The 72,089-nt window shown below is 32.5% G+C and overlaps 1 protein-coding gene and 4 long non-coding RNA genes across 5 annotated transcripts in view; all 5 read left to right on the top strand.

Annotated features, from left to right (window-relative positions):
* The window catches only part of LOC134240344 (uncharacterized), a 4,683-nt gene extending 4,219 nt beyond the window's left edge, over positions 1 to 464 (top strand). The window contains exon 3 of the long non-coding RNA XR_009986413.1: positions 303 to 464. This is a non-coding gene — a long non-coding RNA (uncharacterized LOC134240344). The remainder of the gene's footprint in view (positions 1 to 302) is intronic.
* Positions 465 to 2,743: 2,279 nt separating this feature from the next.
* On the top strand, positions 2,744 to 11,841 carry LOC134240343 (uncharacterized). The gene is made up of 7 exons (XM_062722441.1): positions 2,744 to 2,869; positions 2,988 to 3,111; positions 3,610 to 3,668; positions 4,436 to 4,843; positions 8,940 to 9,033; positions 10,302 to 10,434; positions 10,525 to 11,841. Exons 1-7 carry the CDS (start codon positions 2,833 to 2,835, stop codon positions 11,092 to 11,094), a joined length of 1,425 nt encoding a protein of 474 aa, XP_062578425.1. The 5' UTR covers positions 2,744 to 2,832; the 3' UTR covers positions 11,095 to 11,841.
* A 3,219-nt stretch (positions 11,842 to 15,060) lies between these two features.
* LOC134240342 (uncharacterized) lies at positions 15,061 to 17,499 on the top strand. The gene is made up of 5 exons (XR_009986412.1): positions 15,061 to 15,515; positions 15,985 to 16,125; positions 16,424 to 16,505; positions 16,967 to 17,025; positions 17,268 to 17,499. It is a non-coding gene; the product is annotated as an uncharacterized LOC134240342 (long non-coding RNA).
* Positions 17,500 to 43,660: 26,161 nt separating this feature from the next.
* Positions 43,661 to 53,834, top strand: LOC134240341 (uncharacterized). Its single transcript, XR_009986411.1, has 3 exons — positions 43,661 to 43,823; positions 44,120 to 44,176; positions 53,614 to 53,834. It is a non-coding gene; the product is annotated as an uncharacterized LOC134240341 (long non-coding RNA).
* A 9,466-nt stretch (positions 53,835 to 63,300) lies between these two features.
* LOC134240340 (uncharacterized) lies at positions 63,301 to 64,546 on the top strand. The gene is made up of 3 exons (XR_009986410.1): positions 63,301 to 63,446; positions 63,546 to 63,669; positions 64,165 to 64,546. It is a non-coding gene; the product is annotated as an uncharacterized LOC134240340 (long non-coding RNA).
* The last annotated feature ends 7,543 nt before the right edge of the window (positions 64,547 to 72,089 follow it).

Here is a 72,089-nt window from a genome sequence, read left to right as displayed (position 1 = left end):
TCGTGCAATTTTTGATTTTTGTTTGTGCATATTATACCCCTAAATCGTGCAAAAAATGTCGGATTCGTGTGTTTTTCGCTTTGTTTGTGTTAAAATCTTTCAAACTATGTGCAATTTTTACCTATACGTGCATTTTTATTTTACTCGTGTATTTTTTTCATCTAGCTCGTGTATAAAATCTTGATCGTTGTGCAGAAAATACTTTTGAACCAATCGTCGTGCCATAATTCTCCCCCTAAAACGTACATAGATTTGTGATAATCCAATAATTATTTAACCTCTTGTCCATCTCAACATTTCAGATGAAAGTTTGAAAATTCATCTTGACAAATGTTCCAAAGATATCAACTGTAAACTTTCTACTGTCCTAGACAAAAACGAAAAAGGTGTCATGTTTCTTTGCATATTGGCAGAAAAATCGGAAGTATGTTACATGTCCAGTTGTTCTTGTCAGAAAAGGCAAGGAAAACGAGAAATTCAGTCAATAATTTTCCAGCATGTAGACAGAATTGGTGATCGGGATATTGATGATCTACATTGTGAGCTCAGAAAATCAACAAAGCAATATTTGCAATATAAAACAGTCAGCAGTTTCAACCAAAATGTAATCTGTACAAACGGTGTCACACAAAATGGTTTCAAGGAGGAAAACACTTCAGTCAAAGAGGGATGTTTATACAACAATCGAAAAAATAAAGGTATGGAAACAAAATTTTTGCCTGATGTCATAACATATAGCAACAAATTTTAGGAAAATATAATTGGAACTTAAATAAGCGCCTTAAAGTACCGAATGATCTTTACAAATCAGCCGCATTTATTATTAGAATTTAAAAAAAACTATTTAGTATGAGCACAAGATAAACATCTATAAGATACTTTTCTATCATAAGACCTCAATGGAAGGTTTGCTTTTTGATTGATAATTTTATAATTAGTGACAAATTCAATAATTTCATGTACCGGACACATATTATTCAGGCTTTGGACAATATTAACAAAAAAAAAACATAAATACGATGCCGTTCAATAAATGCTGTCCTGAAGTCAGTGGTATACAAAATGGAAATCATATGAAAATATTTCCATTTCCAATTGTTTTCTCTGTGATAAATACTACAAAAGTCCATCTTATTAATATCGTGGTAATACCTGTTGTATGTATATATATATACTACTGAAAGGTCAAATGTCAACCTGCGTGCATATGAATGGGTATAAATGCACTGAAGAAAAAAAAAATAGATGGCTTGTTTAATTGTCTACTTAGTAATTAGATATGATATATCATTTTACAAACAAAATAAGTAATGAATTATCTTCGGAGCAAGTCGGTAGCGCAACGCTGTCCACTATCAGCGAGGCCTAGGGAACTCCACTTCCGTAAACAGCTTATCTGGAGCACGTGGAGAAATTGGCACAGCCACGCTCCATTACCTGATACAGACATCATCCCTCAGTCATTACCACCGACTTCGTAGGCAACTCAACTTCCTCTGCTGTTTTAACATTCGTAAGCAACTCAACTTCCTCAGTCTGCTATTGCAACATCCTCACAAATCGCTTTCCTGACCAACTCCCGTTTCATCAACTGCAACATTGCATTCAATATGGCGGCGGAGAAGTGGCCTACACACGTGCTTGTTCTTCCGACAACCTAAATTAAGGTCATATATACAATTAACGTTAACAAGATTGCTTTGGTCATAATTTAAAATTCTTTTGTTGTTTATTTCATAAATGTTGATATTTAATTACTGTAACTGTACAATCATTAAATTTGTTTCGTGTTTTTATGGGACCACTTTTTATATTAAAATTTGACGTCATGGGGCGGAGCAATTAAATAAAATGGAAAGCCTCGTGCATTTCAAATCTACTAATTTTGACGGTATTCTGATTTATTTTAAGATTGTTATTTCAAGTAAAAATGAAAATATAAGGAATCACTGTCTAGTTAGGAGACTATGCCAGGAACATCAACAATAGCGGGTTTCTACCGTTATGCAAATTATTCCATGTTTCCCCTTTTGTTGATGCCCTGGCATAGTCTCTTTATCCATTGGATATTTCCGAAAGCCTATTACAAAAAAAAAAAAAAAAAAAACCAAAGGATTTCTCAATAAAAGTATCTCTAGTTTTGTGATAAAATAAAAACGTTTGAAAGCATATTTGGTGTTGAACAATTCTGACAACACGCAGTTATTACACAGTCACGGACGTTGGTGCTTGTGCAGCTGCAGTCCACGTGCACACACTAAAAATTGACCGATACGAAGGTAAGATAAACGCAATCCGATTAAAATCAGATCCTTTGATACGCTCACATAAAGATTGCTACACAAGGATCTAAATAAACCCCATTTAGGCTCTTTCATAGATTTTATACTTTTACACTACAGTATAGAATTGTGAATTAGGTTGTTGTCTACTAAGTTTACCATCAGGGACAAAGAGTGGTTCACCAAGCAGTGGGTTGCGTATGAAAAGAAGACAATTAAGGAATACACATACATTACAGGTATTAAATTTTAGGCAGTATATATTTTGATTATTTCGTGTTATTCAAATTTACCTCTAGAATGATTTGAAACTATAAGTAATAGAAAAATGTCGCTCTCCTCATTTGGGCAATTCGGAAATATTGAGTGAGGAATTCAGGCCACTCGACTTTTTATCATAAATGAATTGGGTTTGCTTCCTCCTATACAATGTTTAAAAATGTGATATCGGATAAGTTAATAAATATTTGTGTCAATAACTAAATGTATTCAAAACAAATCAACTTTGTCAGCGAGAAGAAGAATTTAAAAGTGGACGCAGATTTGAAGAATGATTTCAGTATTGAACCGATTTGTTGGCTTCTTCGGTAAAGTATTGTGGCATTGTATGATTTGTATGTTAAGTGATATTTATTCTTTCAAACTCGTAAAAGAAAATGAGGATAGTTTTTCTTAGAATCAAGATTACATTTTTCTAATCTTTAGTGTGGATTATCGGTTTTAACGTCTTCTACAATACCACCTCAAGTGTTACAAATTCAAAACATACGTGTGCCCTTCCTTGGAAAAGAAATTTTGGATTTACAACCAATGCAACAGATGAGACCGGGTATGAAAGTTTTTGTATGTTTTAAACTGAAATATTGCTTAATATTTCTACGAAAACCATTCATCTAAATATTTTCTCTTTTTATCGAGATGTAATATTGGACTTGTGCGAGTAGCGCTGACCTTTACAGTTGACAGCTTATTTTTACACTAGAGCAATGTGCGGAAGCTCTTTAATTAACGATAAAAAGAATTTGCTCAACATTTAATTTAGCCAAAATAAATGTTTTTTTTCAAAGCATAAATCAGTTTTCCTTAAAGAAAACGACAATCACACTACCCTCAACTCCCGGTCTTCACATGTTATGTCCCGAACAACATTAGGGGGCACTACCTTTGACCACTAGAAAGGTTAGCCTATCAATTATCAATTCTGTACCTCTGTACATGATACAGGTTGAAATGTCAAGTAAACCGTCAACTATAAAAGCCAGTGCTTCTTGCAAAAGTCTATTTTGAATTCAAGTATGAATTTACTTTTGAGAAATAAATTTTACAGAAGATTTTTCGACGGATTGAGAACTATAATCACGGGTTTTTTATATAGTCATGAAGAAGGTAAGATATATCAAAATTCCTTGGTAAAAATAATTTACAAATAGTTTAACATAGGTATATATTTAAAGAAAGAGAAACAAACTTAAATATATCGTGATAACGAACAGTACTCAAGCTCAAAAGTCCATCAAGCAAGTAAAATAGAAGTAGAGCAAGCACAAATCTTTTAAACATAAGGTGTGGGATGCAATTTCTGTAATTAAGATCACGGGTTTTTTTATATCATGAAAATTATATCAAAATTCCTTTTAAAAAAAAATACCAATAGTTTAACATAGATTTATATATTAAAAGAAGGAAACAAAATGAAATATATCTTGATAACGAACAGTACTCAAGCTCAAAAGTCCATCAAGCAAGTAAAATAGGAGTAGAGCAAGCACAAATCTCTTAAACATTAGAGATGAGATCAGGTGCCATGGAGGAGTGAGCATCCCCCCTCAAATAATCATCAGATTTATATGATATTCAATTTCTGTAATTAAGGTTGTTTTTACAAAACATTTTCTAAGCATATATTAATAGGTTTTAAAGGAGAAACATAATGCTTTAAAGAGATTTTTTATTAATTTTTTTTTACATGTAACGTGAATTATTGTGCATATTGTAAATGATATTTACTTTCCTCGATACACGACATAGGGATACATTGTACATGCTGTTATATCCATTCACCTAATGGAAAGACATTATTCTCCTCCTGAAACGTACATAGATTTGTGATAATCCAGTAATTATTTAACATCTTGTCCATCTCAACATTTCAGATGAAAGTTTGAAAATTCATCTTGACAAATGTTCCAAAGATATCAACTGTAAACTTTCTACTGTCCTAGACAAAAACAAAAAAGGTGTGATGTTTCTTTGCATATTGGTAGAGAGATCGGAAGTTTGTTACATATCCAATTGTTCGTGTCAAAAAAAGCAAGGAAAACGAGAAATTCAGTCAATAATTTTTCAGCATGCGACTAAAGGTGTAGATAGAATTGGTGATCGGGATATTGATGATCTACGTTGTGAGCTCAGAAAATCAACAAAGCAATATTTACAATATAAAACAGTCAGCAGATTCAACCAAAATGTGATCTGTACAAACGGTGTCACACAAAGTGGTTTCAAGGAGGAAAATACTTCAGTCAAAGAGGAATGTTTATGCAAAAATCGAAAAAATAGAGGTATGGGAACAACATTTTTGCATGATGTCATGACATGCACTATTATTGCAAAGCATTATAACACAAAATAATTTTAGCTTGATTGATTAATGAATTGCACATTGTTTAACGTCCATTTCGAGAATTTTTCACTCATATTGACGTTAGAGAGCTGCAAATTTTGTCCTGTACTCGTCACTTTGGGCCATTGGGTAGGGAGGGATCTTTTTCGTGCCAGCACCTAAAGTGACAAGGGACCTCGGTTTATATGGTCTCATTCGAAGGACCGACCTCAACGTCTCACAGTGGGATTTAAGCGCGCGACGTAAGAATCAGCTCCTTACTTCGTGGCTCTAGAGCAGACGGTCTAACCACTGAGCCACGCGAGCGACAATTGTAGCACGAATGAGTGTCTTAAAGCACCACACAATCTGTACAAATCAACCACATTCATGATTTATATTTTACAAAAACATTTTAGTATGAGCACAGAATAAACATCTGCAAGAGACTTTTCTTTTAAAAGACCGCAAAGGAAGGACTCTGTCTTCAATGAATTTTATAAATGATTGATAATTTTATTGAAAGTTTAAAGAAAATCAGTTTCAAAGTTTGTAATTTTTTGTAGACTGCTTACTGACGTTTTTCAAACTAATTGTTTGACCGTTATATGCACACTGAATTGTCGACGGATTTTCTTTTTCGACGGGCATCACAAAAGTTGGAAATGTGGGATAATTTGGATTATGGCGAAACCTATTTTGCATAAATTATCCTACGTTTCTAACTATCGCTGATTTCCCTGGCAAACTCTTTTAACTAGAAAGTGATTCCGAAAATTAACTGATTACCGTCTATGTGACCACGTTTCTTCAAATAGTTTCATAGCAAGACGTTGTAAAACGAGACAATTAATGGTTAGGAATCAGTAAAAATGAAGTCAGAAGTTCCATAAAAGCTGCCGTAAAGATCAGATTAACAAAGAAATATTCTTTGAGATATTTGCTGTTACAGCAACCATGCAATGTTTGTTTACCAGATTATTATTGATTATATTTGATTTACTTTACCACGCATAGGTAATTTATTAACATTTTGGAGTAATGTTTCATTTTTTTTTTCAAAGAAATGCATTGGCATTTAAAAGGGTATTACCCAAATAATTTCATATATTTCAACAAATGAATGAAAAAGTCAGGGTGTAAGAATATCCAAACAATTGTTAAGAAATAATCGAAAGTAATGTTTATCTACATTTGTCTGAAATTCTAACAGATAATTAAACCAGATTCAATTACTTTTAACCCCAAAGAAAAATTAGCAACACGTGCACCTGACCAAAACAAAAAAATCAAAGGTCTGAGAAGAGCAAATAATTGCCAGGATACAGGGGTAGTTTTGTATTCCATTTTCTTCAATATTTGTCTCTTTAAGTTAAGATTTCCACTCTACTACGTGTTCCCTTTTTCCGAACTTGAAAAAAAACCTTTAAGAAAGAAAAAAAAATCATTTCCAGAATATATAAGGATGTGATATATTCCAGTATACGAAGAGTATGTTCGACCATGCGTATCATAAAAGAGATAAACAAATTAAATAAATATGTTAGAGACATATGTTTTAATTATGGACAGCATCTAAAGGAGATCTAGAGCAGAAAATCCAAGGAGTTTTTGTTTCTTTCTTAACATCGAGGACATGATTTATTGAACAGCCTTCATACGTAATACCAAAAAAAAAAAAGCTTTTTACAGCACTGATAAAATGAAAGTTCAACATATCAAGCGATTTTGCAAGCCGAGTACATTTTTTTTTCAAACTAGAAAATAAATAAATCGATAACAGAGTTAGAGGCAAATTGCAATGTAACAGGGTACTGGATTGACAATTTATCCTAGGATTTTTATACTCTCTGTATACTTGTGTGCATGGATGAAGTGAATCATATGTGATGAATGCAATGGCGGATATCAGCCATGTCGGTCTACATACAAATTTAAGGGTAGCGTCTCAGTGAATTGTTTCACTTGGCAGTCTAACCTTAATGCAAAGTGACAAAATGTACAAGCTGTCATTTGGTAGTGTCAAGTTACTGTGGCATGACACGTTTTGCTTTTCGTAAAGTGTACAGCGTGTTCATACAACTTTGCTTGATGGCACTTTACCCTTAAGTGCAATTAAAATACTTTATATCCAAAAAATAAATAAATGAATAAATATAAACAAAAAGATAGATCAACCAACCAGCATGGGGGAACTATTAACACTGAGAAAGTTCAGTTCCTGAGACTTTATTGCGGTCGCGATCGGGGCCGAATTAATTACTATAATATATATTAACATATATAAACGTTAACTTTGTGTAAAAATTTTAAAATAATTTCTTGTGAAAGTAAGGATATTTATAGTATATCACTCATGTCTCCCCTAAAAAAGGTCCTTTGAACGGCTACAAAAGACCGCGATCTAAATAATATCTTACATTTCTACCAAGTGAATGCCCCCTTCCCCTTAAACAATTAAAGATTCTAAAATGAACAAAAATAACCAGTTTTCTAAAATTCTTTTAATATGGCAATGCTTTGCAGGTGTTATCTACCCTCTTAGTAATCTGAGGATTCATTTCGTCATCTATTTTTTTTATCAAAGCTTTGTGAAAAAAAATCTCGACGGAATTAAATGATATGTGATTGATTGAATGATTGATTTTATACTATCTATTCAAGAATTTTTCTCACAGAAAGCAACCACAATATACCGGTGATGGGCTCCAAATGTTGACCTTTACTCGACACTCAGGACGATAGATTTGAACATATTTTATTATGTAATAAATACATAAATGGATTAGGCAGCAGGTATATAGCCACAGGTTTAAGGTTAATTAAAATACATTATAACACATAATTAAAAGTTCATACATGTATATCACCAATAAGTTAAAGTTTAGTAACACAAAATGGATGGACGCATATGTTAATAATCATTTTGGCCCCGATCGCGACCGCAATAAAGTCTCAGAAACTGAACTTTCTCAGTGTTAATAGTTCCCCATGCTGGTTGGTTGATCTTATAGTTTTGTTTTTATTTATTTATTCATTTATTTATTTTTTTGGATATAAAGTATTTTAATTGCACTTAAGGGTAAAGTGCCATCAAGCAAAGTTGTATGAACACGCTGTACACTTTACGAAAAGCAAATTAAAGCGTGTCATGCCACAGTAACTTGACACTACCAAATGACAGCTTGTACATTTTGTCACTTTGTTTTAAGGTTAGACTGCCATGTGAAACAATTCACTGAGACGCTACCCTTAAATTTGTATGTAGACTGACATGGCTGATATCGGCCATCGTAGATGAAGGATATGGAGATAACGAACAATATCTAATATCAAATTCCATAAAACAATACAAAACAGGAGCTCCAAAACATCAGGGGTGTGATCAGGTGCCATGGAGGAGTGAGCATCCCATAGGAGTAGAGTATTGATATTTAAATGAAACAGAAACATTAAATATTTTCATAATTTCGTACGCTTGACAGGTATTTTTAAAAGTCATCGGATAAAGGCAAAACAACGTTGTTCCGGTTCAATTTGTCATATGCCTGGAAAATATTGCTCGATTCATGCTGAATTAAAAATTATTTTTTTTCTCACAGAAAATCGCAATCAAATCATATCAGTATTTATATTTTAACAACATCATATTTAATTTTCCTATTTCATTTTGATTATTTTCAAATGGTACTGATATCGCTTTTAATTATTAAAGTACAATTAAGTGCGTCTGATGCATGGTACGAATATAGAAATAACAAACTGTATTTATCCTCCCAAGTCCATCAAAACATACAAATCAGGAGCAAAGAAAACATGGATTGCTACAAAATCAAAGGTGGGATCATATGTAATGTAGGCGTGAGCATACAAGACCCTGTCGACCGATCACACCAGCCGTGTGCTCTTTGTCATGGTCGGACAAACGAAATATTCCATAGACAATTCAGTGTAAAAAAAATGGTTTATATTTATAAAAATCATGTCATTATGTTTTTGAATTTTTTTTTGACGAAATTTAATTACGTTTGATAACGTTAGAATTACACTTTTAGATACTAACATGGGTATGAACGTTCTCTTTTTCTTCGGCGGAGCACTGTTGGGATTGTTCTTTGGAATAGGTGTCACTGTAGCATATTTTAAAAGGTAAGAATTTTATTATTTCTGTTGTTGAATAAATCATAGATGTTTACATGGATTTACGTATGATGATACTTCTTACAACAATGTGTGTAACAATTACATTATTAAGTGAAGCTATTTAAGAAATAAACAACGTTATTCAGTGAACGTGGCGTTATGAATAGCAATTGCTCTGCTGGCATATTCCATGATGCGCGCTAGCGCATCATAGAAAATATGCCAGCAGAGCTATTGCTATTCATAATGCCATGTTCACTTAATAATCGTTGTTTATTACTTATATTTGCATTTTTGATTTTTTCAAGAATATCAGAGGAAATCCTGACTTACATAAGGACGCGGCTTCTTGTCTTCAGTAAAGAAAAACATACGGCTTTAAAATCCGTACACCTGATCAGTGCTCTTTTTCTCTAATAAATCACAAACAATTTATAAAGTATTTGCCTCTCAGACATAGTTATTTGGATACAAGCCGCGCTGTCATCACATTCTCTTAATTTTTGTTTTGATGCAGTTGCATGTGACGTCATCGATCAACGTTATTGAAACCCTCTGACAAAAATCAATAATTTAACACTATGATGAAAAATGAGAATGCTTTAATAATGGTTACCACTCCAGAATGCTTTTCTATGATTTTTTTTTTTAGTTTTTCTATTTATTTTTAAGAGCTGAAATCATTCTTGTAATAGATATACTATAGTTAAAGAAATTTTCTTTTTCGGAATGTTATTACCCAAGTATGAAGAGTTGTGATCGTTCTTTGTACAAACATGCAAAAATATGATACGAAAAAATAGAAATATGGCAGTTCTCTAGAATTTTTTAAAAGTTTTATTTACAATTAAATACATTTACCAAAATTAAATTTTCAAAGATATATATCAGCAATTTTAAATATTCTGAATTTCTTTTTTTTCAAAGATTATTATTAAAAACTTATATTTATTCCTTTAGCAAAACATTTCATATATATACTTCTCAACACAGTAACTAAATGTAGTAGAACTTGTACTACAAGAATGTAAGATAGCACTTGCATTCATAGTAGAGGCAGCTGCATCTACAGTCCTATGAACGCAGTTGATGACTGCATGTTCATACTGGGAGAGAACAGTGGGAAGGCAAATATATAAAAATGATCTGTTTATATTAGCATTAAATGCTTTGTTTGTGCCATCATAAGTCAATTGTACAAAGTAAAAAGTAATCGCCACAAGAAATATTTATTTGAAATTTCTTGTATGGAATGATATTGTTTTGCCTTGTAGAAAATCTAAAAAACCAAGAATTTTATCGGTTCGTAACATGGTATATAATCGGGAAAGGACAGACGACGAAGAAATCACTTTCAAGGAAATTACTGAATATTCTGAAATCACTAACAATTATAGTAATATTGAAGTAAGTATATTGAACACACATCTATGAACAATGATGCACATATTTTTGTAATGTAAGAATATTAAACAAATCTAAAATCGGAATTTGTAGGAAGAAGAAACACTGTTGGAAGGAAAGAGAATGAAAAATGCTTGCAATCAAGATAGAGATGGGTGTATTAATCAACATGGTAAAACGCATGTTGTACAATCCATGACTGTGAAAGAAAGCCTTAGCAGCCCAAGCTTTGTGGAAAATTCACATCCACTACAATCTGCTGAAGCTTTAAAAAGGGAAGAATATTTGGAACCTACCACTCACCATTATTACACGCAATGTCAGGTGGATAGCAATCTTTTCAAAATTGAGAAAAAGGAAGACGAAGGTTGCGCAGGAGGGAAAGAAAACCATCATGTCAATGAAAAGGATTGTGCAAATCTAGTTGGTCCTCGTGACGAAAATGTTGATCATTACACGATCTTGATCGAGAATTCCACAGAAAATCGTGAAATCTTTTTACCAAAAGAAACAAATCATAGATCTTCAAACCTGTGCAATGTTAGCGATGATTATAGTGAGGAGGAACCACCATACTATGTTTTACGCACAACTCAGACAAATCAACCCGTATATACCAATACATGTATTGCAAGCAGCGACCAGGAAATTATTCAAACATAATCCCTGAAAAAAAAAGCTTCTCCCAAAAGTAGAAGATTGATTAAGGGTTTGAATTAATTGCTTTTTTATTCATAGAAGCTAATGTGTTTTTTTTTTACTTTTCATAATTCGTTTTAGCCACTGGAGCAACTTTCAACAAAATAACCGTGGATTTTTCTGTTCATGTGGATGCAAACAATGCATACTTCTTTCTCATGTCAATGTTGCATGTATAGGGCAAGTAGAAACAGCATTGGTTGTTCAGGACCAAAATACTCATGGGGAAAATGGGTATTTTGCAATGATCACTACATGTTTAATTAAGTCATCATTCATATCATGAATAGACACTGTCTTCCCTTCTAATCCTTAGACTCTAAATCTTAAAAAAGAGAAAAAACTATTCACAAAATAATTATTGTAATATTATTGAAATAAGAGAAAAGCAAATACTATTTTGTTGTAAATAATATATTTTGATTTCTTGTATTTTGAAAAATAAAAACATTCATTATGACTGCATAAATTATATTCCTAAACATATGGGTAAAATGTTCATGCTAACATTCATGATTTGTCTTATTCAAAAGGGAAATGTAATATAGGATTCAATTAGCATCCGGCATTTAGTAGATCCCGATTTAAGTCACTACTTTCGCATAAATATATTTCAAGAGAGGTTTTTATGTACTAGTATTTTATTCTTATCCTGCAACTTACACATGCATTGGCTATATTAATAATGCAAATTTATATATGTTGAGATGTTCCTAAGTCGTGTTGAATAAAAAAGGGTAACACATTGAGGTCTACACTCATAACAATGCTATGCTTGGTATGTAAAGGAAATATACACGACAGAAACAAATTAATGAAATAAGATCGGAGTATTTAATAAATATAATGTAATAAATATTACAGGAAGTAACGTCGAGGAACATTTTTGATGCGGCTTGATAAAAAAGATGGCACGGCTTTCCGGCATAACTCGGAAAACGGCTAGATAAGGAAAATTATATTTCAAGGAGGCATGTTAAAATTTTACACAAAGTAACTTCCTCATACTAAAACACCATAGAGAAGTGATAACCTTTAGCATCTACGTTTTCAGTTTCAGAGAAAATCACATACATAGCTAGGGCTGTTACCACTGAGCTCTTATATAGACTCGATATACAGTGTGATTAAAGTTTTCAGGGTTTTTTGTAATTTTTAGAACAAGATTGTTAAAAAGAATTCATAATAGAAATAAAGTAATGTCGCCAATTTGAACATGTTGAAAGTTCAGCAGGGATATTGTAAAGAAACTTTTGACACGTTAGAGATGATCGTTTGAGGGTCTTCATTTTCAAATATACTCAACAAAAACAGAAACGCAATTTTTTTTACTCAAGAGAGAAATTTTGAAAAAGTATATGGAACAACTATCTTTTTTATCACTGGATACCTGTGACCTATTTAAAGGACAACATGAGCTTTTAAGGACGTTCGATCCTGAGATTTTGAGTGCATTTTGGTCAGGTCCTTTATTTATAAAATTCTGAATCATTTTTAAGTTTTAACATTAAATCTGAATTCTACAATGCAAATTTAACTATATCCAATGAAAAAACCGCGATTAAATTCCATTTAAGTAGAATTAAGCTAGGGACTATATTTTGTAGCGGAAGGTTTTTTTTAGACGAAAATGATCAGTTTTTCCATTTTGAACTATAACAGTACTGTTAATTTGGGATTCCTATTTTGCCATCCTGGTTGCACACAAAGCTGTTTTTGCATTGAAATATGTTATGCTGGTTCTGAACTATCTATTGAATTATTTCTTATGAATTCTATCAACAAAGTGTGACAAATAAAGTCAATATATTCTGAAAATCCGGGGAAAAATTGAGCCAATTTTAACGTAAAATTGACACTCCTTTAGTAATATCTGAAAATTTACATCATATACCCCCACTTTTGATGTTCTTTTCTAAATATTCAAGATAAATTTGACCTATATGCTTAAAACCAGAAAAAGTTTAAGACTTTAGAATAATTTTTTTGCTTATTAAATTTTCAATGCCAGAAAAATCACTTTTTATTAGTGCAGAAAGGTCAAATAATTGATTATGCGAAGCAATTTGAAACTTTTTCATAGTCACAATTTTCAAGTGTCTTTTTTTAAACAAACTTAGAGTTCATTTTGTTTCATGCTTTAATTCGATAAAAATATTGGAGGGAAAACGTCAAAAATTTAATTTTTAATTAAAACACAAATTTCAGTGCAAAAGGGTCATATTAAATGTACTGTAGCGCCAAAAGAAGCGTATTGACCCCCATTTTTTGATTTGAATTTTAGTTAAGCTGTGTATGTAGAAACTAAAAATATACTTGACCAAAAAAAGTAAGACTTTAAATATCAGGATCGAACGTCGTTAAAACCGAAGTGTTGAATTATTTCCCTAATTGATTAATTATGTTTATGAAAAATAGTGTTTTACATTATTTCTAGTAAATCGGAGGTCTATTCTTATTGATATTCTGGATTTAGAGAAACAATAAACAGTCCTACTCAACCCATATTTAAGATTTTATTGAAATCTTGATGCTATATTGCCAAACTTTTACAAAGATGAACGCAACCGGGCTAGTGATGATTATAACAGGAGCTACGCAATAGGACGTTGCCACTGCATTTGGTATATATCAATCAGCTTTGCAGTGGTTAAACTTACGTCTCCAACAAGTTAGGAACACGCTTGATAGACAAAAAACTGGCAGTCCGCGGGTTACAACACCCAGACAGGACTGTCAGACCCCCCTTCAGCACCTGCGCTATACAAACAGATGCTACAATTACTGGATGAAGAAATCAGTATAGAAGTGCACGAATTGTTCGCATGAGTGTTAGAGGAACTGGCATTCGTGCACGATGTCCGTACATTGGAAATCCACTAGCGCTGAGACGTTTCAAAAGACATATGGATTGGTTAAGACGGTATGCCCCTAGAATTAAGAGGCGACGGCAATTATGGCATCAACTTAACTTTACAACCTAAAAATAGAAATATATGTGAAAATCCTTTAAAATGCTACCTATGCTAAATTTTCATTTCAATGCTTTGTTAATTCATTGATGTTGAAGCTCAGGAACCATAAATATATAATGCCTTTTAAATTACATGTTTATATAAAAACTGGAACTTGAAAAAAAAAAAATTGAAAGTCAATTGGAATCATCGAATTCCACTTAGTGCTTAAATCAATATTTGAACAAAATCAGAATTTTTAATGTTATATTATCTATTTTTTTTATTTTCTTCCTGTTCAGGCTAAATGCCAATGCCAAAAAAAAAAAAAAAAAAAAAAAAAAAAAAGAACGAGAAAAAAAAAAACATTTTGCGTCAATATACGTGCATTTCAGAAAAGATAAATTAATACGTGCTTTGGTGAGAAAGTCATCGTTTTAATTAAAATCTGAATACATTTCAGCATAAAGATTTTGAGGAACAGCGGATATCTGAAAGTCTTAAACGTACCCCATTTCGAAGAACAATCCAAATTAATTTAACTCCGATTTTAGAAAAATTGACTATATTAGATTTGAAAGGAAAATTCTGAAGGATTGTTTTAAGTATGGAAATTTTTTTTAAAAAGGTGCTTCGACCCAGAATTACAATAAAAAACATTGTGATTCTCAAATCCTTTGGAAAGTAATATAATGTTAATGAGATTTTTTTTACTAAATATTTTTAGCTGACCGATGTTCGACAATTCAGCACGTATCCTATTAATACATAGATTCAGCATGAAAGCATATGCTTTACAAAAGAGAGTATTCTATATTCGTAAAAGAAAATTAAATGTTTTAAAAAACATTCGATTAAGAATTATTCCGACTATTTGATCCATACTTATGGCATGTTGGTGTGACCAGTTCACAGGGGATGCTTATTCCTCGATGGCACCAGATTCTACCTCTCAGATTTCCGGGGTTAGGGTTTTATACCCTGTTTGGAGATTTTATTGTATTTTAACCATTTACATGTGTTTAAAGTGATAATAGATGAATTGTTAAGTTTACAAAAATATCAGTTTTATAGATCTAGTATTTATTTATAACCCCCGATTTGAAACGACAACTATCTGTTGATTTGGAGCAATCGCCGTCCGTATGTTGATTACTTTTGGGGTACGCATGTAATGATCATACTTGTGGTGTCAAATAGCAAAGTTTCACTTTAGTTGAAGCTAATCGATCAAACATTTATCTTAGTACATCTGTGGTAGATGTAACTGAGGAAAATATTTAAAATAGGTTAGAGGAAGAAGGCTATTGACGATGGGGTCAAAAACAATAATCATAAACCTAGTCACACTTCTGTAAGGATTGAGCATGTCACACAGCGTTCTCAATATACAACAATACCTTTGTATCCGGTGTTTATGAGCAGAATCAGGTATGTTTTTTACATTTTAGAATGAATCTGTTATCTTTACGAGTATGGTCGAAGATATGATTGGTATAGGTATCAAATAATTAGCTATTTTTAACAAGCAAGACAAATTTACTTTGTTAAAATGTTAAATTGTGAGATGTATGCATTAAAAATTTGAAGCTTTTAAGGTTGTCCGGTGAAATTAAAAACGATTGGTTTCTAAAATTCTAAGAACCGCACTGCTTATGAATGAGACCACGGATATAAAAATTCATGTACACTGTATTTATCATAATTATGTTCTATTAAAAAAAGATTTTATAGATAATATACACTGCACATATACAACGTATTAACTATTCACTTTTATGTGTTACCATGTTAACCATGTTAAACATTTGAGGAAGTTTATTATATGTATGTACTTCATACAGAAACAAAGTTCAAAAATATTTTATGATTGATGTTTAATATGTATTTGTCTTTCTAGAAACTGATACACGATAGAGTCCAAATTTTGTTGTAAAAGTATAAAACTCAAAAGGAGCAAAAGTGCTTTCTTCCATGTTGTAGGATTTCTTGAATAGATTGAAAAAGTTTATGGAAATAATGATTGATATATCATTATTGTGTAAGACTTTTCATATTATGTTTCTTATTGATGATTGAAATTATCATTTTTAGAAATAAACAATGTATCATAGGTAAAAAGCAAAAAAAAACTAACGTTTAATTTGATAACCATTAGGAATAAATAAAGTATCGGTTGTTTCAGAACTTGATTCTATATTAATAAAACGTCAGTATGCAAGCAAATTAATTTTGTTTTCTTTATGAATTTCACATTGAAACGAATTACAGGCTCAGAATGAAAACTAATGATATTTGTGATCCTTATTCTGATTGATTTCTTTTCTTTATTATTTCAGTTTTCATCTCATCTTCTCTGACAATGGCGTCAAATTGCGATAAACCGCTTGATTTTTATCTTAATGGCCGGAAGAAGATAGTGTAAGTTTTGAATTTTCTACTGTTCGATTTTATCGTTAACTTATAATTATTTTTTAAAGGGTATGCTTATCATCAAGATACAGATAAACATAAAAAGTGCGAATAAACTGAGATACTAAAAGATCAAGTTTCAAAATGCCAAGAGCAGTTTTATTAAAGAAAAGATTTATTAAAAGGTTAAATGTTTACTTGTATTCGTTTTAAAACATTTATAGGGGCAAAACATTTTTACAAGACACTTTTAAAGCCTGAAAACTTTTTATTATATGCAGATGCATGATTGAATAGAAGTGGGCAAATAAATATCCATTAAGCTGCATTGACTTGTAAAATTAAAACAAAATAATATTCAGAAGAGTTAAGATTTCTGTCTGGGGAGCAATTTTATAATTCAAATTTGACAAAGGATACTACATGTACTTGATTGTATTAATTTATCTAAATTTCATATTATTCTACAGAGGTTTTGAAAATATAATCGAAAAAATAAAAGAGGCACTTCAAATAACAAATTTGACAGGTGAGAGCTAATTATATATAATACAACATTCATCTTGAAATCAACCAAACATTTAAAAAACAAATAGCATTGTTTTGGTTTAACACATTGTATCAATCGCATAATTTTTTCGAGAAAAATGTAACATTTGAAAGGATTTTATTATTTTCCCTTACTGTCAAATTACTTAAAAAATTGTTCTAAAATATTACCTATCTGGTTATTTTTAAAAAGAGATTTTGCTTCCTTTTTTTCTTTAATAGAAGTTGAAAATCCGTTGATCAGTGATTTCTTCTCAAATGAAAATACTTTTGTGGAATTTAAAGTTGCAAGAAAAGGACCACTGAAGATATGTGTTGTTTCACTGAATAATAGAAAATGCTTTGAAATAAGATGTGACTGTAAGGACGTCTCCAGACAACATGGACATGGTAGTCTACAAATAGTTAACGTTAGACTACTCTGTGAAGCCAAAACACACAATGATTCACTTCAAGATCGCTCATGTCAAGAAAAAATGATAGTTGATACAAATAAAAATAAAGCATTGAATCACTATCAGTTAGAAGTGACATCTTCAAAGGCTAGAAGAAGATTCATAGATCAATACACAGGTTCCAATTCTACTACATTCAATTTAATGCAAAGTGGAAAAGGTAAGAATAAATAAGTTTATTTTTGCTGGGAATTGTAAAGTGCAGGTTAACGTGAGAATTATGTCATTTTGAAAATATGTCATAAGTCGCATGAAATCGAATTTGTTCCTTTTCTTTTTTAAATAAAGTGAAGACTGAATTAGATCATCTCATCAAACAAATTTCCACTTTTGACGTCAAATTAAAAAGACATGTGCATTTGAAATTTTGGGTTAGGGTCCCTGTGTCCAATGAATTAAAAGTAGAATACTTTGATTTTTTTTTTTCAAACTCAGTCTTCCAAAATTCTATCCTCAAGTTGAGTGACAATTACATGTATGAAAATTGAGAGACCTCACAAATGCGAACTGTTTAAGAAACCTAGACCTAAAATTTCACTTATTTGCTAAAAAAAGTTATCTCCCTTTGATGTATGCCAGAAATCTTCCTATGTAAATCCTCGAATGTCTTCCAAACTCAAATCATAGTCTCGGATGTAAAACGACAAAGACGCCATCGTGATTATTTGAATGTTTCTAACATCAGGGGTCGGCAGTTTTATTCATAAAGCAACGTATACAACATGTACAACAACCAGTGAGCTTCACGAGCTTAGTAAGAATCATATATGTAAGGGTATTTTGGCGATTACTGCTCTGGCGCTTGATTCTTTTCGAGAGTCATCGTTAGATTTAAGCATCTAGGGCGGCGATTGAGAGGGTAATCAGACCAAAAATCTGTTATGGAACATCGACAACATTAATTATACCACGTTTTGTTGTTAGTTTCTTAAATAAAGCGCTGGAGCAGAAATCGCAAATGAGCGTTGCATTCATCCCATCATTCGGTTCTTTATCTCCAAGATGGTAGACATAGCCGCCATAGTATACACATTTCACTGTCCATATTGTATCTTTTTTGCCACCAACATAAAATGGAAAACAAAGCGGATCAGCACAACATTGAGGGATTGTTAATTGATATACCTGCTTTCTAAAGGTAAGCGGGATATAGACACCATATAGGTACGTTCATCTTTCATTCTCTTACCTTTTCTTGCTGCTAACAAGTATGATATAGAGTCTTGCACGTTGAAGACGAAAATAGACCAATGAAAAGTACCGTTAATGTGTTTGATTATCTGACCAATGTTTTTGTTTGGCATGCATGTTATGCTAAAATTTGATAGAAAATTTTAGTAGAAATGGTCTTTATAATAATGTGAATATTAAAATGCAAAACATTAATTCATGCATGGATTTATTCTTAAGAATGTCATTTGAAAAGTAGTGTGGAAACTCTAATGTAAGTTTTTCCCCAATGAAGAAAAAAAATTAACTTAAATTGATAGAAAGAGATTCCGGGTGGCATTCATGAAAAAGAATACAAGATACAGGTGTACAAAGCACATATGGAAACTGTCTCCGCAATTGGTATATGAAGTATTCTGAGGTAAGTAATAATAAATTCATGTATTATATAAGATTTTTTTCGTAATTTTCATTGGCTTAAGGAACGTCATGTGATATTCCTCCTTTTGTAATGTCGACGCGAAAGCGTGTCTGCGGAAAATATGATATCGCACGACACACTGTTCTGTTGCACTAAAGCAACGTAGAACGTAACGTCATAATATACAAAGCGAGTTTTAACCATTGTGACGTAATGACAGCCGACTTTGTTCAGTTAGAACTGTGTCAGTGCATTCACTTTGAGTGATTATATAATATGACTATTACGGACTTCAGTGAACAGTCGATATGTGGTTATAAGGACTAATGGCAATTGATATTGACCGAAAACACAGAAAGTGATAGCTAAATCGCAGGCTCGGTCGCTTTCACTTTCTTTGTCTTCGGTCAATATCAATTGCCATGAGTCCAAGTATATTGTACAATTATGGACTTCGGTGTAGGTCAATATGTGGTTATAAGGACCCATGGCAATTAATATTGACCGAAGACACAGAAAGTGATAGTGACCGAGCCTGCGAGGTCGCTATCATTTTCTGTGTCTTCGGTCAATATCAATTGCCATGAGTCCTTATTTAAGGGGATGAAGGACCTTTGGCTGAAAAAATACCAGTCATTTAATTTTTTTCATATTTTGTATATATCTTATTTAGTATGTCCCACATACTATAAAGCAGACATATCAATAGGTTTCTAGACTTATTTCTGAGATATTAAGTGACAAATACCATACCCCACAATGTCTCAGCGAAGTTTTTATTCTCCGTGTTTCTGGGTCCATTACTCGGTCGATAATTGAAATTTTTCAGCATAGATAAAAAAATATGCCAGCGGAAATGTGTCTTTTAAAATATTTTAGAGTATGAATAGGGTTAAAAATTCGAAAAAGCAAGATTCTTTTGTAACACCACATCAGGAGACGGAAATTTACGAACTTTTTAGGACAACTTAAACCATAAAAAAAATAATTTGCAAAAAATCCTATCATTCAATATTTGAAAATTTACGTCGAAGTTCAAGGTCGTCATTATATTGATTAACTGTAAAAATATTGATTTGTGAAGCTTAGCTCAATATTGCACGGGGCAAAGTTAAACGAGTCATGATCATAAGAAAAACGTGTCATGTTTACATTTCTTGAGTACGGGAAAACCCAACTATGACGTCACACATTTCTGAAATAAGCGAAATAAGACATACCCACAGAACTTTTCCGTCAACAATCATGTAAAAATATTTGCTGCGTTCTGAAATTCACAAAATACCCAACCATGTAATATTATGGCCCGTTTTTATGATTTTATACTACCCGTTTTTACCGTGTATGATCTAACTGTACTAAGAGATCCACTATGACGTCAACGACGCGCTGCACGCGCAGTGTAGGGAAACGATAGAGTGGATTAATCTATTCCGTAATTTGATAATATTTGCAAGAAATTTTTAATGTTTTCAGATGTTTTTTATACTAGATGGTGAACGCAAACAAACAGTCAAAAAAATTATACAAGTACTGTGGTTTCAATCTTGTTTTATACATATTTTATCAGAGATTATGACGTAAATCAACTGAGTCACGTGACCATACATCCTTCGTCCCCTTAAGAAATAAATAACAAGTTTATAAACTTCAATGGGAATTGAAGTGGGTCGGTCACGTGATCAAATCCTGTGAAGGCCGAAGGCCTTCTCAGAAGATTTGATCACGTACCGACCCACTTCAATTCCCATTGAAGTTTATAAACTTGTTATTTATTACTTATATATACATTTGAGACAGGGAGACGATTAAATATTTTCGAATATAAATTATTGCACTAACCGTCCGTCGTAGATTTTGAAAAATGACGCAAAGTGTAAATCGGCTTGAATGGCGGTAATGCTTCGATTCACTGGCATTAGGCTAAGGATTTTATTTCTAAGGGACCATTTTGTGAAAGGCTACTTGTGATCAGTAATAGTGAACATATTGTTGTCTGGGAATATTTCTATTCGTGAAAATTGATAATCAATGCTGAAAAGACACAAGAAACACGCCTTAAGATAAAAATTTGGAGGAATTTCGGTCGTCAGAAAGGGATGGATGATCCGATGGATGGAAACACTTGACCGTGCCAGTTTATTTGCAACCAAGTATTTCAGATCAAAAACTTTTAATCTACGATTTCAATAACTATAGGCATATTCATGATGTAAACAACGGATACACGGAGACACTAGCGAAAGCTTATATTGAACTACGACAGCGCCGGGGTGTTTATCAGCTGTTCGTGGCGTGATTGCAATGCTTTGATATTTTCCAACAGATTTACACATTTATCGTGAGTAGAATTTGATGAAAAAGTTATAGTTTATCGTTAATATTTAACTAAAAGTCTACCCCAAAAATAAGGATAAATGTTAGAGATTGTACAGCTGGAAAAAGTGACATAAAACTTGTTAACAAAAGCTAGTTTCTATCGGTATATTTTCCATGTACACAGATTAAGTCGATAGCCAAAAAACTGTATGAAATACTTGTTAATGTTGTAAATAAAACTGTTATTCTACTTGCATATTTTGTTCATTTTTATACATGAAAAGCAAGTAGAATAAGTCATTTTATATTTATGAACCGGTAGATATTATTGCGCCGTGTGATTAGGTCACGTATTGACCTCTGACCTCGGAAAAACTTCATACAGAATTGAAGATATTTGTTCTCCGTATGTTTATATACCACAAATGTATATATTACCACATACTGACCGTTCACTGAAGTCCATAATAGTTATATTATATAATCACTCAAATTGAATGCACTGACACAATCCTAACTGAACGGACTTGGCTATCATTACGTCAAATGGTTAAATTCACATTTATATTATGACGTCACGTTCTACGTAACTTTAGTGCAACCGGACGGCGTGTCGTGTGATATCATTTTCCGTGGACGCGCTTTTGCAAAAGGAGGAATATCACGTCAGCCAATGAAAACTACGAAAATAATCTTCTTATATAATATAACCACATATCGACCTACACTGAAGTCCATAATTGTATAAAATTTGATATTCAGATTGTACAATCGTCTTACAGTGTCAGTTTTCTTCATGATATTACATGTACAAAGAGGTTGATTAGGAGGATTAGGAGGATTGAGGGAATACAAGAAAGGAGAAATAGGGGATTATGAACAGTATTCAATCTCAAAGTCAATAAAACAATACAAAATAGGAGCTGAGCAAACACGGACCTCTAAAACAACAGAGGTGGGATAAGGTGCCATGGAGGTATGAGCATCCCCTGCTGATCGGTCACATCCGCCGTGTGCTCCATCTCTTGATCAGGAAATAACGGAAAACTCCGTCGTGAATTCAGTGTATAAATAATAGACTAACAATTGGTATAAAAAACGTCAGTCAGTATTTGACTCAATTATATTTGCTAACAAAATCATTATATCGACCAAAGTACTTACGGAATGATGTCTTTAAACGAAACTGCTGATATTCTTGTTTCATCGACTTGTTTCTCAAAAATTTACCTCGTTTTAGAAATTGATCATACATGTACACGGAGCGTGCTCTTGCGTATCGAATCAACTGGGATATATAAACGCCATGTACAGGCGATGAAAGGAATAAATTTGCACAGAGCATGTAAGAGGAACTGACAAAAGCCATAAGTGTTGAAATGAGATTCAAACAATAACGCAGTTGTGACATATTTACTTATATTTTTGTCATATATTGATTAAGATTATTTTATAATGAATGAAAACTTTTGTATCCCGCTAAAATAATAAGTGGAGGGGTGGGGTAAAGGGTTAAGAGAAGTCACATTCATAATGCAATTTCCTCTTCATAACAAGACTCTTTTCATTTACGAAGGTTCGCTGTTTAGGGTATGGTTCAATGTCATAGTTTTTTTTGCAATTTAACCTTGTAAATGCATTGGAGAATATTAATGCAATGGAGGTATATGTGCACAGTGCAGGGAGAACCAGGAAGCAAATCATCCAAGCCCTTCTGGTTCTTTGGGATGGGGTTAGGCGGGTGTTTTTGTTCTGTTCGTAATCTCAAAATCCTTCATTGAGGAATTTCCAATGTGGAGGGGAAATTTGCGGTGCAGGCACGTTGGTTCCGGACATAAACCTGGGTCATCAAAGGTCATAGCTGCGGATCCAATATTTAAAAATCCCTCTTCGTATGACGCAGTTTAGAAAAAAAAGTATTTTATTTAATAATTCAGATGTAAGAGTTCCATAATTAGCTCACCTGAGCCAAAGGCTCAAGTGAGCTTTTCTAATCACAATTTGTCCGTTGTTTGTCGTCGTCGTCGTTGTCGTCGTTGTCGTTGTCGTCGTTTTAAACTTTTCACATATTGGGATGAAATTTTACTAAGGGAAATAACTGAAAAAAGTTGTGTATATGCAAATCTTAATTTAAAGACCTCTGAGTACAATTTTTTTTTGTTCTTTTTTTATTTTGCCTACTTAATTAAATTTTCTTTATCATCTTCTGATTTTCATACTCAACATAAAAATATTGGGAAGAAAATATTTAGTTATTTTGTTTGGATTTTGCTGAATGAATCAAACATAGCGAGGACAAATTATACTGAATTCCGATTAGATATCCCAAAGCCGTGAAAATAACAATAATTGTATTTATAATAACATATCTGTTCTGCAATGTAATAAGTTTTGTAATTAATAATGATTCTAATGCATTATATACAAAGTAAAACAAATAAATTACTTTTTCCTAAAGTGTGTTCTTGGTGTTGTTTAATTCCTTTGGATTTGTAAAGACAATGGTGTCATTACTTGATGTCACATGTATGTACATGTATTAGAAAGTTAATTCAAGTAAGACAGTTGTAAATATGTGCAGAAGGTTTACCATAAGGGTAACGAACAGTATTCAATATCAAAGTCCATAAAACAATACAAAATAGGAGCAGAGCAAACACGGACCTCCGAAAACATCAGAGGTGGGATCAGGTGCCACGGAGGATTGAGCATCCCCTGCAGAACGGTCACACCTGTCGTCAATTCAGTTTATAAATAAAGGACTCACAATTAGTATAAAAACGTAAGTCAGCGTTTGACTCATTGATAAATTGTATTTGCTGACAAGGTCATTGTATCGATAATAACTTACGAAATTAAGACTTATCAACGGGACTGTTAGTATTCCTGTTTCATTAACTTATTTTTCAATAATTTACCTCGTTTTAGAAATTGTTCATACGTAGAGCATGCTCTTGCGTATCGAATCAATTGAGATACAAAACTCCGTATGCAGGTGACAAAGGTATATTGCTGCATAAGTAAGGGAAGTTGACGAAAGAAAAGTTTAAGGCATCACGTTTATCATATAACTTCTTTGTAAGATTACCATTAATGTCTTTTTCGAGTAAAATATCCAAGTATGAAACAGTCTCTGTGGTATCTTTCATGTCAATCTCACCAGGACATATCGTATCGACAAAGAGGAGAAATCTCAAGCTGCTTCACTGGAAGGAAAACAACTCTGAAATTAATATACATGTATTACGAAAAACTTCTCATCCTCAAACATCATGCCTTAAAACTTGTTATGCAGTTAATTTCCTTAAAATGAAAAGATTTATATTTGACCTACAGCTCACGACAAATTGGGATTGACCATTGTTAATTGACAATACGTCGTCGATATATCTAAAGGTCGAGTTGTTGAAGGCCACGACAAGTGTTTTCTTTTTTTCACGCATAAGATTTTGCATAAATTCTGCGTCATATGAATACAAAAATAGGTCAGCTGATACCAAAGGACAATTAGTACTCATGGAAATTCCAATAATTTGTTGGAAGACATGTCTTCAAGAACCACATAGATTTTGTCAATCAGAAACTCAAACATGTTTTTATGTGATATTCAGAGTACTTGTCTGTGCAGTCAAAATGTGTTTTAGCAAAATAATTTTGCAAGTGACAAGTTCCATTTTTATTGAAAAAGCAGCTGTCAATGCAGAAAGCCTGGACTTTAATCTATCGCGAGGAATAGTTGTGTATGAAGTGGAAAAGCCGTAAGTTTTCAAGATGTTGATTTTGGTAAAATCTTGTGATTTTAAATTTTCCAAAAGTTCTTTAGAATTTTTGAGTATCCACATCTGATTTACACCATTTCAGTCTTGAATACAGTACTCTTGAAGTTTCTCTGTCACTACTGTCAATATCTTAGTGAGGAGTAAAAAAAGAGGCTTGGTTGAACATTTACTGGTAACAGCAATGTATCTTTGTTTGTAAGTATTTTTATGAAATTTCGGTATCCAAAATATATAGGGTAGTCCAAATTAATTTTGATTTTTCGGTATATTGAAAATATTCCAAACTGACATAAGATTTCGAAGAATTTTTACCTTAGAAAGTGAACTATGTAGAATTAAATCACCCCTCTCCTAAAATACAATTTATATAATGAGCCTTACAAACGAATACAATGTTGTTACCTGCTTTGTCGGTAGGGTTCAGTACGTACTGATCATGTAATCTATATAATTCTTTTTTCACATCTGGATTATTGAATGCAGAAGGATAGATGGTTTTTATATTGCTCCTCAATCTTTTAATACGTGACTTTAACATGGATTTGATACAATTAATCCATTTTGACAAGGTGTCAATGTCCTCTTTTTTATATCTGGACCATCTTCTAGCGTAATCTTCAATAGAACTCATATCATTTATGAAATTTAACATACATATTTTAATAGTACTAAAACATTGTTAGAAGGAATTCTGGATATTTGACATCATTTGTATCTGACAGGTTATTGATTTTTGTGTACATCAAAATTTAGATGTGTGCAACTTATTACATATATGTTGTGGCCTCACAAACAAAAAATGAATCCCTGGGAAATCAGAGTATTGATAAATATGAGCACGTAATAATCTGTTGAAAAATATGTCAAAAATAAAAAAAAAATAAAAAATAAACTATGTTGTTTACTGATTTAAGCAATTAGGAAATATATCAATATAAAGTATGAAATTAAAGTCCTTAATCATATTGCAATTTTTGGTTTCCTCATATAGATGATATAGTTTAAAACATATTTCATATAATGAATTGGATTTAACAACAGGCGTAAATGCCCATGATCGTTCTCTCTCTAACCATAATGAGTTAAATATCCGTATCGATAATTAAATGCGTTGAAAACAGTACAGATTTGATAGCAAGAAGAATCTCAGAGTGGGTTGAAATTTGAAGAATTATTTAAAAAATGAACCAATTTGCTGGCTTCTTTGGTAAAGTATTAAATCATTTAAAGATTTTTTATGGAACGATTATTTTATCATCTTAAAAGAGCAAAACAAAGTAAGGTGAATTTTTTAAAATCATCACAATGTTATTTTAAATTTTAGTGTGGATTGTTGTTTTTAATGTCGTCTATAATGCCACCTCAAGCGTTACGAGGTCAAAACATTGGTGTGATCTTCCTTGGAAAACAAATTTTGGACTTACACTGAATACAAGAGAAGTAATTGGGTATGAGTGATGCATTTTCTGATATAATGGAAGAAAGCAATATATTAAAATTTCAGTAATTCAGTTTATTTCTTCGATAAACATTCATCTAATGGTTGGCATATTATTTTTATGTATAAGAAGTTATATTAAGAATAAAAGTATGATTATTGTTCTGATAAACAAATTTTGCAAAAGATCTTTTGACGGGTTGAAAAATATGATCACTGGTTTTTTTTATCCAATCACGAAAAAGGTAAGGTGAAGTAATATTCATTCCTTTAAAAGTATTAATTAATAGTTTTACATAAAGATATATTAAAATAATTCAAAACAATTTGAACACTATTTCAACCTCAAGTAATTAAAAGATTTATATGATATTTAATTTTTCAATTAAGATATTTTATGTAAAAATGTTCCGGTATGAAATTATCAGTATGTCTTAAAACGGATAAGTAATGCTATAAAGAGACAGCTTTCTTTATAGAGTAATTTCATATACATTTATGCTAATAATGCAAATATCATCCTCTTTGTTCGATGAATGAGACAGGGAAAAACCAGGGACCTGTTAATTTACGTTGATGAATCAAATCATCAAAATGATAGATATTAAAAATGTTCCCTCTAGAGCGTTCAAAGAAAACATAGGAAAAATTAATATTTGTTTAAACCTTGTTATTCTCTTTTAACATTTCAGATGAAGTAATGATTGGGGATTGCTTAAGAAATAAAAACTGTAGACTTTATATTGTCTTAGACAAAAAGGAAAAGGATGTGATGTTCCTTTGCATATTGGCAGATAGATCGGAAAACTGTTATTCATCAAAATGTTCTTGTCGGAAGAAGGAAAGAAAACGAGATATCGAGACAAAATTTAGTCAGAATACGACTGGAAACAAAGGAAGAATAGGTAATTGGAATGAATATGATCCACATTGTGAGATCCGAAAATCCCCAAAGAAATATTTTCAATGTGAAACAGTCAGAATTTCCAGCCAAAATGTGGCCTGTACAAACGTTGACACACAAAAAGGATTCAAAGACGAAACAACCTCAGTTAAAGAGAAATGTTTAGACATCAATGAAATGAATAAAGGTATGGAAACAAAATAAATAGTTGATTTCATGACAAACGCATTTCAAAGTATTTTAGCACATAATACTTGTCGTTTGAATTAGTGTATTCAAGCTCGGAACGATCTATACATAGCAACCACATTCTTTATTAAAATGTTACAAAAACTAATTAGCTTGAGAACAAGATAAGCATCTGCAAGAGACTTTTCTTTCATTAGACCGCAAAGAATAGAGTCCGTCTTCAATAAATTTTATTAATGATTGACTATTTTATTGATAGTTGATATAATAATAATAATAATAATAATAATAATAATACTTTATTTTAAGAGGGTGAACCGATTAGTGCAACGCACTAGTCTTCCTCGGGGCCCTCTAAGCATGTTCACAATAATACAAAAATGAAATCATTGTACAATAATAAATAATACAACATGACGTAAAAATACAAGTACATATAGATTTCAGGAGATTTTAGTTGCGGCATGTTATTATGAATTTTTCTACATTTTTACGAAATGTGTGTAAATTCTGTGAAAAACGTATGTACAAAGGTAGTTTGTTCCATAAATGAACACCGGAATAATGAAAAGAATTTTTAAATTGATTTGTTCGATATTTCGGTAGATGAAGGTCACAGTTTGTTTCAGATCGTAGAGCATAACTACTAGAAGAAATAAATTCAAAAGAGTCTCTTAAATAAGTAGGTGCCATACCATGAAGTGTTTTGTACAGTAATATATATTTATGGAAATCAATCAACTCGTGAATAGTCAGCCATCCAAGTTTTTCGAATAATGGTAGTGAAGGGGCATCATAAGCCACATCTAGTATAATACGGGCTGCCCTTTTTTGCAATTTAAAAACTCTATCTATGCCAGCACCTGGCGCATTACCCCAAATAGTTAGGCAATAATTCAAAGAGGGCAGAATGTATGCATTATAGAATAGTTTTCTTGTGTGTAAGGGGAGGAATTTTTTAATTTTGCGCAACGTATATAATTTATATGTCAAAGATTTACAAACTGAGTCAATATGGTGATTATAGCGCAATGAACCATCAATATGCACTCCCAGAAGTTTTTCAGATTCAACATTTTCAATTAATTTGTTCGAAGCATATAAACTTAGTTCAGGTGAATCTATTCTTGATTTTCTCTGCTGAGTTCCCATAAGCATACATTTTGTCTTATTGGTATTTAACACCATTTGATTTTTGGAACACCAATTTTCAATCTCACACAAATCAAAGTTAAGGGCATTCTCGATTCCTTCTATATTTTTATGATATGTATGCAAGGTTGCATCATCGGCAAACATATCAATATCTGTTCTATTTACATGTAAAGGGAGATCATTTATATACAATAAAAATAATAGGGGACCTAAGATAGAACCTTGGGGCACTCCTGCTTTTACGGGCAAAAAATCAGAGGAATATGTTCCTATTTTTACACACTGAGACCTTGAGGTTAAATAAGAATGAAACCATTTAATAGCCCTTTGATCAAAGTGATATGATTGAAGTTTACTTATAAGAATTTCATGATTAACCAAATCAAATGCCTTGCTAAAATCGATGAAGGTTATGCCTACTAGATTTCCTTGGTCCATAGCTTGTAGCCAATTATCTGTAAGTTTTGTAAGAGCCGTTTGACATGAATGAAATTCTCGAAATCCAGATTGTGATTTAAATAAGAGATCAAAGCTAGAGGTAAAGTTACGTATCTGATTGGCTATGTGTTTTTCAACTAATTTTGATAATGTTGGAAGAATGGATATCGGTCTGTAGTTCCCTGGATCTGCGTTGTCGCCATTTTTGAAAATAGGAGTGACTTTTGCTTGTTTTAAACTGGATGGAAACACTCCATTAGTGATACTAGCATTTATAAGATGTGTAATAGATTTGCATATGACATTTGCCGAAAGTTTTAGAAGACGAGGTCCGATAAAGTCTATACCGGCTGACTTATTTACATCAAGTGTATTCAACATATTCAATACTTCAAATTCAGTTATTTCATTAATACTGAAAACATTTTCTTTCCCTAGTTTAGTTTCTGTATACCGATTTAATAATTCTGAATCAAAACTTTGTACTGACATATCTGCTAATAATTTACAGGATATTTCCGTAAAGTGTTTGTTAAAAATATCAACAATATCCTGTAAATCTTCAAAATCTAAACCATTTTGTGTAATACGGCTAGGTGTAAAAGTATTGGATTTAGATGCCAAATGGTTTAAATAACTCCACATTTCTTTAGGACTTGAGCTTTCTTCAATTGCAGATTTGTAATACTTTGATTTTGCTTGATCTATTAATTGTGTAACTTTATTTCTCCAAATTTTGTAATTTTCTGAATTCCTTTGTAAATGATAGGTATCGCGTAAATGTCTGGAATCATTTATTTCCTGTGTTAGCCATTTAGGTCGAATTTCAGTCTTGACTCTTTTTGTTTTTACTTTGGCATGCCTGTTAAGAATATCATTAAACAATTCATAAAATTTATTCATTATTTTGTTTGGGTCTTTAAGTTTAAGAAGAGTGTTAAAATTTGCTTTTTCTAACTCTCTCAAAAACTCTTTTTCGTTGAATTGTTTAAAATCTCGATATTGGATTTCAGTATGTTTTCCTCTACGCTGTATACAATTAGATTTCCGTGTCAAACATACAGGGTAGTGGTCAGAAATAGCAATAGGGGGCACATTTGTTTCACATATGTTTTCTGGTTTAGTTGTATAAAAATGATCAATTAAGGTACTTGAGGTACTTGTTATTCTAGTAGGAACAGTAACTATCTGAGAAAGTCCAAACTCCTCTAAAGCAGATGTCCAATATTGTGGGGGGTCTTTCATTAGATCAATATTAAAATCACCTGATAGAATAATTTCAGTATCGTCACAGCAGGAGGCACGGTTCACCTCCCTTGCTAGGTCCTCCGCCCAGCAGGAGGGGGCAGATGGTGGACGATAAGCAGAGCAATAAAATATAGGTTTTGAATTTTTTAGATTAATTTCTAGCCAGATTGTCTCAATATTACTGATCTCAAAATCAGTTCTACGTTTATATGTGATATCACTTGAAATATAAATAAGTATTCCACCACCTGCCCTTAATGTACGGTCTTTTCTTTCAAAAACAAACCCATCAATAAACAGTTCTGAATTTCCTACTTGCTCACTCAAAAAAGTTTCACACAATCCTAAAATATCTAAAGATTGCCGTGTTTGAAGCAACAGTTTAATTTCATCTATTTTAGGAATAATATGACAAATATTTAAATTTCCGAAACGTAAACCTTTCTTAATCAATCCAAATCTTGAATCTTTTTGTATTTGTGAAGTATGAATTTGGTTATTGGTCATAGGAGCTTGATGTTTTGTTTGTGAAACAGATTTGAATGAGTTTATCGTAAGAGGAGCAATGTTAGCAGGTTGTATAATTGAGCTCTCATCATTGAGATAAGTTTTCACTTTGTCCAAGGGAGTCTTATTCTTAATATATGGTTTTCTGGGCAATTCAGATTTAACAGAGGTATTATAAACAAAAGTATTAGTTTGATTTAAACAAGAACATTGAAAATCGTTACATTCTGTACATACAGCGCCTAGAATAGAATATCTGTTTGAATTTAGTGTAGATTTAGTATTGTCGTGAACGGCTATACATTCCTTGCCTAAAACCTAATACACACAGAATTTGGTCTTGTGGCCTAGTTCTCCGCAGTTCCAACAGTCTAGTTTGCGGCCGTGCCTGCAGTGGCGTGAGGTATGTCCATGTTCACCACAGAAGTAACACGTTACGGACTGGCTAAAGCTGGAATTTCCGTTGTCCCTTAATGCTCCCTTGCCACGTAAAATCGGAACTTCGTTGTTCATCTGTTTAAGTAGCGCTGACGTTCCCTTATCGGAAAGGTGTATCCCGTCTTTCCAGTAATGCACGTTGTCGACCTTTTTGAATACACTCTTATTAGAGATGAACAAACCTCCATACTCGTCACAAACATATCTTAGCGTGTTATTCACATACGAAACATCTACGTCCCGTCTGGGTAAAACTTCTGAGAAATAAACTTTGGTAGTTGGAGATCGATCCTTGATGTTTTTGATTATTTCTACAGCGTCATGTTCTACGGCATCTATTTCTCTACGAGATGAGGCATCATTTCCTCCGGCGTGGACAATTATGTGAGAGTAATCTTCAACTGCGGTTTGATGTAGCTTAGACTTGATTCCGGAAAGCTTGGCCCCTCTGTTGGTTCTCACATGGACACCTTGTTGTAGTCCCCTTGTTCTCACCCTTTGTAAGATAGAGCTGCCTATAATAAGTTTGGCCTCTCCAGCACTTTTCTTTTGTTTAAAGGATCTTTCAGGTGTACTTGAAGGTGTGGAGTTCATACAAGGTTCAGTGTTTGTACCGGAATCTGATGTACATTTTGTTTCCTTATCAGGGGTTGTAAGATCACACTGTGTGTGTCTAGATGCTAAATTTTGCGGGAAAGAGTTCAAACCCTGCACATCTGTTTCCTTGTTTTTCACCACCTTAAAAAGTGTCTGCGTGTTTTTGTCCAACAATGTGGGGTTGGTTTTGCATCTGAGTTTCTCTTTTAATTCCTGAATTTCTTGTGCTAACTCACGGACTGCCGATTGTAGGGCTTGAATTGTACCTGCACACTGTGTACAATTTAGAGCATTATCAGTACTGGCTGTAATAGAAAATCATTTTTTACAGGTGTTGATGACATTTGTGGAATAGATTGTCCCAACATACTACTAAGGCTGTTAGAGGTTTTGTTTCTTATGTCAGTAAGGAATTTGTCCAGCCAAGAGTTTGCCGACGATCCTTGAATGTGCAAGACGTTGGTGCCAGAATAGAGTGTGGCTGTCACAGTATTGCACTCAGACTTGAAAATCTGGCCATTCTTTCCTACTTCTTTAATTGCATTAAGTTCTTTTTCCAGATAGTTCAAAATAGTGGCATATTTGTCTTGTTGAAACGATACAGTTATGCTGTATTTGTTAAAAGTCACATTCAAAAAACTTGGTATACTCACTCCATTAGGTGTGATAATTCCAGTTTCACTAAATGATTGAGAAAGTCCAGAAAAAGATGTAAACAAGCTCGAGTTAATACTCTGATCCATAATTATTCTAAGATTTAGTCAGGTAGTTAGCCATAGTACCCACAGCATTATCACTTATCTATAAAAATCAATTTCAAAACTTGATATTTTTTCTTGGACTACCGCTTGGCGTTTTTCATACTAATTAATTGTTTAGTCATTATATGCACACTGAATTGTTGACGGATTTTTTTAAAATCTATTTTCATCCACGATAGATGGAAACGTGGGATAATGTGCATAAAGGCCCATTATGCATAAATTATCCTAAGTTTTCCATGCATATGGCATACTCTACTAATTATTAGGCGGACTTACTTATAGGCGAATATATATGTACCCGGATATTGGCCTACTGACAAATGAGTGATAATTGAATGACAGTGTGTAAGAATATCTATGCTTTGCTACGCGTTTGCCTGAAATTCTAACAGTTAATAAAGCCAGAATCAATTCCTTTTGATAAATAAATGAAAAACATTTAAATGATCGGATCTCAGAAAAAATCTAATGTGTTCTACTCTTATTTAACATCAAGGACATAAATTATTGAACATCCCTCGAACAGAATAAAATGCAACTTGCCATGTAATAGAGAAATCATTGACAAAACTCATCCTGGAATCTGTATTCTCGCTGTACACCTGTGTATATTCCTATGTGCATAGATGAAGTTAATTAATAACACAGGAAGAGAGATTTGATTTTTTATTGAAGCAAAAACATCTTTTTCTCAAAATTTCCTAAGGTCATCGAAAAAATGCAAATCGTTCTTCCGATTAATATTTTACATGTATAGAAAATATTGCTTGGCCAATGCTGAATTAAAAATTAGTTTTGGGTGAGGTTTTCTCAAAAATTCGCAAACAAATCATTTGAGTGTTTCATATTTTATTCACATAATACTTAATTTGCTTACTCAATTTTGATTATATTCAAATGGTTACGATATCGCTGGTATTTGTTGAAGTACATGTGTGTCTAATGCATGGTGAATGAAATATTGATATAACAAACTGCATTCAAGCTACATGTGCCATGGAGCAGTAAACATCACAAATCGACTGGTCAAACCTGCCGTGCGCTACTTTTCATGATCGAGCAAACAAATATATTCCAAAGACAATTCAGTGTAAAACAAATGGGTTTATATTTGAAAAAAAATCATGTCCTAATGTTTCTGAAATTCTATTTTGTCGAAATTTAATTACGTTTGATAACGTTAAAATTACACTTTTAGATACTAACACGGGTATGAAGTTCAATGTTCTCTTTTTCTTCGGCGGAGCACTGTTAGGATTGTTCTTTGGAATAGGTGTCACTGTAGCATATTTTAAAAGGTAAGAATTCTATTTTTTCTGTTGTTGAGTTAAGCACAGATGTTACATGAATTTATGGATGATGATACTTCTTACAACGATGTGTGTAACAATTACATTATTAAGTGAATAAATGGCCTGCTTATATTAGCATAAAATGCTTTGTTTGTGCCATCACAAGTCAATTGTACATAAAAAGTAATCTCAACAAGAAATATTTATAAATATTTATTTAAAATTTCTTACATGGAATGATATTGTTTTGCCTTGTAGAAAATCTAAACAGCCAAAAATCTTATCGGTGCGTAACATGGTATATAATCGGGAAAGGACAAACGACGAAGAAATTACTTTCAAGGAAATTACTGAATATTCTGAAATCCTTAACAATCATAGTAATATTGAAGTAAGTATACTGAACACACATCTATGAAGAATAATGCACATATTTTTTTTGTAATGTAAGAATATTAAACAAATCTAAAATCGGAATTTGTAGGAAGAGGAAGCACTATTGGAAGAAAAGAGAATGAAAAATTCTTGCAATCAAGATAGAGATGGGTGTGTTATTGATCAGCATGGTAAAACGCATGTTGTTCAATCCATGACTGTGAAAGAAAGCCTTAGCAGCCCAAGCCTTGTGGAAAATTCACATCCACTACAAGCTGTTGAAGCTTTTAAAAGTGAAGAATGTTTGGAACCTACCACTCACCATTACTACAGGCAGTGTCAGGTGGATAGTGATCTTGTTAAGATTGAGAAAAAAGAAGACGAAGGCTGCGCAATAGGGAAAGAAAACCACCAAGTCAATGGAAAGGATGCTGCAAATCTAGCTGGTCCTCGGGACGAAAATGTTAATCATTACACGATCTTGATCGAGAATTCCACAGAAAATCGTGAAATCTATTTACCACAAAAAACAAATAGTAGGTCATCAAACCTTTGCAAGTTTACTGATGATTACAGTGAAGAGGAACCACCATACTATGTTTTAAGCACAACTCGGACAAATCAACCCTTTTATACCAATACATGTGTTTTAAGCAGCGATCAGGACACTGTTCAAAACATAACCCCTAAAAACTTCTCCCAAAAGTAGAAGATTGATTAAGGGTTTGAATTTATTACCTTTTTCTTTTTGCTAAATATATAAGCTTTATTTTTAACTTTTCACAATTTCATTTAACCACTGGAGGAACCTTAAGCAAAAAAAAAAAAAAAGAACAACAATGGATTTTCTATTCGTTTGGATGCAAACAATGTATACTTATTTCTCATGACAAAAAAAGCCCTTACAGGGCAGGTGGAAGCATCCTGACGGTGCAGGACTGAAATACTTTTATTTGTGTGAAAATAGAAATTGTAAAATGATCACTAAAGTACATATTTAACTGCGTCATCATTTACTGTGAAATGACAAATTTTCGTGGGACTTAATTTTCGTTGTTTTTAAGGTATGGAGAGACACGCGAATTCATGTCCACTACGAAATGTAAAATGTAACATACATGAATACTCAAAAATTCTTCATCCATGAATTCAAATTCCTATAAAAAAAGTTTTTACTCAAAACACGAAAAAAAAAACACGAAAATATGTTATTTTACAGTATGAGTAAACACAATTTTCTCTTTTCATTCTTAGAATTTACATCTTACAAAAGAGAAAAATATTCATAAAGTACTCATTGTGATAAAGTTAAATTGAGAGAAAAGCAGTTATGATTTTGTTGTAATTAATAATTGAATTTCTGTTATTTTGAAAATTAAAAAGATGCATTCTGACTGGATAAATTATATTCATCAAAATAAGGGCAAAATGTTCATGCTGACATTCATGATTTGTTTAATTCAACAGGAAAAGGCACTATAGGGCTCAAAATCCCGCATTAAGTAGATCCTGATATACGTCACTACTTCAACACAAGTAAATTTCAAGGCAGATATTTATGTATTTATTTTTATCCTGCAACTTATGCATTGGCCTTATTAAAGTAACCAAATTAACAAAAGATTTAATAATTGAATTGTTGAGATGTTCCTAAATCATGTTGAAATTAAGTCCTTAAAAGTAAAACATTGACGTTTAGACTCATGGCAATGCTATGTTTGCTATGTAAATTTACACGAAGGCAACATTTTTAATGAAATAAGATCAAAGTATTCAATAAAAATAATATAATGAATATTACCGGAAGTAACGTCGAGAAACAATTTGATGCAACAAACAGGAAATAAAAACGGTGTTCCGGAATAACTCGATCGATACACGGCTATTTAAGGAAAATGATATTTCAAGAAGGCACTTTAAAATTCATACAATGTAACTTCCTCGTACAAAAACATCATGGACAACTGAAAGTATATCAAAACAACTCTGAGTATTTAGCTAGCGCGCTTACGAATGAGCTCTAATTAAGACTCGCTTTACTGCCTGATTTTCACACACTTGTGGTCCGGTGACTTTATTTAAATGAAGCAGGTGTCTAAAATGTTTCTAATCTATCGTGAGAAAGTGTAGAAAATCTTTTTATATGTATCTTTATTTACAAACTTTTGAAAAAGAAATAGGCTATATTAAATTTACTGAACTTTCTTAAGAAGTTTTTTTTGAGAACCCACATCTGACTTACACTTTATTTGGAAAACATGAACAACATCCATAATCACAAAGACGATTTGTATTCTAAATTTCCTCTGCTCCAAATTTGTTTTGTTTAATGGACTTTTGAGCTTGAATAATGTTCGTTATCTACATATACATATACATGTATTTCATTCGAAGAATCAATTTGTAGTCTTGCTTTAGTTTCTTCATCTATTCCATTCAACACTCTTAATGGTTTGATTTTAGTTATGTTTTGAAAGCTCATTTGCTCAATGATGACAGCCATACAATCGCATAAAACAAATAAACTGCATAAGTACCGATATTTCAAGAAATACAAACCGTACGATCAGAGATCTGTGGGGCACACGTTGCTGCGCATAAACATCGTACATTAAAGAGGGTGGAGACGAGAAAACTGAAAAAAATTCTCAAAACTTCACCACATCGAATATCCTTTTCTTGTAATTCTTAGTTTGAGGGGGGGGTGTCGATTCTCTGGTTCGCTGCTTATAGTTTTTACAACTGAATTATTTGAAATAGATATATCTCCTACAACAAGGGGTCTATGTGAGGGCGGGGGTTAAATATGGGATTTGGATTGGGGCTTTGAACGAAAAACATAAATCAAAAATTCATTGCTGAATCGGCAACTTATCTACTTATCTACAATCGTACAATGTACTGAAAATAAATGACGGTCACTATAAAGGCTTCTGATATAATATGGAATCATTTTGAATGTATCTCATTTAAATCAAAAGCAGGTTAATTAATTTAAAATGCGATGCCAAACAAATTTTGTAATTTCTACCGAGGCTTTTATTTAATTGGGTAAATTATGCACATATAACCCTCCCATCATCAATGCAAAATAGCAGAGAATTGAATTACATGTTTTTTCAATAAACTGCATTGTATATTTAACGACATTTTTGGGTTTTTTTTTCCTTCATTAAAAATTCAGTGAAGAAAGTGACGTCAGATTAAATCTATTGCATTACGAAAAGTAACGTCATTTTGATGTTACCAAAATCGACAACACCACCTTACACAACGTCTATATAATTATAATGAACGTAGTCGCCATGGTGACTGCAAAAAGAAATATATGTGATAATCCTTAAAACTGCTACTCCTGCTACAGTTTTAGTCTGATTTCGGTACACGCGTAGACCAAAGTGAGATAATGTAGTGCATCATTTTTTGATTCTAATGTGTGGTGTTGAAATGGTCACTAAAATAGAATATTTCTTGTAATTCCTTCAAAACGCTACTCCTCCTACAGTTTTAGTATGATTTCTATAATATTTGGCTCAGAAGTAGACTACTCACTGACAAAACATGTATGCATCATTTTTTGATTTTGATGAACGGAGACGCCATGGTTACTAAAAATATAAATTTTGTAAAAATCTTTTAAAATGCTACTTCTGCAGTTTTGGTCTGATTTCAAAATATCTTGAAACATAGGTGTCGGAACCGGGGGTGGGGGTGGGGGGTAAGGGATCTCAGCCCCCCCCCCCGCTTTTTTGCAGAGATAGACATAACATAGAGATTGAACACTAGGGCTTAGGTTTAGTCCCTCCCCCAATGTCAACAGGCACCTCGAAGTTTATGTCGAAAAAGGTAATTGGTTGTGCTTGGAAAAATGTTGGTATTAATAAAACGTTCGATCCTTAACACCCCCACCCCCCATGAATTAGGATTTTTTTTTAAGGTTTGAATTTTTTTCTCTCACGTAGCACCCCCCCCCCCCACACACACACTTCCTACGCAAATGTGACACACAAGTTGACAACATAAAGATAAATGATAATATTTATTGCTCTTGCAAACTCTTAAATTCAATTGCAACTTTTCTCTTTCTTTGCAAAAAGTACAAACCAGTAGAGCTACAGTATCATAAAAGACTTTTGCTTTTTTTATGCTATTTGAACCCTACAGCCAGAAAATAAAATGTTGAATAATTTTTTTGTTTCTCCAGTTCTAATAATGCTTATTAGTCAGCAGAGTGTACATTCATTTCAAAGACAGTATATATGGTTTTACAATCAAATTTTTCAAGAGCTTTAGTTTAAAAGCATTATTGTCCATTAAGAAGTATGAAAGGAAGTATCTATTATGTCACTGATGTTTCAATTAAGGAACCGTATAAATTATGTCTTTTTAATTACATGTACATAAAATGCTAATGGGAAAATAAAGAAACTGGTAAGCCAATTGGAATCATCGACATCAATTAACTAGTATGTACATCAATCAACATATGGACAAAATCAGTTTTTTAATGTTATAATATCTATTTTATTTTCATTTTCTTCCTTTTCAGGCTAAAATTTGCCAAAGCAAAGGTTAAACACAATTATTCTTCAATATCTTTTCAAATGGTTAAATAAATGCGTGTTTTATCGAGAGGGTCAGAGTTTTGATTGATATCTGAAAATATTTCAGTATAAAGATTTGAACTCAACAGATATCTGAAATTCTTACATGTACCCATTTCGAAAAACAATTCGATTTAAACTCTGATCTTAGAAAAATGACTATTATAAATTTATACTCTTGTGGGAGCTAATCGGTCAGATGAACATCTGTGATAAATGTTGAAGGGGGAAGTATTTTAAGTCTGTAAAAGGAAGACGGCAATTAACGTTGGGGTCAAAAACTGTAATCATAGTCACACCACTAAAAGAATTGAGCATGTTATACAGCGTTCTGAATAAACAACAATGCCCTTCTATCCGGTGTAAAGACGAATAATGACCCCCATCGAATAATGACCGGGGGTCATTTTTGAACGACAAAAAATGACCCCCCATCCGTAGAAAAAAATCATTTTTTGTAGAAAATGGGTCCTAGGGGTCATTATTTTATATGTTAGTCCTATAAAAAATTGACCCCCATTGAAAAATGACCCCCTTGAAAGTGATACAAAATTTATAACAGGTGAAACGGAAAGTATGCTGTATATTATAATTGTTCTTCCTTCGAGTAATTCATGCATTTGTTCGAATAGATTTGATCTTTGTTCTTCTTAGCACGTAGGGGTAATAAAGTTCCTCATTTCTCTCTGCCGAAATCTTGAAAAATCAGTTTTAAGCAATCAACAATCAATCAATTAATCATCATTTCTCTGATAAAGGAGCAAACCTAGAAAATCAAAGATGGTACATGTAAATGGATCAAACGCACGCTAGAGAGAGAGAGAGAGAGAGAGAGAGAGAGAGAGAGAGAGAGAGAGAGAGAGAGAGAGAGAGAGAGAGAGAGAGAGAGAGAGAGCATACCTTTTCCATTATTTTAAATGTATGAATAAACTTTATTAAGAGATAAAGTTTTTAATATTTTTTTTACAATATACACTGTTTGATATCTTATTTACAGCGAAACTAAGTTTTACATTTTCTGTAACAGAAAAATACAAAAAGTCGTATGAAATAAATAAAAGAGTCACGTAGTCTTTCAATGCTAAAATTGTGTTTAAAAAGAGATTCTTTAATTGTCAAGTAAATAAAATTTCTTTTTAATATTCCTCCTTATAATATTTGCTTAAAGAATGATTTTCCACTTGTTTTTAGAATTCAAACCATGCAACCATCAGGTTTAAATACTAGTACTCTTTAATAGGAAAAATTTATTTTTCCTTCATTTCAACTCTTAGCTTGTATAAGTTTGGCAAATCCTATTTGACAATGAGAGAGGAGGAAATTTTTATACCCCCCCCCCTCCCAAAAAAGAACATTAAGTTAAATAAAAAAAAATAAAAATAAATGAAAAGCAAAAATAACAGCATCTATATAAATGTTATATAGATGCCTTTATCTTATGAGGAAATATTTTGCTCGAGATCGGCGTACACAGTCGGGTTCGGTATACTCGTCCTTTTTTACATGCGTTACAAAGAGAAAGGTAGCAGACATTTTAGCTCTTAAAAAAATTCTAAAAATAATCACTGTCCTGATTTCTTTTCTTCAAAAAACCCATCCCTCCCTCCCCAATAATACAATGCTCAATTGGTAGGCAAATAGGTACTGCTCTTGGTTTTGTTTGTTTGTTTGTTTCAGAACAACAGGCTATCCACTATTATGATATTGTCGTGGCATCTTTGATGGAAGAAATGGTCTAGAGCATCGCACACGGAGGCATTTGCGCCCATCCATTCAACTGATGTGTCAAGTTTGTGCATTTGACTGTGTATGATATTTTGAAGACATTGAACTGTGAACATTGGCTTGATATTTTATAATGTAAATACATTAACATTTTATTCATTTGTTCGCGGTCAACCCGGAACAAACAAATGCTGCTTGAATTTGTGCTGCTCATTTTGTGCTTGTTGCAATATTTGAATTAATTCAAACTTTTTATAAGTAAAAAACTTTAATAAGCTTAAAGGTAAATGACTGTTTGCGGTAAACCCGGAACAGCCAAATTATTGATTTGCTTTGTATTGTGTTGTTGCTTGAATGTTGGGTCTGCCCTGCTTGGCGACCCTTTGCTGCTTATATATTATGCCACGACCAACAACGCCAAACAATAAATGTTTAAAAATATATTTATTGTTTTTATTTCATCTATATAGATAAAACTCTATACCTTTCAATAATACTGAAAGAGGCTCTAGATAAAATATTGAAATGAAGTTAAGCCTTCACACAAGTACTATCATATCATAATTTACTTCGCCATGATTAAAGCATACTTTAAATGTTGGTGGGGGTATACTTGAAAGAATTGTGGCAAAGTAACAGTTGAAAATTGGTAGAATAGTAGAATATTTTAAGCTTATCTTTAGTCCCACCTTATAGAAAAATAAAGGTAGGATAGTTTTTTTGTTGTTGTTGCTTTTGTTGATAACCGACTTCCTCCTAAATAAGTAAGGGGGTGGGGAGAGTATAACACCTAAATTATGCTCTGTAAAGCTAATGGTCTAGTGTAAAATACACATTCTAATGCAAAAACTATACATGTAGACATAACTTTTTGATTAAGCACACAGTATTACATTTCTTAATTCTTGTTTTACTCCACTCTTTTACTCAGTTCTGAGTATATTTTTCAGAGAATTTAATATGAAAATCGGAACAAACATTTTCATTTTTTATTAAGGTCTTCTTTATACTGAATCATAATATGAAAAGTTAATTGAAGACCATTTCTTTTTATGTCCCCGTAATCGAAGATTCGTGGGTATATAGTTTTATCGTGTCCGTCTGTATGTCTAGCTGTTTATCTGGCGGTTTGTTTGTCCGCAAAAACTTTAACCTTATAAACCATAACTTTTCATTTATTGGAGCTATGACTTTCATATTTAATATGTGTATTCCTTGTAACAAGACCTTACTTTGTACTACCAAATTTGACCATTTTACCCTTACCTTGGAGTTTGTCCCATTTTACACAAAAATGCCAAATTTTTACTTTGGCCATAACTTTTAAATGGTAGATACTAGCACTTTCATACTTCACATATGTATTTTTTTTTTGGCATGACCTTTCACTGGATACTAAAAACTTTTACATTTTGACCTTGATCTTGGAGATTTCCTTACGTATGAAAAAAACTTTAACCTTGGCCATAACTTTTGAACGGTAAGGGCTACGGTTTTTATACTTCACATATGTAATCCTTGTTACATTAAACCTTTCTTAAGAAACCATCAACTTTGACCCTTTGACCTCTGAGTTTGACCTACTTAATTGCATTTAAGAAAAGTTTAATCTTCGCTATGTTGCCATACAGGGGCATAGCTGTTTCAAAAACACATCTTTTTATATATAGGAGCAGTTGCAGATAAGAGATGGATACCCCAAAGTGAAACAGACGGACGGACGGACATCCCGATCACTATATACCCTCCCGCTTTTCAAGCGGAGGATAATAATATTTTTAATACTGCTGATTTTTTCTGTCAGTACGATGATTTCCACTATCGAAAAACAATGTTTATCTAACCCTTTAGGCTCGATAAATCTTTTACTCCTTTAGATTCTGAATCATCGCATTGACCTTAAAATATAGCTATAAGTGTATACTGTTATGAGATCAACATATCATCAATTTATTCCCAATTAGCTCAGGTGAGCATTTTGGCCAATATGCTTCTTTATCTAATTTTTTTTGCCCCCTAAAAATTTCAGCTTTAATCCACAGGGAGTCATTTTTTTACGGGGGTCATTTTTCTTCACGTGGGTTCTGCGAATTTTCAGGGTGGTGACACTTTTTCTACGGGCAAAAGGGTCATTTTTCGAAGTCAAATAATGACCGGGGGTCATTTTTCGCTGTCGAAAAATGACCCCCGGTCTATATTCGATGGGGGTCATTATTCGTCTTTACACCGGCGTTTATGAACAGAATCAGGCATGTTATTTACATTTTTTAATGAATTTTTACGAGCATGGTAGACTTGCATAAGATATGATGGCAAAGGTATCAGATATTTACTGATTTTCAACAAGGAAGACAAATTTACTTTGTTAAAATTTTTAAACTGTGAGATGTATGCATTAAATTTTTTAGCTTTAAAGAAGGTCCTGGAAAAATTTACCAATCTAAAAGAAAAATGATTTCATGAAAGATAATTGTTCTATAGGCATTTTTAGATGAGTTTATAAAGTTCTTAGACCTGCACTTCTCATATAAAAATCAAGTAATAATGAAATATTGAAAAGAAATCTCTGGATACTATACACTATACACATACCACGTATTGACTGTTAACTTGTATGTTTTATCATATGTTTATCAGGTTAAAATAATGGACTGAAAAGAATAGATGAGTCTCTTCGCATATTTGCATGTACGAATTTGAGGAAGTTGATGATGTACTTTATAAAGAAACGAAGTTCAGATAATATTTTATGATTTATATTTAATATATTGTTTGTATTTCTAGAAACTCCAATATGACAGTCAAAATTATGTTAATGAAGATAAGAAAAGAGTAAGAAGCATTGTAAATGTTAAGAAAAAACTCAAAAGAAGGAAAATACCTTACTTCCATGTTGTAGGATTCCTTGAATGGAATGAAAAAGCTGCTTGTGGGAATAATGATTGCTTTATCTTTAATATGTAAGTCTTTTGATTTGTTATTTTTTATTAGTGATTTATATTATATCTTTTTTTTTTAGAATTTAACACAAAATATTACTCAAAAGCAAAAAACAGTGATTAATTTTATTACCATTAGGAATAAATCAAGTATCATATTAACTTCATTCTAAATTGATAAAACTTCGATATTCATTTTGATTAGCAAATCAATTTTGCTTTCTATATAAATCTATATAAATTTCACCATGAAACGAATAACTGGTTCAGAATGAAACTATTCTTGTTATCCTTATTTGATTATTTTTTTTCTTCAGTTTCCACCTCCTCCTCTGTGGCTTTAGCGTCTCTTTGCTATAACCCGCTTGATTTTGGTATTTATGGCTCGAATAAGAAAGTGTAAGTTATGATTTCCTATTATCATGTATATTGTAATGTCTCATAAGGTAGTCCGTTATTCTAGGTTTTCAGAAAGTCATTTACATTTGAGCTTATTTATGTTTAAATACGAAAAAATAGCAAATTTCAAAAAGCAAGTGTAAGCATAAAAAAGTTGCATAGCTTTAAACGCTTTTGTTTGTTTTGTGTTGACCTCGAATGTTATTGTCTTTGAAGTTATCTACTGAAATTTGACACATCCGTTAAAGGGGTGGGAACACATGTCTTCGTATGAATTACTTTGAAAGTCATTTTCTGTCTTCTTAAATATAAACATTTATAAGATCCTTAAATATATTCTAGGATTAAAAAATGCTGATGTGTACGGCTATAGAAAAGAATGTGTGTTTACTGAAATAAGGAATTCGTTTTACAACATTAATGAAGGCAAAGCTTTTAACATTTTTACAAGACCCCTTTAAAGTTTCCTTTTTTGATTATATTGAGATGCACGAATGAGTAGATCTGCAAAAATAAATTTCTCTTCAAGTGAGGTGAAAGAATCAGCGAGTGAATGCTTAATAAAAATCCGCAATGATTATATACGAGGGGTTATCAAAAAGTTCGTGGACTGGGGCTATAAAATTAGTACTATGTATTCTGTGCTTTCAAAATTTATATGGAACAAAAAACAACAAAATATAAAGAAATGTTGAAATTTAAGCCTGATATGTTCATTATTTGCCAAATTATTTAAGAAATAAGGTATCATTTTTTGAGTTTTATTGAGATGTAAAACGGGTTGGTCACGTGATCAAATCCCATAAAGCCCGAAGTGCTTTATGGAAGATTGATCATGTGCCAACACGTTTTACATCTCAATAAAACTCAAAAAATGATACCTTATTACTTATATTGACATTTGTGACTTATTCATACTTTAAATTTGCCTGATTGTTACTTTTAACGTGAGAAATGCGTTATTTTTCAAACCCAACGGCATGTATGTAATCCACTAATCGCGCGTCGACCCTTCATGACGTCACACAGAGATTACGTCTAACGTTTATCCAAACGCACATCTATGACCTCTTGACCCCGTACCTGTATTTATACAGTTATAAAAACGCTTGCTTTCAGTAGTGTTATATAAAGGAAAACATTTGCAAATGTTAATATTATAAAATGAAAACGACATTATATGATCACCCTGCGCTGTCGTCGTTTATATTCGTGACGTCCAATAACGTCATTATTTTTCTTAATGTCCGCTTCTTCTACCTCATTCACTTTTTGATGAGATTCCCTGGAGCTGAGTAAGGACTTAAACCCGCCTTGTTTATTTGACTTTACAATGCCATGAACAGTGGCCTTTAATGAAAATAATATTCCAAATGGATTAATACATTGGGAGAGATCCGCACTTGATTGTGCCGTCATGTTTTGCTTTTGGGAGTTCAATATATACAATACATGATCAGCATCATTTTTTGACGTGATTGATTTTGCACACCTTAAAAATTTACTGCAAATCGACATTAATCGTGTATCCCTTTTCTCCCTGAATCTATTTTGACATTAAAAGACAAGTACTCTGGATGCATATAATTTTTAGCCAGTTTCAATATATTTTAGGTCTATACCAGTTTTTCAGGGCAAAACTTTATAGAATGTTGGGAACGGAAACCCCTCCCCCTTTTGACGTTATTTTTAAGGCCTCATTTGTTTGGACATTCCGTGTAAAATTTACAATAAAATTTCATAGAGCTTTCAGAATTAAATGAAAATTTCATATTTTATGGAACAATTGTGTCCCGACACATACCTGGATTAACGGGATTTTTGGATGTCAAATGATCATATCAAAAGAGTTTTTCTCATTTACACAAAGGTCACAAAAACGTCATTTTCGAGATTGCGCCGCCTTGACTTACCTTTGTTTATAAATACATTACCAATTTATTATAAAATAAAATTTATGATTTATGATTCATACTAAAGGACATTGGCAACGTTTCTGGTTTTAGTATAGAATTTTTCAAGAACTTTAGAACAGGTTTAGTTGTACAAAACATGTTTATTTCAGGCCCTTTTAACCCATCAAGCCAGCCTTCCTTTGTAGATTTTGTCAAAGCAATGTTTTTACAATTCTCAATCATAGTCAATGCATTTTCTATGTAAAATGTTGATAAAAAGAACCTATATTATTTTGAACCATAAGTTTTCTCTAACACTCCTTTATTTCATAAAGTTTATGCATAAAATACATTGTTGAATCCTCATTTTCGATGGCATGCATATAGTCTGGCTGTAAATGCAAATATAGAAACAAGACACAGAAATATCAGCACTGTTCTTTAATTTCGAGTAACTTCCCTTTACATCTAATTATTATTCATAATGATCAAGAGACTGGTTGTTTGATTCTATTCTATAATTCACTTTATTGGAAATGAATTGTCATAAAACATTTTGGCAAGGATTTATTATTAACTTTTCATAGTGCCCCGTCTGCATAAGCTATAAAATCGTTAGATCATCCGGTCTACCTAGCTATCAACACTTTCAGCATAATTATGTCACATCTTTGCACTTCCAAACATACAAATTCAATACAAGTACCTATTCTAAATGACGACCTGTTGACTGTCTGCCCCCTCAGCACAATGTAAACAAATCTATCCCTGCTTTTCTTTTATTTCTGTAGAGTTGAATATATCCGATAAAAAAACACACGTGCTTTTGTTTACCTATCAATTCTGTGACATATGATTTATTTGTTTTCACCGCCTAGAGAATTCCATACGGGAGATCACTCTCAATGACTGTTTTCATAAGTGAAAAAACCAAAGTATAAACCTTTTTTCTCCGGAAACCTAATCCGAGATTCCTCTGACTCTAACCCCCGCTTTTATATTTGAAAGTGTTGTGAAAAAACACATAAAACAACATAATGATGTTTTATTGATAAGGAAAGCAACTTTCAAAAACGACTTCTTTGCTAATATGAGGTTAAAAAACAGTATTAACACCACACATGATATTTTCACGTGATAGTTTGTTTGTGTATTTGTGTATGACGTCATGCGCAAAGAAGTCGAATGGCGAGGAGGCAACCTTATTCAAGTAATACTTCATTTGTCGTTGATAGGGCCGTTTAAACGGCGAAAGCATCCTTGTAATGACAGTTAACAAGTAGGAGAATAATTATTTTACTGATTTCTCGGGTCTCGGGAGTTAGCTCCGCGAAATAAAGGTGTAAAAGGTAGGCAGAGTTGCGGCACTAGCTGGTGTCTCTGAATTCCCAGTTTTCAATATGGCCTCCGCTCTGACTCTCCCCCGCACAAGTCAAAAGCGGGGGTTATAGTCAGAGGAATCTCGGATTACCGGAAACCCTGCGTTGCCAATGACCTTAAGATAGAAAAGATGTTGCTAACTTGATATTTTAAAATTAATTGATATGCCTAAAGCGATTTTAATTTTATGACGCTAGTCCATGAACTTTTTGATAACCTCTCGTAAATATACTGTTATTTGAAAGTTAAAATGTGCAAATAAAAAAAACATCCCTTCAAGTTCAGTGACTTGTAAAATTAAAGAAAATAATAATATCTGTCGCAGGAGCAGATATTCTCAAAATTTGACAGCAGATATTGTGTAATTACATTAATATATATAGTAAATTTATCATTTTCCCACAGAGGTTTGGAAAATATAACCGAAAATATAAAACGGGCAGTCCAAAATACAAATTTGACAAGTGAGAACTGATACATTTTTTTCATTATAATAACCATCATGTTTAATAAAATATGTGTTTTGGTTTACGAGATGTATCAATTAAATAATTTCTTCATCACAACAATTAATGTAATTTTTGAAAAGTTATCATATAATAATTATCATTACAATTAATTAGTAAAAATATTGTTGTAAAATATTAAGTTCACCATCGGGTTAAGTTAGAAATGTTTTTGATTTTTTTTCTTTCATAGAAATTGAAAATCCGATGATCAATGATTTCTTCTCAGATGATGATACTTTTGTTGAATTCAAAGTTGCAAGAAACGGACCACTGAAGATATGTGCTGTTTCGCTAAGTACTAGAAAATGTTTTGAAATACGATGTGACTGTCAGAATGCCCCCGGAGAGGGTAGTCTACGTACAATTAACATTAACCTACTATGTACAGCTAAAACGCATACTAGTTCACTACAAGATCGCCCATGTCATGAAAATAAGACGGTAGAAACGTCTAAAAATAAAACATCGAATCATAATCAGTCAGAAGGGACATCTTCAATGGCTGGAAAAAGTTTCATAGATCAATACACAGGTACCAATTCAATTAAATTCAATTTAATGCAAAGTGGAAAAAAGTAAGAATAAATAAGTTTATTTTTGCTGGGAATTGTTAAGTGCAGGTTAACGTGAGAATTATTCTCATTATTATTAGCTCACCTGAGCCGAAGGCTCAAGTAAGCTTTTCTGATCACATTTTGTCCGGCGTCCGTCTGTCCGTCTGTCCGTCTGTCTGTAAACTTTTCACATTTTCGACTTCTTCTCAAGAACCGCTGGGCCAATTTCAACCAAACTTGCCACAAAGTATCCTTGGGTAAAGGGGATTCAAGTTTGTTCAAATGAAGGGCCACGCCCTTATTCAAGGGGAGATAATTGGGAATTAATGAAAATTTAGTGGTATATTTTAAAAATCTTCTTCTCAAGAACCACTGTGCCAGGAAAGATGAAACTTATGGGGATACATCCTCAGGTAGTGTAGATTCAAGTTTGTTCAAATCATGACCCCCGGGGGTAGGGCGGGGCCAAAATGGCCGACCAAATTTTACGTAGAAATATATAGGAAAATTCTTTAAAAATCTTCTTCTCAAGAATGACAAAGCCATAATTCATCATATTTATATGGGAGCATGCTCATTTAGTGTAGATTCAAGTTTGTTCAAATCATGACCCCCCGGGTAAGGGCGGGGCCAAAATGGCAGACCAAAGTTTTGCATAGAAATATATAGGAAAATTCTTTAAAAATCTTCTTCTCAAGAATGACAAAGCCATAATTCATCATATTTATATGGAAACATGCTCAGGTAGTGTTGATTCAAGTTTGTTCAAATCATGACCCCCAGGGGTAGGGCGGGGCCAAAATGGCCGACCAAAGTTTTGCATAGAAATATATAGGAAAATTCTTTAAAAATCTTCTTCTCAAGAATGACAAAGCCATAATTTACATATTGATATGGAAACATGCTCAGGTAGTGTAGATTCAAGTTTGATCAAATCATGACCACCGGGGGTAGGGCGGGGCCAAAATGGCCGACCAGGGTTTTATATAGAAATATATAGGAAAATTCTTTAAAAATCTTCTTCTCAAGAATGACAAAGCCATAATTCATCATATTTATATGGAAGCATGCTCAGGTAGTGTAGATTCAAGTTTGTTCAAAACATGACCCCCGGGGGTAGGGTGGGGCCAAAATGGCCGACCAAGATTTTATATAGAAATATATAGGAAAATTCTTTAAAAATCTTCTTCTCAAGAATGACAAAGCCATAATTCATCATATTTATATGGAAGCATGCTCAGGTAGTGTAGATTCAAGTTTGTTCAAATCATGACCCCCGGGGGTAGGGCGGGGCCAAAATGGCCGAACAATGTTTTACATAAAAATATATAGGAAAATTCTTTCAAAATCTTCTTCTCAAGAATGACAAAGCCATAATTCATCATATTTATATGGAAGCATGCTCAGGTAGTGTAGATTCAAGTTTGTTCAAATCATGACCCCCGGGGGTAGGGCGGGTCCAAAATGGCCGACCAAAGTTTTACATAGAAATATATAGGAAAATTCTTTAAAAATCTTCTTCTCAATCATTTTCTAAAAAAAAGCAAATCCATGATTGGTCATGGGACTACTTTTGGATTTAAACTTTACAATAAAAAGCCATTATATACTAGTCTTACCATTGGTGCTCAGGTGAGCGATGTGGCCCATGGGCCTCTTGTTATTATTTTGCTGTCATTTTGAAGATATGTGATAAGTCGTATGAAACCGAATTAGTTCCTGTTCTTTTTAAAATAAAGTGAAGACTGAATTAAATCATCTCACCAAACAAATTTCGACTTTTGATGTCAAATTTAAAAGAAATGTACATTTGAAGTTATGAGTTTGGGTCCCCGTGTCCAATGAATCTAAAAGTACATACACGTAGAATTTTTTTTTTTTTTTTTTTTTTTTTTTGCAAAATTAATCTTCCCGAATCTTATCTTCAAGTTGAGTGACAATTACATGCATGCAAAATGAAATACCTGACAAATGCAAACTGTTTAAGAAATTTAGACCTAAAATTTCACTTATTTGCTAAAATAAATCTCCCTTTGATGTATGCCAGAAATCTTCCAATCGTAAATCCTGGGATGTCTTCCAAACTCAAATCATTGTCTCGGATGTAAAACGACAAAGACGCCATCGTGATCATTTGAATGTTTCTAACCTAAGGGGTCGGCAGTTTTATTCATAAAGCACCGTAAACTACAATCAGTGAGATTCATGTGCGTAGTAAGCTTCAGGAATGTAAGGGTATTTTGGCGATTACTGCTCTGGCGCTTGATTCCTTTCGAGATGTTATCGCTAGACTTAAGCGTCTAGGACGGCGATTGAGAGGGTGATCAGACCAAAAATCTGGTAAGAAACATCGAGTAACATGAATTATACCGTGTTTTTTGCTCGTTTCTTAGATAAAGCGCAGGAGCAGAAATCATAAAAGAGCGTTGCATTCCTCAGGCTAGGTACATCCCATCATTTGGTTCTTTATATCCAAGATGGTAGACAATAGCCGTCAAAGTGTACATTTTACTGTCCAAAATGATCCTCTTGTTCTACCAAAATAAAAATGAAAACAAAGCGGATTAGCACAAGAGTTAGGGATTGTTAATTGATATACCTGGTTTCTAAAGGTAAGCGACATATAGACACCATACAGGTACGTTCATCTTTCATTTTCTTACCTTTTCTTGCTGCTAACAAGTATAACATAGTTGATTAGCATCAATTTGATTTTCAGAATCAATATTCAATCGTAATTGTTTTTATATTATTTTATGTTTTTTTTTTAATTTGCCCTTTATTGGTTCTCTTTATACTTCTACCTTTATCGAACCTTTAGTATAGATTTGCAGGCATTGGACACTTTCGGCCTATATATTGTATAGAGGGTATTTAAATCGCTGCATAGCTGACCAAGTAGCCCTGGTCCCAATCGCAACTTCTTGGGCCTTTCCGTCAGAGGTCGGAAAAACAACCTCTTCTCGGGCCTTTCCGTCAGAGGTCGGAAAAACAACGAGGTTGTTTTTCCGACCTCTGACGGAAAGGCCCGAGAATTTGCGATTGGCCCTGGTCCACGTTTTCATCGTTTCTTCATGCTTGAGGTACAACGGTACAATATGTTTTGTCACTGTTTACGTATACAGATTTTGCTTGGTAGAGTTACTCATGCATGTATTGTTCTATTTATGTGCAATGTACTTTGTTCTATACGCACATAAGATATTTTGTTTTGCCACTAACACCTCTACAAATGTGTTTACGTATACAGATTTTGCTTGGTAGAGTTACTCATGCGTGTATTGTTCTATTTCTGTGCAATACACTAAGTTATATACGCACGTAAGATATTTTGTTTTGCCACCTAAACCCCTATTAGTGTGTTCGGAACCTTTTTTTCGGTGTTCTTCAAATTATAAAACAAAGATGAGTTCAGAGTAGCTCTGACAATGGCTCTTACGAGAGTTAGTGAGACTTCAGCGAGATGGGTAAATTATTTACGGAAATGTGGCTAGGAAGTGACTAGCACGTGGAGACATGGTAAACAGAAAAGTTATGTTGCGTTTCAGTTTTTACCAACCCATTGTATCTGTAGAAATGCACTTCATTCAAACTCTCTTACATTTATTCAAACTTAAGTAAGTATTCTCTATATTACAATTTTAACTGACCAATCAGCTGAATGAAAATTGCATTATGGGTTACTACAGGAATTTTACGGTTAAAAAAAGGAAATTCTTATGGTAAATGAAAAGCTTTTTTTTAAAATTCCCTATTATTTTCATGCTCACAATGACAAACAATTCATTTGTTAAATAAACGGTGGAAGTCTACGTTTCTCAAAGCCATGCTGCAAAAAGTTTTGCGTCAGTATTAATTCCTTTGTTCAATTGTTATACTATCGATGAATACAGTTGTAAGGTGGATTCTCGGGCCAAAACACGTGATCACGAGTATATAGTTATGTAAACAAATTTTTGTTCATTTAAGGTCAGACGACACGTTTCTCAAATATATGTTTTGTATCTCTTTATATAATATCAAAAATTATTCATATTTGTCATTCTCTTTGGATTTCAATGTTGTTTTCAAAATGTTTTTGAATATAAATACACCAAAAATTGTGTTTTAGACCATTTAGAAGATTACCCATAAGGGTTATGTAAGAAATATGACCCTATGGTATCTTGGCCAAATGCCTGGTAAGGTACCCTAATTTTTGTGAGGAAACTTTTTTTAGTACCTTTGCTTCAATGACAAAATCTTAGGAAAAATTATATAATTTTGAGGAACGTGTCGTGTGACCTTAAATGCTTAAGCGGTGCTGCTCGTTTTCCTTACCCTTGAAGCGATGGTGCTCTAAACTAGTCAAAAACTACATTTTATTATATATTTATTTTCTACTTAACAACAAATCTTTCATAGCTTCTAATCTTGGTATTTTGTTCATAAGAACATTTTTTTTATTAATCACTCCATTCACATGATCATAGATTGACCTGAAACACGTGTTCGAAGTAGAATGTAAACATGTATATGGCGTAAACATTGCTATTCATTCAACGATTGGTCAGTTGCTCGTGGAAAGATCCTCTGTGCGCATTTAAAATAATAGCCATGATATAAGACAAACAAAGGTTTGTCAGTGTAGATGATATTACACCTATTTTTTTCCAGTGTATCAGTCGCTAGTGAACTATTATTTTCGTCTTAAAGTATGATAAGATATCACCCTTTAGCCACCTTTTTTCTGTTTAAAATCAGGAAATTTTTTGAGAAAGGTCTGAAAACACATTTTAACAGGATATACAGACTATAGCTATTTACTGTTTACTGCCAATTTTATTTATAAAACCGGTTCTACCCTATAACCTTTGAATAGGTCAACCTAAACCATGTGCCTTGAATTTCAATCACAAAAACAATAGTAGGGGCGGCTTATAAAGTCGGTGTTGTGGGTTTAACTGTTAAAACAACTTTTGTTAAGAAATTATGTACGTTTGTATGGCGTGTCATAAGTGCAGTTGTAGTCAATGTTGACTTGAGTTTTTTTAGTATACGTAACTTGCGACTTAAAATATTATTTAATTAAAAGATTCCAGCCATATTCCAGCTGTATTCCAGCCATTTTCTGTGGACACGTGGCACCAGCATAACCTGGACCGGAAATCCTCTTGGAGCCAGTTCGGGGGAGTCCGTCGTTAAACGGGGCATGTCAGGACGTGGTGGAGTGGTACACAAGGATGACATATAGAAAATCTAGAAACATAAAGTGATATTTATTGTAGATACATTTTTGTATAAATATGTTGTAAATGTTGTTCATATTGATTTTATTTATGGATAAAAATTTGTAAATAGAAAAAAAATCTTGTTTTTACTGACTGAACAGAGCACGACGGCTGTCGTGACACTGATTCTTGCACGTCATAAAAGCGCATAGTTGGAGACGAAAATAGACCAATGTAAAGGCCGTTATGTTTGATTATCCGAACAATGAACGTTCTCTTTTTCTTCGGCGGAGCACTGCTTGAAATTTTTTTAGAATAGGTGTTAATATAGCCTATTTCAAAAGGTAATTATGTTATAATTTCTTTTGTTGATTAAAATATAGACTTTCACAAAGATTTTTTTTTATGATACTTAAAATATTATGCGTAACAATAACATTATTATATGAAGCTTTATAAAATGATCTCCTTGTGTAAGCATTAAATGCTCTGTTTGTGCCAAAGTAAGGAGAGATTACGTTTGAAAAGTTATCATGTTGATCATAAAGCTTTGTTTTAGATATTAACCATTAGCGTCTCACGAGTAAATAACACGTACATTTATCCTTTAGTTCTGTAAACGTGCACGCATATAGACCAGAAATATCTTTAAGTTAATGTTTTATTTGATTAGATTTGATTATTTAAGTAGGTTCAATTTAAAAGTGATAAAAAACGTAAAGAAATGTATTCAACGATTCTCTGTAAATTAGACTACATTTGTTGTTTTGATACCATATATCTTGCAAGATCCATTTTGTGTGTGTTGAATTTGTTTCTGGTGTTTGATTGTGTTTTTTTTTTTTGTGTAAACATTTTTTTTGTACTGATGAAAATGGGAAATACCGGTATTGATTTATTTGTTTAATTTGATATAACATTAATTTTAAATCATAATGAGGAAAATCTAATGAATTACTTTTCTATTTAAATTCATATTTATTTTATTTTCAGGTAATTTAATTATAATATTACTTTTGTTAAATGTTGAAATTGAGTTCTTTCCCTTTGTATTGTAATATTTGTGTATGTTTATTTTATGTCTGTATATTTTAGAACCTAAATGTATGTGATAGTGTGTCCATTATCCAACATCCAAACTGTGTCCAATATATCTTTTATCGAAGTTGTGTCTACTTTAAAAACCGTAAAAAAATAAACAGTTTAAGGATATGTATAACATAATTTATTTATCAATAAAAAGAGTGATCTAATTAGTTCTATTTTAAAATGGAAGGAAATAAATGTTGGACAAAAATATTCGAACATTCCTTTATAATAACTGGGGTATCGAAGCTTAACTGGTTTCAATTTCAAATTTTACACAGGAATATCACAACAAATAATCATCTTTTGAGACTGAAGCTAATTCATTCACCCACATGTATTTTTTGTACAGATGACATAGAAGCAATTGATCACTTATTTGTTGAATGTTCCAAGTAGAAGAATTATTATGGTGCATTGAAGTAAAAATTTTTGAATATTTTTTATATTCTTTTAGTTTTGACAGACTAGCTATACTTTTTAGTAAATATGAAATCATATTTGATTACTTGAACTTCACAATTTGACAACACTATTGTAAAACAATTCAGTTTTCCTAGTAAATATAAAAAAGTTCAGAAATTAAATATTGATATTTTTATGCAGAGGATCATAGACAGACTCATTTTTACAGAAAATGTTTTGATGTTACAAAGCAGTAACTAGATGAGATATGAAAGGCATTGGCAAAATAGCCGTGATGTACTTTAAAAAAACAACAACTTATATTTATAATCATTATATTTATGATAAACTGTAATGGAATATTTAATGTTATTCCAAGGCTTCACTTTATTTGAGAGACTATCTATATATCTGCATTTTTATAACTTCTGCCCTTTCAGTATTTTGTCTTCTCTTTTTCTTCATTAAAAAATAATTTTCACAGTTACATATGTGAAGGTTAAATTGCTGGTGTTGTAAGAGGCATAAAAGTATAAAGAAACCGATTTTGTATGTGAATATGTGTTTATGTGATATATATATATACCGGCATGACCGGTCGGCAGGGGATGTCCCCTCCTCCGTGGCATCTGATACCACCTCTGATGTTTTGGAGGTCGGTGTTTGCTCTGCTCCGATATATATATATATATATATATATATATATATATATATATATATATATATATATATATATATATATATATATATATATATATATATATATATATATATATATATATATATATATATATATATATATTTAAGGAATAACTGTCTTATTTTTCGAATTCATGAAGTGATCAATGGATTGGCTTGTGTGATAATTTGCATAAACGCCGAAGGCGTTTATGCATAAAATTATCACACAAGCCAATCCATTGATCATCTTCATGAATTCGAAAAATCTGACAGTTATTCCTTATATTTACATGCTTTGATTCCGCCAATCCACGGACTCCAAGCCTGCTTCTCTCTAGGTGTTGTCCCGCCCTACACGTGTTTTTTTTGGAACCGCGCCAACACATTCATGAGGAAATCAATTACATTTACAATTGGTAATTTTATCTCGGACAAAGATATTGGAAATGTAAATATATATATATATATATATATATATATATATATATATATATATATATATATATATATATATATATATATATATATATATATATATATATATATATATATATATATATATATATATATATATATATATATATATATATATATATATATATATATATATATATATATATATCGGAGCAGAGCAAACACCGACCTCCAAAACATCAGAGGTGGGATCAGATGCCACGGAGGAGGGGACATCCCCTGCCGACCGGTCATGCCCATAATATGCTTCTTGTCATGTTCGAAAAAAAAAAACAAATAGAAAATCCGTGGAAAGCTCAGTCTTTAAATAATGGCCTAATAATCAATAGGAAAAAAGTAAGTCAGCAATTGATTCAATGATTAATATTGTTATTAAAGGGTTACTTTAGATTAGACGGTTGATAATCTTGTTTAATTAACTTGTTAGACAATAAATAAAATGATATTGACATGCTGAGTTTCGTTTTTAAAAGTGCTGTCATTAAACTTAATAGGTGATTAACAATCTCACTTTAAAAATTATGTTTTATGATCTTTTACAATAAAATTGTAGTTTTCTCATTTTTTTTAAATAAAGCAAAAATCTTTAAATGTTGCTACAAAAAAATGCTTTTCTTTTCAATTTATTAAGTAAGAAAATAAAATAAATGTTATTAAATTTAAGGGTAAAGAAGTTTTACTATTGCAAAGTTCTTCAAAATCAAACTACGTTGAATAATTGTTATATTATTGATTTGTTTTATTCTTGATATTTCTTAAAAAAGGCAGATTTTTTATTCTTTTATTTTGTGGTTTTGTGCTTTAAGACCTTTCAAGTGTTGGTTTTATTAATCCCTGAAAAGATTGAATAAGCTCAGAAAATGTATGCACGTTTTAATTGGTACAAGTATGATAAGGAAATTGAACACCAAGTGCGTACAGGATACTCTAACAGACGTCAAAAAATTTGAAACGTTAGTTACAAATAGGATTAAATATCACAGTGTTTTAAGAGGACCATTTAATTGGTACACAATTGCACAGCTTTTTAATAGTCATTTACATTATTTGAAACATATGACTAAAGAGAACAGATGTTTATTTTAATTGTAAGCCCTATATTATGTTTATGCCAAGTGATATATAAAATGTTTTAAACTTTTTACCATGTAAATACTTTTTGCAATTGATTAATAGAATATTTTGTTATTATTTTGTGCTGCAATATGGACAAAGGTGATAGTTTTGATGGTTCTGTCTTCCCAGAAGGATTTGATGATCCAATAATTTTATTGTATAGACTCTGAGATTGTAGGTATTGTAGAGATTTCTTTCCACAAGGACGAGGTATTCCGTGATATCTCAAAAGCATTTGATAAAATTTGGCATAAAGATTTCTTATCTAATCTAAAAAAAATATGGTATTGGTGGCAACATACTGCAGTACTAAATATTGGACTGAGAAGTATTTGTGTGAACATAACAAAAAGTTTAGATTGATGTTTTTTACCAATAAATATAGGGAGATAACGATCAGTATCCAATCCCAAAAGTCAATTAATCAATACAAAATAGGAGCAGAGCAATTACAGACCTCTAAAACATCAGAGGTAAGATCAGGTGCTGAGGAGTTAGCATTCCCTGCCAACCGGTCACAACCATTGTGTGTTCCTTGTCATGATTGAGAAATGACGCAAATAATGGAAAAACAATTTGTATTAAAACATCAGTCAGCATTTCACTCAATTGTTTTTTTTTTCAATAAATTGTTTTTGCTGACAAGGTCATTGTATTGACCATAGAACTTACGAAATGATGACTATAAATATTAATTGATTTCAAGCATAACGAGGTCAAATACAGTGAATTCCTTAAGACACCCGGCAGTCGTTAAACTAATACGAATTTCATGACAAATCATTTCTGTAACGTAACATTGCGCAAATGTTTCAAAAATATTTTTAAGTGTGTGTTCAAGGGTATGTACCTTTTTGTAGCTTTTCCTTAGAATTCTCAAAGACAATGACGTCATTATTTGACGTCTTTTATGTGTACTTGAAAGTTATTTGAAATCTTTATGTAAAATAAACAAGAATACATTTATAAAGCCATCCATCAATTGTCGCGCGGGAAGTAAACAAAAAAAATAATGAAAATGTCTTAATCATCAAATTGTTTCGATTCGCGTGATAAGACATGCGTCTGAATGAGACTATAGTCGAGAAGGTACGGAAAACTTCTCGTCGGAAATCAAACAAAACAGTAACATTTTATATTTGATTAATTTCTCAAGCAACCACTGGCTGCATAAAATATAAAATAGAATCAGACACAGACACTATCTATCGATCATAAAAAAATTGACTCAATAAATATAAAACACAAACTTTGTAACATAACGTTTTTATGCGACAAGTAAAATCTATGTTCTAAAAAAAAGGGATCTGTCATTATTGATTCCAAATGATAACAAATTCATAGTATTAAAATATATATATATATATATATATATATATATATATATATATATATATATATATATATATATATATATATATATATATATATATATATATATATATATATATATATATATATATATATATTGACAAAGATGTACTTCTTGGAATAAATATATTGTTTATCTCGTAATTTACAAAGGGAAGGAACATTCTTATGCATAAACGTTTTAATGTATAGTCAACATTTGATTCCGAATAACTCCTCCAACCCCAATCCCATACACCAAAACTTAAACTTTATGTTAAGAGCAGCCAGGTCCTCATGGCTGTAAAAATCAATGCCCATGTTGTGACCTCTAGTCATTTGTGTACAAGTTTTATATATTTCAGGACACTTGCAAGGTTTAGATAATCGACCTTGCAATTTCGGCAAACAGATTGTTCATACTTCCCAACGATTTTTTTCTTTTTGTTAAATTTCGTGAAGAGACGTCAAAAACATTTATGTTGTGGCGTCACAAAAACAAACGGCGTCTCTGAGCTTTCAGAATTTGGGTAAATATAGAGATTTATTATTCATTTAGAAATATATGAATAAAAGAAAAAAAGTCGTTTTTCTGATTTGAGCAATTCGGAAAAGCATTAACTAGTGTGTGTGGGATTAAGGTTACTTAACTTGATCCTATATTTATTTTGTTTGCTTCCTTCCATACAGGGTTTAAAAATGTGATATCGGATAAGTTAATAATTTTTGTCAATAACTAAATGCATATGAAACATTTCAACTTTGTCAGCAAGAAGAACAGTTTAAAAGTGGATGCAGATTCGAAATATGATTTCAAAATTGAACAGATTTGTTGGTTTCTTCGGCAGATTATTCCGTCATTGTATTATTTGTATGTTAAGTCAATTTTTTTTTTTCAAAGTTGTAAAAGAAAATGAGAGTTTTTTTTAAAAAATCAAGATGACGTTTTTCTAATTTTTAGTGTGGATGATTGTTTTTATTGTCTTCTACAATACCACCTCAAGTGTTACAAATTCAAAACATAGGTGTGTCCTTCCTTGGAAAGGAAATTTTGGATTAACAAGCAAAGCAACAAATGAGAGCAGGTATGAAAGTTGGTTATGTTCTAAACTGGAATTGCGCTAATTTTGTCTACGAAAGCCATTCATCTAAAAGTTTTCTTAATTTTTTATCGAGATGTAGTATTATGAATGCAAGTATAATTTTACTTTTGATGAATAAATTTTACAGAAGACTTTTCGACGGTTTGAGAAATATTATCACTGGTTTTTTAGATAGTCATGAAGAAGGTAAGATATATTAAAATTGGTTTTTAAAAAAAATCACCAGTAGTTTGACATAGATATATATTTAAAGAAAGAAACAAAATGAAATATATCAAAATAACGAACAGTACTTAAGCTCAAAAGTCCATCAAACAATAAAAATAGGAATAGAACAAGCACAATTAAATCTCTAAAACATAAGAGGTGGGATCAGGTGACATCACCAGATTTACTGTATAACAGGGTTATTTTCGCCCCGTGTTATTTTCGCCCTATTGAACTTGTGAACAATTTTGCCTCGTTTTAAATTCGCCCAGTCATAGTTCTGTTTAAGGAATTATGAGGTGTATTTTCAATTCGCCCCGTTTTAAATTCGCCCAATCAAGGAGTGGGCGAAAGGAGCGAAAATAAATCGTGGCGAAAATTTCCCTGCAATGAAGGTCGTTTATGCAAAACACTTTCTAAGCATTTAATAATAGGTCTGAAAAGAAAAAAAGTTATGTTTAAAGAGATTTGTTATTAGTATTTATTAAAGTTAAATTAATGTACATATTGTAAATAATATTTAAATAATATTTACTTTCAGCGATACACGACATATGAATACATTATACTTGCTGTTTTATGCTATCATATCCATTCAGCTAATGGAAAGACATTATTCTACCCCTAAAACGTACATAGATTTGTGATAATCCAATAATTATCTAACTTCTTGTCCCTCTTAACATTTCAGATGAAAGTTTGAAAATTCATCTTGACAAATGTTCCAAAGATATCAACTGTAAACTTTCTACTGTCCTAGACAAAAACGAAAAAGGTGTGATGTTTCTTTGCATATTGGTAGAGAGATCGGAAGTTTGTTACATATCCAATTGTTCGTGTAAAAAAAAGCAAGGAAAACGAGATATTCCGTCAATAATTTTTCCGCATGCGACTAAAGATGTAGATAGAATTGGTGATCGGAATATTGATGATCTACATTGTGAGCTCAGAAAATCAACAAAGCAATATTTGCAATATAAAACAGTCAGCAGTTTCAACCAAAATGTGATCTGTACAAACGGTGTCACACAAAATGGTTTCAAGGAGGAAAATACTTCAGTCAAAGAGGAATGTGTATGCAAAAATCGAAATAATAAAGGTATGGAAACAAAATTATTGCCTGATGTCATAACATATAGCAACAAATTTTAGGACAATATAATTGGAACTTAAATGAGCGCCTTAAAGTACCGAATGATCTTTACAAATCAGCCGCATTTATTATTAGAATTAAAAAAAACTATTTAGTATGAGCACAAGATAAACATCTATAAGATACCTTTCTATCATAAGACCTCAATGGAAGGTTTGCTTTTTGATTGATAATTTTATAATTAATGACAAATTCAATAATTTCATGCACCGGACACATATTAATCAGGCTTTGGACAATATTAACAAAACAAAAAAACATAAATACGATGCCGTTCAATAAATGCTGTCCTGAAGTCAGTGGTATACAAAATGGAAATCATATGAAAATATTTCCATATCCAATTGTTTTCTCTTTGATAAATACTACAAAAGTCCATCTTATTAATATCGTGGTAATACCTGTTGTATCTATATACTACTGAAAGGTCAAATGTCAACCTGCGTGCATATGAATGGGTATAAATGCACTGAAGAATAAAAATAGATGTCTTGTTTAATTGTTTACTAAGTAATTAGATATGATATATCTTTTCACAAACAAAATAAGTAATGAATTATCTTCGGAGCAAGTCGGTAGCGCAACGCTGTCAACTATCAGCGAGGCCTAGGGAACCCCACTTCCGTAAACAGCCTATCTGGAGCACGTGGAGAAATTGGCACAGCCACGCTCCATTACCTGATACAGACATCATCCCTCAGTCATTACCACCGACTTCGTAGGCAACTCAACTTCCTCTGCTGTTTTAACATTCGTAAGCAACTCAACTTCCTCAGTCAGCTATTGTAACATCCTCACAAATCGCTTTCCTGACCAACTCCTGTTTCATCAACTGCAACATTGCATTCAATATGGCGGCGGAGAAGTGGCCTACACACGTGCTTGTTCTTCCGACAACCTAAATTAAGGTCACATATATAATTAACGTTAACAAGTTTGCTTTGATCATAATTTAAAATTTTTTTTGTTTATTTCATAAATGTTGATATTTAATTACTGTAACTGAACAATCATTAAATTTGTTTCGTGTTTTTATGGGACCACTTTTTATAGTAAAATTTGACGGCATGGGGCGGAGCAATTAAATAAAATGGAAGGTCTCGTGCATTTCAAATCTACTACTTTTGACAGTATTCTGTTTTTTTTTTAAAGATTGTTATTTCAAGTAAAATTGAAAATATAAGGAATCACTGTCTAGTTAGGAGACTATGCCAGGAACATCAACAATAGCGGGCTTCACCGGGTATGCTAATTATTCCATGTTTCCCACTATTGTTGATGCCCTGGCATAGTCTCCTATCTATTGGATATTTCCGAAAGCCTATTACAAAAACACCAATGGATTTCTCAATAAAAAAGGTTCCGATCGAATTATCTCCAGTTCTGAGATAAAATAAAAACCATTGAAAGCATATTTGATGTTGAACAATTCTGACAACACGCCGTTACACAGTCACAGAAGTTGGTGCTTGTGCAGTGCAGTCCACGTGCATGCACTAAAAATTGAAGTTCCTGGTTGCAAATTTCCAAAGGTAAGATAAACGCAATCTGATTAAAATCAGATCCCTTGATCCGCTCACATAAAGATCGCTACACAAGGATCTAAATAAACCCCATTTAGGCTCTTTCATAGATTTTATACTTTCACACTACAGTATAGAATTGTGAATTAAGTTGTTGTCTACTAAGTTTACCATCAGGGACAAAGAGTGGTTTACCAAGCAGTGGGTTGCGTATGAAAAGAAGACGATTAAGGAATACACATACATTACAGGTATTAAATTTTAGGCAGTATATATTTTAATTATTTCGTGTTATTCAAATTTACCTCTAGAATGTTTTGAAACTATAATTAATAGAAAAATGTCGCTTTCCTCATTTTGGCAATTCGGAAATATTGAGTGAGGAATTCAGGCCACTCGACTTTTTATCATAAATGAATTGGGTTTGCTTCCTCCTATACAATGTTTAAAAATGTGATATCGGATAAGTTAATAAATATTTGTGTCAATAACTAAATGCATTTAAAACAAATCAACTTTGTCAGCGAGAAGAAGAATTTGAAAGTGGATGCAGATTTGAAGAATGATTTCAATATCGAACCGATTTGTTGGCTTCTTCGGTAAAGTATTTTGACATTGTATGATTTGTATATTAAGTAATATTTATTCTTAAGGATAGTTTTTCTTAAAATCAAGATTACATTTTTCTAAATCTTTAGTATGGATTATCGGTTTTAACGTCTTCTACAATACCACCTCAAGTGTTACAAATTCAAAACATACGTGTGCCCTTCCTTGGAAAAGAAATTTTGGATTAACAACCAATGCAACAGATGAGACCGGGTATGAAAGTTTTTGTATGTTTTAAACTGAAATATTGCTTATTATTTCTACGAAAACCATTCATCAAAATATTTTCTTTTTTCTATCGAGATGTAATATTGGACTTTTGCGAGTAGCGCTGACCTTTATAGTTGACAGCTAACTTTTACACTAGAGCAATGTACGGAAGCTCTTTTACGATAAAAAGATTTTGCTCAACATTTAATTTAGCCAAAATAAATGTTTTTTTTCAAAGCATAAATCAGTTGTCCTTAAAGAAAACGACAATCACACTACCCTCAGCTCCCGGCCTTCACATGTTATGTCCCTAACAACATTAGGGGGCACTACCTTTGACCACTAGAAAGGTTAGCCTATCAATTATCAATTCTGTACCTCTGTACATGATACAGGTTGAAATGTCAAGTAAACCGTCAACTATAAAAGCCAGTGCTTCTTGCAAAAGTCTATTTTGAATTCAAGTATAAATTTACTTTTGAGAAATAAATTTTACAGAAGATTTTTCGACGGATTGAGAACTATAATCACGGGTTTTTTATATAGTCATGAAGAAGGTAAGATATATCAAAATTCCTTTTAAAAAAAAATACCAATAGTTTAACATAGATATATATTAAAAGAAGGAAACAAAATGAAATATATCTTGATAACGAACAGTACTCAAGCTCAAAAGTCCATCAAACAAGTAAAATAGGAGTAGAGCAAGCACAAATTTCTTAAACATAAGAGATGGGATCAAGTGCCATGGAGGAGTGAGCATCCCCCCTCAAATAATCATCAGATTTATATGATATTCAATTTCTGTAATTAAGGTTGTTTATACAAAACATTTTCTAAGCATATATTAATAGGTTTTAAAGGAGAAAGATAATGCTTTAAAGAGATTTTTTATTAATTTTTTTACATGTAACTTGAATTAATGTACATATTGTAAATGATATTTACTTTCCTCGATACACGACATAGGGATACATTGTACATGCTGTTCTATCCATTCACCTACTGGAAAGACATTATTCTCCTCCTGAAACGTACATAGATTTGTGATAATCCAATAATTAAGGTCTTCCGTTTCCAACGGAAGACCTTCTACTGATTCTGATGATTAAGATTATTAAGGTCTTCCGTCTTCAGCGGAAGACCTTCTTGTTATTCTTAGGTTTCTTTTTCACTTTTATTATTATTATTAAGGTCTTCCGTCTTCAGCGGAAGACCTTCTTGTTAAGGTCTTCCGTCTTCAGCGGAAGACCTTCTTGTTATTCTTAGGTTTCTTTTCCACTATTTTTATTATTAAGGTCTTCCGTTTCCAAAGGAAGACCTTATTGTTTTCGTTCGGTTTCTTTTTCCCTATTATTAGGGTCTTCCGTCTTCAGCGGAAGACCCTTCTATTATTCTTCGGTTTCTTTTTTACCTTTATTATTAGGGTCTTCCGTCTTCAGCGGAAGACCCTTCTATTATTCTTCGGTTTCTTTTTTACCTTTATTATTATTATTATTATTATTAGGGTCTTCCGTCTCCAGCGGAAGACCCTTCTATTATTCTTATGTTTCTTTTTCAATTTTCTTATTATTATTCTTTTTCTCTGCACAAATTTTGTGCAGAAGATTTCTCAGAGATGGCTCGATGGATTTGCTTCAAATTTTCAGGGTTGATGCAGGATCATCTGAAGTTTATACCATTTTTTGGATTTTTTAAAAATCACTTCCGGTCTAGAGTTATCGCCCTTTTATTAAAATTCAGCGGACCTTCTTGTCCGTCATTGATCTCAGAAACGACTTGAGCTAGAGCGCTGAAATTTTCAGTGATGATAGAGGACATGTCCCCATGTTACTGGGAGTTTGGATAGTTTCCGGAAGTACCTAGTATGGAAGCTCGGTAGGGGTCAAAATTTAGGACACGAATCACGAGTGAATTTTGGACACATTTTGCATCATATCTTTTAAAGTATAAATATTTTGTAAGAACATACTGAACAATATTTGTGCAGAATGACAAGATCTTTCATATGATTTCGTAAAAAAAGTGCTGACTCATCAAATTAAGGGCCAAAAGGGGCTAAAAGTATTTTTTCGATAACTATTTTATAGTCAATATTTTGTTATACATTAATGAAGCAAAAATGTTTATCTCAACAATCTACAACTGTATATTATGATTTTAATATAGTATGGTACATAATTAGGGGTCACAAGGGGCCAGAATGATAAATCTTTGACGCTTTATATCTCGAAAGTGAGAAATATTTTGACAAGTAATATTGAACAAAAGATGTTCAAAATCATGTTCTGAACAATATGCAACCTTTCATTTTTTGCTAAACGTCCCCATTAGGGAGTTGAAGGGTTGGCCCCTTAATATTTGTTTTGCAAATAACTCGAAAACAAAAAAGAATCTCTGAATAGTTGTTGAACAAAAAGTATTCAAAATCTTAAAAGCTTTAAAATGAAATCCAAGAAAAGGGGCTGGGTACTCAAATTAGGGGCCAAAATGGACTTAAAGTCTTTTTTAGATAACTCTTTAACAGTCAAGAATTTGTTATACATTAATGAAGCAAAAATGTTTATTTTATATATCTACAACTGTCTATTATAATTTTCAAGTCGTACGTTACATAATAAGGGGCCACAAGGGGCCAGAAGGCTAAATCTTTGACGCTTTATATCTCGAAAGTGAGAAATATTTTGACAAGTAATGTTGAACAAAAGATGTTCAAAATCATGTTCTGAACAATATGCAACCTTTCATTTTTTGCTAAACGTCCCCATTAGGGAGTTGAAGGGTTGGCCCCTTAATATTTCTTTTGCGAAAAACTCGAAAACAAAAAAGAATCTCTGAATAGTTGTTGAACAAAAAGTGTTCAAAATCCTAAGAGCTTTAAGATGAAACCCAGAAAAAGGGGCTGGGTACTCAAATTAGGGGCCAAGAGGGGCTTAAAGTCTTTTTTCGATAACTCTTTAACAGTCAAGAATTTGTTATACATTACTGAAGCAAAAATGTTTATTTTAACAATCTACAACTGCATATTTGGATTTTAATATCGTATATTACATAATAAGGGGCCACAAGGGGCCAGAAGGCTAGATCTTTGACGCTTTATATCTCGAAAGTGAGAAATATTTTGACAAGTAATATTGAACAAAAGATGTTCAAAATCATGTTCTGAACAATATGCAACCTTTCATTTTTTGCTAAACGTCCCCATTAGGGAGTTGAAGGGTTGGCCCCTTAATATTTCTTTTGCAAATAACTCGAAAATAAAAAAGAATCTCTGAATAGTTGTTGAACAAAAAGTGTTCAAAATCCTAAAAGCTTTAAAATGAAATCCAAGAAAAGGGGCTGGGTACTCAAATTAGGGGCCAAAAGGGGCTGAAAGTCTTTTCTCGATAACTCTTTAACAGTCAAGAATTTGTTATACATCAGTGAAGCAAAAATGTTAATTTTAACTATCTACAACTATATATTATGATTTTAAAGTCGTACATTACATAATAAGGGGCCACAAGGGGCCAGAAGGCTAAATCTTTGACGCTTTATATCTCGAAAGTGAAAAATATTTTGACAAGTAATGTTGAACAAAAGATGTTCAAAATCATGTTCTGAACAATATGCAACCTTTCATTTTTTGCTAAACGTCCCCATTAGGGAGTTGAAGGGCTGGTCCCTTAATATTTCTTTTGCGAAAAACTCGAAAACAAAAAAGAATCTCTGAATAGTTGTTGAACAAAAAGTGTTCAAAATCCTAAGAGCTTTAAGATGAAACCCAGAAAAAGGGGCTGGGTACTCAAATTAGGGGCCAAGAGGGGCTTAAAGTCTTTTTTCGATAACTCTTTAACAGTCAAGAATTTGTTATACATTACTGAAGCAAAAATGTTTATTTTAACAATCTACAACTGCATAATTGGATTTAAATATCGAATATTACATAATAAGGGGCCACAAGGGGCCAGAAGGCTAGATCTTTGACGCTTTATATCTCGAAAGTGAGAAATATTTTGACAAGTAATATTGAACAAAAGATGTTCAAAATCATGTTCTGAACAATATGCAACCTTTCATTTTTTGCTAAACGTCCCCATTAGGGAGTTGAAGGGTTGGCCCCTTAATATTTCTTTTGCAAATAACTCGAAAACAAAAAAGAATCTCTGAATAGTTGTTGAACAAAAAGTGTTCAAAATCCTAAGAGCTTTAAGATGAAACCCAGAAAAAGGGGCTGGGTACTCAAATTAGGGGCCAAGAGGGGCTTAAAGTCTTTTTTCGATAACTCTTTAACAGTCAAGAATTTGTTATACATTACTGAAGCAAAAATGTTTATTTTAACAATCTACAACTGCATAATTGGATTTAAATATCGTATATTACATAATAAGGGGCCACAAGGGGCCAGAAGGCTAGATCTTTGACGCTTTATATCTCGAAAGTGAGAAATATTTTGACAAGTAATATTGAACAAAAGATGTTCAAAATCATGTTCTGAACAATATGCAACCTTTCATTTTTTGCTAAACGTCCCCATTAGGGAGTTGAAGGGTTGGCCCCTTAATATTTCTTTTGCAAATAACTCGAAAACAAAAAAGAATCTCTGAATAGTTGTTGAACAAAAAGTATTCAAAATCTTAAAAGCTTTAAAATGAAATCCAGGAAAAGGGGCTGGGTACTCAAATTAGGGGCCAAAAGGGGCTAAAAGTCTTTTTTCGATAACTCTTTAACCGTCAAGAATTTGTTATATATCAATGAAGCAAAAATGTTAATTTTAACTATCTACAACTATATATTATGATTTTAAAGTCGTACATTACATAATAAGGGGCCACAAGGGGCCAGAAGGCTAAATCTTTGACGCTTTATATCTCGAAAGTGAGAAATATTTTGACAAGTAATGTTGAACAAAAGATGTTCAAAATCATGTTCTGAACAATATGCAACCTTTCATTTTTTGCTAAACGTCCCCATTAGGGAGTTGAAGGGTTGGCCCCTTAATATTTCTTTTGCGAAAAACTCGAAAACAAAAAAGAATCTCTGAATAGTTGTTGAACAAAAAGTGTTCAAAATCCTAAGAGCTTTAAGATGAAACCCAGAAAAAGGGGCTGGGTACTCAAATTAGGGGCCAAGAGGGGCTTAAAGTCTTTTTTCGATAACTCTTTAACAGTCAAGAATTTGTTATACATTACTGAAGCAAAAATGTTTATTTTAACAATCTACAACTGCATAATTGGATTTAAATATCGAATATTACATAATAAGGGGCCAGAAGGCTAGATCTTTGACGCTTTATATCTCGAAAGTGAGAAATATTTTGACAAGTAATATTGAACAAAAGATGTTCAAAATCATGTTCTGAACAATATGCAAGCTTTCATTTTTTGCTAAACGTCCCCATTAGGGATTTTAAGGGTTGGCCCCTTAATATTTCTTTTGCAAATAACTCGAAAACAAAAAAGAATCTCTGAATAGTTGTTGAACAAAAAGTGTTTAAAATCCTAAAAGCTTTAAAATGAAATCCAAGAAAAGGGGCTGGGTACTCAAATTAGGGGCCAAAAGGGGCTGAAAGTCTTTTCTCGATAACTCTTTAACAGTCAAGAATTTGTTATACATCAGTGAAGCAAAAATGTTAATTTTAACTATCTACAACTGTATATTATGATTTTAAAGTCGTACATTACATAATAAGGGGCTACAACGGGCCAGAAGGCTAAATCTTTGATGCTTTGTATCTCGAAAGTGAGAAATATTTTGACAAGTAATGTTGAACAAAAGATGTTCAAAATCATGTTCTGAACAATATGCAACCTTTCATTTTTTGCTAAACGTCCCCATTAGGGAGTTGAAGGGCTGGTCCCTTAATATTTCTTTTGCGAATAACTCAAAAACGAAAAAGAATATCTGAATGGTTGTTGAACAAAAAGTGTTCATAATCCTAAGAGTTTTAAAATGTTTTGAAGAAAAAGGGCTGATCCTTAATATTAGGGGCCGTGAGGGGCCAAAAGTCGATTTTAGAAGTCTTTATTGTTCAATGTCTTTTTACAGATTATGGAAAATCATTACTTTAGAGTGAAAATCTCATTCAAAATCTTATCTCATCTCAACAAGAATTGAACGGAAGACCCACTCGTTGTTCACAACGAGATCGTATCTAGTTATTATTATTTTTCTTCTTCTTCTTCCTGGGTACTTTTTTGTCCGGGAATGTTCTTGTAAACTGTTCGTCCGACGTAGGTAAAACCTTTTTAGGGTAAGTAGACATGTTATGCAGATTTGCGGAATCAAGGTCATTTTGCGCGCACGTGCTTGCAAGAGCGCGCACGTGCAACACTTGAAATAACCAATATAATAGATATAGTCGGAACTTTTCTATTTTTTGATAAAATGCTTTGAAACTCATAATGTAAGGATACATTAGTAGTATAGACAAGATGGCATGGTCAAAATAGCAAGATCTCACGCGCATGCACGTGCGCTTTGCTCTGATTGGCTGAAACTAAAGTCTCAATATCTTTCTTGTTTCTTGTCATAATCTTTTGAAATTTTGAATATGGTCCTACATTATGAAGATCTACAGCAAGATATATTAAAATTTTAATAAAAGCATGCGCATGCGCACGTGCTGTAATCTGATTGGCTAAAACATTAAATGGCTATATCTCCTTTGTTTTTTGACGAAATGCTTTGAAATTTAAAACATAGTCATGCATTACGATATCCTAAAATATGATGTAGAAAATATTCATGAAATCACGCGCATGCACGTGTGCTGCAATATGATTGTCTGAAACTTCAAATGGCTATAACTCTCTTGTTTTTCAACCAAACAGGATGAGATTTAGAACTTGGATAAATATAAGGGACTCCTACAAGAAGGTGTAGTCATTATGCATGTGCTTGCACGTGCGTGCACGTGAAATGAGTAAAATAAAAAATACACTCGAATGAGTGCATTTTTTAATACTTTTGGATTAAATGCTTTGATATTATTAAAATTTAAGATAGTGTAGACAAGATAATATGGTCGTTACGCACATGAACACGCGTGTAATGCCTATTTTTTTTAATATATTTTGTATTTTTCTGGGAAGACCTTGATTAAGTCTAAATTCCATAAAGTATTTCTCATTTAATAGAGATAACAGGGAATATGGCACCAAAAGGGAGTTGGGGAGCGTTTGGGGAACATCTGTAACGGTCCCCGTTACAATTAGCACTAGTTATTATTATTATTATTCTTTTTTTTCTTATTTGTTCTCCGGTACTTTTTTGTCCGGAAGTGTTCTCAGAAACTGTTCACCCAACTGATCTAAAACCTTTTTAGGGTTAATGGATGTGTAGTGTAGGTGTGCGGAACGAAGGTCATTTTGCGCGCATACGCATGCACGTGCGTGCGCGTGCAACACGTGAAATGACTTATATACTTAATATAGCTATAACTTTTACATTTTTTAATGAAATGATTTGAAACTCATTATATAAAGATATATTAATAGTGTACATAATGTGACACTATCAAATTAGCACGAACTCACGCGCATGCACGTGCGCTTCGCTCTGATTGGCTAAAACAAAAATCTCAGTATCTTCTCTGTTTTTTGACTGACAAAATGCTTTGAAATTTAAAACATAATCATGAATTAGGATATCCTACAATATGATATAGAAAAAATTTCATGAAATCACGCGCATGCACGTGTGCTGCAATCTGATTGGCTGATACTTTAAATTACTTTATCGCCTTTGTTTTTTGACGAAATGCTTTGAAATTAAAAATATAGTCATACATTAGGATGTCCTGCAATATTATATACAAAAAATTTCAAGAAATTACGCGCATGCACGTGTGCTGCGATCTGATTGGCTGAAACTTGAAATGGCTATAACTCCCTTGTTTTTCAACCAAACAGGATGGGATTCAGAACATAGATAAATATAAGGGACTCCTACAAGAAGGTATGGTCATCATGCACGTGCGCGCACGTGCGTGCATTTGGAACGAATGAAATTAGAAATACACTTGAATGAGTTATTTTAAATACTTTTGGACTGAATGCTTTCTAATATAGTATATTACAGGGAATATGGCACTAAAAGGGAGTTGGGGAGCGTTTGGGGAACATCTGTAACGGTCCCCGTTACAATTAGCCCTAGTTATGTTCCCCAAACGGAGTTTGGGAACATATTGTTTTTACTCTGTTTCTTATTATTCCCCAAACGAAGTTGGGGAACATATTGTTTTTACTCTGTTTCTTATTATTATTATTATTATTATTATTCTTTTTTCTTCTTATTTCTTCTCCGGTACTTTTTTGTCCGGAAGTGTTCTCAGAAACTGTTCACCAAACTAAGTTAAAACCTTTTTAGGGTTAGTAGGCATGTTGTGCAGATGTGCCGAACGAAGGTCATTTTGCGCGCATTCGCATGCACGTGCGGGCGCG

The sequence above is a fragment of the Saccostrea cucullata genome, unplaced genomic scaffold (assembly GCF_032062105.1).
Source record: "Saccostrea cucullata isolate Sc308-1 unplaced genomic scaffold, CSIRO_AGI_Scuc_v1 ctg7535, whole genome shotgun sequence".
Classification (NCBI taxonomy): Eukaryota; Metazoa; Mollusca; class Bivalvia; order Ostreida; family Ostreidae; genus Saccostrea; species Saccostrea cuccullata.
Note: the sequence above shows the minus strand (reverse complement) of the source record. Positions and strands in the feature narration are given on the sequence as shown.

What these genes read in the sequence shown, in the direction of transcription:
- LOC134240343 (XM_062722441.1), top strand. Translation starts at nt 2,833, where the DNA reads ATGATTTCAGTATTGAACCGATTTGTTGGCTTCTTCG. An exon ending in CCGATTTGTTGGCTTCTTCG is followed by an intron (nt 2,870 to 2,987) that starts GTAAAGTATTGT and finishes TCTAATCTTTAG; the next exon opens with TGTGGATTATCGGTTTTAAC. An exon ending in CAAAAATCGAAAAAATAGAG is followed by an intron (nt 4,844 to 8,939) that starts GTATGGGAACAA and finishes TTACACTTTTAG; the next exon opens with ATACTAACATGGGTATGAAC.